This window comes from Jaculus jaculus, chromosome 14, assembly GCF_020740685.1.
Source record: "Jaculus jaculus isolate mJacJac1 chromosome 14, mJacJac1.mat.Y.cur, whole genome shotgun sequence".
NCBI lineage: Eukaryota > Metazoa > Chordata > Mammalia > Rodentia > Dipodidae > Jaculus > Jaculus jaculus.
Window position 1 is genome coordinate 8,207,141 of NC_059115.1, and position 72,089 is coordinate 8,279,229.

Here is a 72,089-nt window from a genome sequence, read left to right on the forward strand (position 1 = left end):
GATTTCTTTCTTAAAATTCATCCCACAAAAGGCCAGAGGCCACTGACTCAGTAGAAGTTCTGTGTGACTGTGAACATCAGGCACCTTAACTCCCAAGTTAACTCTTGAGCCCAGCCAAGAGCCAAGAAGGGGCTCCGTCCCATTCAAATGCACCCCACATTCCTATGATAGCAGACGCAATGTGGTTGCATAAAGGTGACACTGTGGTCCATCTCCGTGTGTGGTAACATAGGTTCCTAGTGACCAGCAAGTTCTTACTCTGTAATGGAAAAGCTGTCATCAGGGACTGATGCAAGTCCTTGCTAGTTTTGAGGCCAAGGTGAGCTAGATAGTGAAACCCTGTCTCAAAGAGGAAAAGTGGGAGTTGCTTTAGCAGCACATCTGCTAAGGTGGAGCGACACAGAGAAGATTAGCGTGGCCCCTGAGCAAGGACGACATGCAATCTCATGAATTGAATTTCGAAGGTAGTTAAGAAGTTAGTTAGTTTTCTGTCATTTGATATTGTATATACGTATGTGCTGGATAATAAAGTAAAAATTTTAAAAAAAGTAAAAGTGCTAACTGATACTGACATTGTGCAACTCAGTGTGAAGAGGTCTGAAACAGCTAAAAATAGATTTAGCATATTACCCAGGTATACCACTCCTTGGCGTACACTCCAAAGACTTTCCACATTGCTACAGAAATACTTGTTCATCGATGTTTTTGTTGCACGATTCACAATGGCTAGGAAATGGAACCTGTACAGATGCCCTTCAGCTGATAAATTGATAATGAAGACGTGTTACATTTACACAATGGAGTTATATTTAGCTGTAAAGGAAATGAAATTATTAAATTGGCAGGGCAATGGATGGGTCTGGAAAAGATCACGCAACGTGAGGTAACTCAGGTCCAGAAAGCCAAATACTGCATGTTCTCTCTCATATGTGGATCCTAGCTTTAAATATGTATATTTGTATGTGGGATGAAGTAAAAGCCAGTAGTAGAGGCCGATAAGCTAGAAGGGGCCAGTGAGTGAAGGAGTAGAGAAGAGGGTTTAAGGGGAGGGTGGTCGTGTAGGTACTAGTGGTAAAATGGCCTAAGTGGGGTCAGAGGAGGGGATGGACGAGAGGAGGGAGTGGGAGACAGCCAATCACAGGTAAAGATGGCATTAATAAGTCCTATGGAAACCCACTACTTTTCTATGTAGTAATACAAATGTCAAAGAAGGGAGCATCTGGGCAGAAGTGCCCTGTAGGGGTGGATACTGCTGTTCTCAGAAGAGGAGAGCTGGGAGACGTTAGAGAGATGGCTCAGTGGTTAAGTGTACTTTCTGCGCAGGAGCGAGGGCCTGAGGGGTCTTGAAAGCACCTGAGTTCAAATCTCCAGAACTCACCTAAGCAGATAAGCAGGACTACGCGCACCTGCAAACCCGGTCCCGTGAAGGGGGACAGAGGCCAGAAGAGACTTAAACTGCCAAGGGGAGCAGAGACTCGACAGTGATCTCCAGTGTAAGACAACTGCAGGGGAGCACACAGGAGCATACACCACGCCAGACATACACACCAGCCAAGAAAAGCTTGAGAGAGAGAGAGAGATAGGGAGAGAGAGGGAGAGAGAGAGGGAGGGGGGAGAGCGGGCGAGAGCGTGCTGAGTGTGGAAGTCAGTGGTAGAGTTTGTGGCCTAGAACCTACCAGTGAGGGCCTGGGGCAAGGCTCCACTTGCCTAGAATGCCTGATTCTCAGGATTTGATCCTCAGCACTACAAAAATATTAAGGATTAAGTAAATAAATTCAGGCTTTCTCACTGTCTATTTTTATTCCACAATTGTACGGGATTCGCTTGCCCTTCTAGATTTGAAGAATATCTTAGAGTTCCATGATGACAGCAAACTTCATGCAAACAACCTCAGACCATACACAATTGAAAAGGATATCCTGGGACTTCCCTGTCACTTCCTCTCTCACCTGTATGTTACTTACAATCCTGTCCACAACAGCAAACATTTTGTCTAAACAAGACTCAGTGCTGGGGCTGGAGAGATGGCTTAGTGGTCAAGGCATTTTCCTGCAAAACCTAAGGACTCACGTTTGACTCTCCAGGTCCTACAGAAGCCAGGTGCACAGAACTGCAAGTGTACCAGGGGGCACGTGCATCTGGACTGTGACTGCGGTGGAGGCCCTGGTGCACCAATTCTCTCTCTCTTGCATGAAAAAGGCAGTCTGCTGGGCTTGCCTAAAAAAAAAAAAAAAAAGCCAAAACTAAAACCAAAAACAAAAACCACCAAAAGCAAACAAAAGAACCTCAAAAAACTGGAAGCTACAGTTTACATAAGCATGGCTGCCAATAAGTTCCCATGTGCCATGTCTTAGAGAGGATTCGAAAGAAGGAAACTACAAGAACAGAGTGAGCCAACAGAGCTTTTACTGGGAGGCTTACCTAAGAGGGCCAGGGATGGCAGTTTGTCCTTCGGAAGGATAGCAAGAGGAAAATGTTTCCTGGGCCATCTGAAGCAATATCAGTTCCCTGAGTCATAGGACAGTGTAGTGAAGTTTATCTCAGAGCATGGGAGGCTTCTTTCTGTGGTCTGAAACATGGAAGGCTTGTATCCATGCCAGGAGCACCCAAGGCCTTGGCTTCGGTTCAAGGTGTAGGAAACCAGCACAAGTGGCAGATCAAACAGCCGTGGCACCGTGCGTGTCTCAGCAACGGGAGTAGCAATGCGAGACGACCATGGAACTTACGGCTGCTATTGCTTTTTTTTTTTTTTTCAAATTTTTATTAACAATTTCCATGATGATAAAAAATACCCCATGGTTATATGCTCCCTCCCCCCACTTCCCCCTATGAAACTCCACTTTCCATCATACCCCCTCCCCATTTCAATCAATCTCTCTTTCATTTTGATGTCATGATCTTCTCCTCCTCTTATGAGGGTCTTGTGTAGGTAGTGTCAGGCACTGTGAGGTCATGGATATCCAGGGCATTTTGTGTCTGTGGGGAGCACGTTGTAAGGAGTCCTACCCTTCCTTTGGCTCTTACATTCTTTCCGCCACCTCTTCTGCAATAGACCCTGGCCTTGGGAGGTGTGATAGAGATATTGCAGTGCTGAGCACTCCTCTGTCACTTCTTTCCACCACCATGATGCCTTCTGGGTGATCACAAGGTCACTGCCATCTGAAAAGAGAAGATTCTCAAGCATACAATAAGCAAAGCCAATAGATTACCCACAGAATGGGAGAAAATATTTGCTAATTACCCAACAGACAGAAGCATAATCTCTAGAATCTGGAATCTACAAAGAACTCAAAAAACTAAACAATAAAAAGTCAAACAACCCACTCACAAAATGGGGCAAAGAGCTGGACAGGCAGTTCACAGAGGCAGAAATACAAATGACAGACACACACACTTAAGGAAATGTTCATCATCCCTAATCATTAGGGAAATGCAAAGATTCCACCTTACCCCAGTAAGGATAGCAAACATCAAAAAATCAAATGAAAATAAATGCTGGCGAGGATGTGGAGAAGCATGAACACTCAACCACTGTTGGTGGGAATGCAGGATGGTACAACCACTTTGGAAAGCAATATGGAGACTCCTGGAAAAGCTGACTATAGTTACCAACAGGCCTAGTTATTCCCTACTGGGCATCTACCCTAAAACCTTTAAGCCACAGTCCAGAGAGATTTGTTTAACCATGTTTATAGTGGCTCAATTTGTAATAGCTAAGAGCTGGAATCAACCCAGATGTCCATCACTAGAAGAATGGATAACTAAGATGTGGTATATCTACACAATGGAATTCTATACAGCAGTAAGAAAAAAATGACACAATGAAATTTGAGGAAAAATGGGTGAACCTGGAACAGATCATTCTCAGTGAACTTACCCAATCACAGAAAGAAAATCACCACATACTCTCACTCATCTATGGCACCTAACCTGAATCTACCCAAGATGCTGACATACCCAGCAAGCATCTCGAGGACTAGACAATAGCGTGGGTGAGGAGGGAGGGGAGGGCAAAGAAGGGGGTGGGAGACAGAAATCTAGACCCAAATGGCAATGGTACCATAAAATTCTACATCCTAAAAGGCAGACCAAATGGCTGCAATATCTCGATCACACCTTTCAAGGCTCAGGGTCCATTGTAGAAGAGTTGGCAGAAAGAATGTAAGAGCCAAGGGAAGGGTAGGACTCCTTACAACGTGCTCCTCCAGACAGGAAATGGCCTAGATATCCATGACCTCACAGTGCCTGACACGACCATCATAATAGGAGGAAAAGATGATGACATCAAAATAAAAGAGACTGATTGAGTGGGGAGGGGATATGATGGAGACTGGAGTTGTGAAGGGAAAGTGTGTGTGTGTGTGTGTGTGTGTGTGTGTGTGTGTGTGTGTGGTGGGGGGAGGGACTTACCATGGTTTATTGTGTATAATGGAATCTGTATTATGGAAGCTGTCAGTAAAAGAAATAAAGTAAAGAAAAAGAAGCCATTTTTCCCTGACGCCCACTGAGAACTTCCCACCTTCTGAATTCTGCCCCTGCCCTTACCCACCTACGAGCTTGTCCTGTAGTCCCTCCCTGTTTCTACTGGCTCCAGGCCTCATTCTAGCTTCCCGGCCTCTGACACCTGCTTGTTCTACAGCCTACAAACAAATCTAATTACCCCAGGTAGGATGCACGTATGGCCGACACTGTGTGGTGTCTGTCTTGTTGAGCCTGAGTTGATCTCCCTTAGTGACTTACTCCCTGAGCTACTGGAATCCTATTCAGAATCCCTCCTTATGTCTGTCCCCACTTTTTCTTTGTTTTAGACCAGCCTTGGCTGGAGTGGAACCATGTCACAAGACCACCACCGTGAAAACCTTCGCACGGGGCCTGGGTGTAGCGCTCACGTATGCAATTCCAGTACTTGGGAGGCTGAAACAGGAGGCTTGCTGTGAGCCGGAGGTCAGCCCGGACTACATAGCAAGGCATCGCTTCAGATGAAAGATCAAAATAAAGTAAGTAAGGGATAAAAGAAGGGAGAAATAAGTGAAGGATGTAGCTCAGTTCGTTCACATGTACAAAGCACTGGTTCATTTCCCAGCGCTGCATGACACAAGTGGTGATGATGCAGTTGGGAGGCAGCAGCAGCAGGCCGATCAGGAGTTCAAGGTCATCCTGCACTACATAGCAAGTTTGAAGGCATCGATCTGAGTGAGACCCTGTCCAAAAAGAAACAAAAAGAAAGAAAGAAAAGAAAACCACATAAGACACCTGAAAATATTTCCATATTTCTGTGCCCTTATACCTGTAAAATTCTGGTTCAGTACAAAGACTTTTGACCCTTAGGCACAGTATCTACTTCTCTTTATCAGCCAGTTAGTTTCACAACCAATGAGGAAATGTTATTGAGTGGGTTGCCCTTATTAGAGCACTAATCTTCCAGCATCTGCCACTGTCTCCTCTGGGTGCTGTTTGCTGGTGCCCTAAGGGCATACAAAAGAGCTCATTATGCCGGGAGATTATCTGTGGTTCGAAGGGATCCCTTTTCCTCCTCGGTTTTATTCATCTGAAGTGTTAAGAAAAGTACGTGATGAGTTTGTAATGAGGGATGAAGATACAATAATAGTGACTTTCCCTAAATCAGGTAAGGGGTTGCTGTGTGTGTGTGTGTGTGTGTGTGTGTGTGTCTGTGTGTGTGTGTGTATGTGTGTGTGTGTGTGTGTGTGTGTGTGGTGTGAAAATGTTCACGTGAGAAGGTGGGCATGCACTTGTGGAGGTCAGAGGACAATCTTAAGTGTTGTTATTTGCCTTACTTCCTTGTTTCTTTCTTTCTTTTTTTATGGTTTTATGAGGTAGGGTCTCACTCTAGCCTGGGCCGATCTGAAATTCACTCTGTAGTCTCAGGGTGGCCTTGAACTCACAGCGATCCTCCTACCTCTGCGTCTCGAGTGCTGGAATTAAAGGCATGCACCACATGACCAGCTTCTCTCTTTATACATACATACATACATACATATATATATATATATTTATATATATATATATACATATATATATATATACATACATACATACATATATATATATATATATATATATTTTTTTTTTTTTTTTTTTTAAGTAGGGTCTCACTATGACCCAGGCTGACCTGGAACTCACTCTGTAGTCCCAAGCTGCCCTTGAACTCACAGCGATCTGCCTAACTCTGCCTCCAGAGTGCTGAGATTAAAGGAATGCACCACCGCACTCATTTTTTTTTATTAACAACATTCATAAATATAAAAAAATCCCATAATCCTAACCCCTATCACCACCTTCCCCTTTGTCGCCTCCTGGCTTCCCTCTTTATTCGTGAGATGTCCCGCCGAGGCTGACCTGTGACCTGCTGTGTCCTGTCTGCCTCCCATCTCTGTGCGCTTGTGCGGAGAAGACGTGCCCGAGCTGTATTTATTCCAGAATTCTGGGGTCCACACACAGGCCAGTAAGCGCACAGAGCAAGCACTTTTCTTGCTGACTCACAGCTCACCCACCTCCCCAGGCCTGTGATTGAAACTAGGCCCTTGTGCTTGCTAAACAAGTGCTCTTCACTGAGCAGAACGTCTGAGCCCCCCAAAGGGTAAGTTATCACGACTGAAAACTGTCCACGGGAAAGCCACGGTGGCATTCCTCGTTCTCTCACAGGCTCACACAGTGCTCTCTATCCATCAGACCGTGCTCCGGATTTGGGGACATGGGACATTGTCTAATATCTGTCAAGAGGAAAAGATCTAGCCTGACAAACTGTGACAGAGAGCGCATATGGATCCCCCCAAAGAATGACAGGATCATAGGAAAGAATCCCAAGGCATGCCCAGGCTGTACGAGCAAATGGGGGACCTTTGAAGATCCTGTGGAAGAAATCACCACTCCACTTAAATGGTGGGAAAGGAGGAATGAGGCATTATTTGGTGACAAGGGTTATTTTCAGGGTTGGGGCTGGAGAATCCTCAGGACAGTGGTCAGGACATGGAACAGAGACTGGAAAGCTCAAGGAACTTTAAGGACATGGGTCCTATATCTATGGAAATGAGACTGGGTACAGGGACATTGCGAAGTTTTCTTTTTTTTAATTTTTAAAAATTTATTTATTTATTATTTTATTTATTTATTTATTTGAGAGTGACAGACACAGAGAGAAGGACAGATAGAGGGAGAGAGAGAGAATGGGCGCGCCAGGGCTTCCAGCCTCTGCAAACGGACTCCAGACGCGTGCGCCCCCTTGTGCATCTGGCTAACGTGGGACCTGGGGAACCGAGCCTCGAACCGCGGTCCTTAGGCTTCACTGGCAAGCGCTTAACTGCTAAGCCACCTCTCCAGCCCCATTGCGAAGCTTTCAAGGGTGGAGGGCATTGACGCGGGGAGTGGAATGGTACTACAAAGAGAACAGCAGCAGGAATATGTTTAAAAGATTGCAGGGTCAGGTAGACGGGTAAATGCCTGTAATTCCAGACTTTGGTAGATCGTAGTAAAGGGAGTAGGAAGTCAAAGTCATCCTCAGTTACGTAACTTTAAAAAGGAAGACAATTACTATCATACTAAAATATGAAAGAATTTTGGGAGTATTGTGCTTCGTGAGTATCACCAAAGGAGAACACTAAATGATCTCCCTTATGTGAAATAACTAGAGCAGTGACAGTCTTTCTTATTTTTATTTTTGTTTCTTTTATTCATTTATTTTTTATTTTGAGGTAGGGTCTCCTTCTGGTCCAGGCTGACCTGGAATTCACTATGTAGTCTCAGTGTGGTCTTGAACTCATGGTGCTCCTCCTCCCTCTGCCTCCCAAGTGCTGGGCTTAAAGGTGTGCACCACCACACCTGGCTAGAACAGTGATATTCAGAAGAACAGAGAGTAAAGTCAGTCGGGGCTGCACATGGCTGGATGGGGAAGTAGGATTGCTGTTCAATGCCTAAAGATGTTCAGCTTTCCCAGCTGAAAATCTTCTGCAGATCGGCCAAGCAACACTGGGAAGGCACTAAACACTATGCATCACAATGGACTCGCCTTTTGCCGCATGTAGATGACTGGCAAGGTCAGCAACTACCTGCATCTTCCCTGTAGCAAATAACTGATTATCAAAGCAGACAGGGGATTTCAAACGTGCCTTCCACAGGCATTCATGCAAAACATAATATTTTTAGGGGCTGAGATATAGCTCACCTGGTAGAGTGCTTGCTCAATATGCAAAAAGGCCTGGGTCGTATCCTTAGTACCAGATAAACAGGGCATGTAACCCTAGCCCCAGAGTCAGTTACATTTGAGTTTGAGGCCAGCCGGGTATACATAAGCTCCTGTCTTCAAAAAAAAGAGAAACTTTTTTGTTTTTCTGGGAAATAGTTACAATGGTAAGGTTTATTACTTTTTAAATAGCATTTACATCCCTCCATCAGTTTTCCACAAATCTGATTGAAACAGTGACCATCACTTTCCCTTCCTTATCCAGGAACACACTGGTTGATTGAGATTCTCTGCTTGATTCAGAACAAGGGAGATCCTACATGGAACCATACTGTGCCCTTCGGCGAGCGATCACCCTGGGTTGAAACCTGCCCAGGGTACTCATTAGTAAACACCATGAAGGACCCACGGCTCTTCACCTCTCACCTCCCCATCCAGCTCTTCCCCAAGTCCTTCTCCAGTACCAAGGCCAAGGTCAGCGTCTCATTTTCCAAATTTGTTGGTTAAGTGCTTTATAAACTCTTAGTGCCTCACTGTCTCCTGGAGATTTTGCTGAAATGTTCCCTCATTCTGCAGATTGGGGGTAGACTTGAGAGTGTCAGGAATAGATTATATTGATGTTGCTATCCTCAGATCACAATAGAGATCAAGTATGTGGACCATTCTAGAGGTTATTGGAGCCATATTTTTATTTATTTATTTAAGAGCAACAAACAGAGAGAGAAAGAGGCAGATAGAGAGAGGGAGAGAGAATGGGCATGCCAGGGCCTCCAGTCACTGCAAACAAACTCCAGATGCATGTGACCCCTTGTGCATCTGGCTAACGTGGGTCCTGGGGAATCGAGCCTCCAATCGGGGTCCTCAGGCTTCGCAGGCCAGCGCTTAACCGTTAAGCCATCTCTCCAGCCCCGTTCTAGCCATATTTAGGTGATATTGTGAATGGATGATAGAACTGTTGAAAATCGCATTTAAAAAATTATTTGTGTGTGTGTGCAGTATCTCTTAACACTACAAATAAATGCCTGTCCAACTTTACATTGGTTGTTGTGGATCTGAACCTGGACCTGTAGGATTTGCAAGCAAGTGTCTTTAATCACAGAGGCGTCTCCTCAGCTCTGACTTTTAGTTTTTGAATCATGGGCTCACCCTAGCCTGTCTGATCTGGAACTCACTGTGTAGCCTAGGGCAGTATCACACTCACAATGATCCTCCAGCCTCAATCTCCTGAATGCTAGAGTTATAGGTGTGAGCCACCATGCCTGAATCAAATTAAAACTCATTTTGGCAAAAATTTTAAAATTTATTTTCAAAATATTTTTATTAGCATATATGTTAATCATATGTAATAATGTTTTTTTTTTTTTTTTTGCTTTTTTGAGGTGGGTCTCACTCTAGCCCAGGCTGACCTGGAACTCATTATGTAGTCTCAGGGTGGCCTTGAACTCATGGCAATCCACCTAACTGTGCCTCCCAAATGCTGGGATTAAAGGTGTGTGCCACCATGCCCGGCTTGATTTTTTTTTTTCTGTGAAAAGATAATTTAATAGTAGTTACATTAAATGGACAAAGAATAAATTCTTGGACTAGGGATAAGAATAGCATGAATAATTAAGACCTTAGAAATTTTCTTCACTGCTTGTTTTACCAAAAAAAAAATTGCTTGAGTAAATTTAAACTCTTCTGCTGCCTTGTCTGGACTTTGTTAATAGAAGTCCAAAGAATTGTGAAAGGATCGTGAAATAAGCAGTAAACACACACACACTGAATAAGCAAGCGGCTGTAATGGTTCATTTTCCCTGCCACACTGACTGGATTGAGAATTCCCATGGAAGGACAGCTCTGCATCTTCTCTGAGGGACTTCCCAGAAAGGTTTTTTTTTTTTTTTTTTAATTTAACTTTATTATTATTAACAACATATTTTGTTTGGATATATCATGTGTCAGTACCCTGTTTTCCCTCATCCCTGTGCCCATCCCACTGGGGACCCGCCTCAGTGACTTTGCAGGTATTCCCCATGGGATTGTGGATTATGCATTGTGGGAGCAGCAGTCAGTTTTTTTTTGGGGGGGGGGCAGTGCCTCTGGGCATGATGTCTCAACCTGTGGCTCTTACCATCTTTCTGCCCCTCTTCTGCAAACTTCGCTGAGCCATGGTGGGTGAATTTTAAGTCTACTTCAAACAAAGATGAGCTCTTAGGAGCCTCTGCTTTTGTAAGTGTTGAATATCCTCAGGGTCTGTCTCCTACACCCTGGCACTGATTATCACGTTCACCATGGAAGAAGCACTCTTGTTCATTTCTCCAATTCATCTATGGTTTTAGCTGTGGCTTGACTGAAGTGTGAGGAGTAACTACCTTGTGAAAAAGAACAGATTTTCCAGTGGAGAGTGAAGTCAGCATAGTTTAATTGGGATAAGCATTATTGATTTTGGAAGAATTTGATGTATGTAACCCCTCTTATCCAAAGACGTGAGAGGTTTTTTTTTTTTTTTTTGCCTTAGGCAGGTAATCAAGTGCTTTGACAGAGACTATCTTGATTATGGGGACCTCATGGGTGTCTGATCAACAGTTCATTGTAGGTAGCAACCAATTTCTGGTACTGAGAGTTACGGGCCAGAGACCAAAAAAAAAAAAAAAAAAATCTGGCTTGATTTTTTAAAAAATATTTTTATTATTTATTTATTTATTTGAGAGCGACAGACAGAGAGAGAAAGAGGCAGATATATAGAGAGAATGGGCACGCCAGGGCCTCCAGCCACTGCAAACAAACTCCAGAGACAGGAGGAGGAGGAGATTGAGGTCATCCTGAGCTACTTGAGACCCAATTTAAAACATAAGATTCATTAATGAAAATAAAAATTCTAAACTATAACTGAACCAAACCAAACCAACAGAAATATGCTTTCCTGGAAGAATTTAGTAGGCTGTGAAATTTTATAATGATTTGTGATTAAGTACACAGAGAAGCTTTGAATAGACTGTTATAACCTCCACCCTGGGAAGTGTCTCAATAGTGCAGCACAAGGATGTCTCAGTATCCACTCAGACAGGAAGGCGTCTTTTGGGGGTTGGCAAATCCTGGGCTGGAGAAATTGATGTCTAGAGAGACATGAAGCCTACAGTAAGATAAAGAGAGATGGTGCCAAATACCGGGTAAAATTCTGATACTTCACTACCAAATGATCTTGCTTAAGTTTGTATGTATCAAATCTGAAATGCTAAGCTAATCAATATGCACATATCTTCATAAAGATCTGTGTGGTCACCTTTCAAGCTGGAATTATGATATTGGCTGTTTGTTTTTGACATGATTTCATTCTGCAACAGCAGCTAGACTTGGACTCAGCAGTTTTCTCAGGCTGGGAGCTGAAAGTAGGAGAGTCACGAGTTCAAGATCAACCTCCACTATATAAGGAGTTTGAGGTTACATGAAACCCCAACACACACACACACACAAATCTTTGATATTTGAAAGGGATTTATAAAGCTTCCTGGTAAAATAAAAGCAAGAAGTTGGAAAATGGCAGTGTGGATTTTTCATTTTCTTGTGTGTTTATTTCAGGTGATTTATGCCATCAGAAACCCTAGAGATGCTCTTGTATCTGGTTATTATTTCTCTTCTAACTCAAATTTCATTAAGAAACCAAAGTCGCTAGAAGAATATTTTGAATGGTTCATCCAAGGAAACGGTGAGTGTGCTGAGAAATGGAGGGTCTGGGGGACGTCAGAGCCTGCTATACTCACCACAGGCCCCTTGTCTCTCTGAACCTCCCACCAACCTGTGGGCACAAAGCGCCGCCCATCACACCAGGTCTCCGTGCCCGCCGGCTCTTCTTTTTAACCACCCGGCATAGAATTGATCCCAGTTTCCACTTGCTTCATGACAAAACATCCGACTTCCTGAATCTAGCTTCCAGTCTGAAGGCACACTCTCGCATGTTTCTCCTCTGCTCTTGTAATGTCTACCTTTCTTTTATAAAAATTGTATTTATTTTTTGTTTTTTCGAGGTAGGGTCTAACTCTAGCCCAGGCTGACCTGGAATTCACTATGTGTCTCAGGATGGCCTCGAACTCACGGCGATCCTCCTACCTCTGCCTCCCAAGTACTGGAATTAAAGGTGTGTGCTACCACACTCAGATTGAAAAACATTTTGTTTATTTATTACAAAGAGAGAGGGGGAGGGGGATAAGAGAGAGAGAAAGAGAGAGAGAGAGAGAGAGCACGTGCTTGTGTGTGTGCACAGCAGAGTCTCACGCCACTACAGACACACTGCAGATGCATGAACCACTTTGTGCATCTGGCTGCACATGGATACTGGGAACAAGAACCGCATCCAGCAGGCTTTGCAAGAAATCCTCTTTAATCTGCTCAGCTATTTCTCCAGCTCCAAGACATAGGCTTTCTGAGTGTTTTTACTACTTCAAACTTTTTTTTTAAATTATTTATTTTTTTGAGAGCGACAGACACAGAGAGAAAGACAGAGGGAGAGAGAGAGAATGGGCGCGCCAGGGCTTCCAGCCTCTGCAAACGAACTCCAGACGCGTGCGCCCCCTTGTGCATCTGGCTAACATGGGACCTGGGGAACAGAGTCTCGAACGGGGGTCCTTAGGCTTCACAGGCAAGCGCTTAACCGCTAACCCATCTCTCCAGACCTACTCTTTCAAACATTTTATTGACAACTTTTATAAGTATAGACAATAAACCATAATTCCCTCCCACTACCCCTATATTCTCCCTCCCAAATCCATCTTTCTTTGAACTATTTCTTTCCAACGTTTCTTTTCTATATTTTTGGTGATTTTTTAAAAAATTGATTTATTTGTTATTAACAACATCCATGATTGTACACAATATCCCGTGGTAATTCCCTCCCTCTCCCTACTTTCCCCCTTTTTAAAAAATATTTTATTTTTATTTATTTATTTGAGAGAGAGAGATACAGAAATAGTCAGGAAGAGAGAGAGAGAGAGAGAGAGGGAGAGAAAGGGAGAAGATGGGTGTACCAGGGCCTCCAGCCACTGCAAATGAACTCCAGACTCACGTGCCCCCTTGTGCATCTGGCTTATTGGGTCCTGGGGAGTTAAACTGGGGTCCTTAGGCTTCTCAGGCAAATGCCTTAACTGCTAAGCCATTTCCCCAGCCTCCGACTTTCCCCTTTTAAACTCCACTCTCCATTATATCCCCCCAATCAAATAGTCTCTCTTTTATTTTGATGTTATGATCTTTTCCTCCTCTTATGATGGTCTTGTGTAGGTAGTGTCAGGCACTGTGAGGTCATGGATATCCAGGCCATTTTGTGTCTGGAGGAGCAGGTTGTAAGGAGTCCTGTCCTTTCTTTGGCTTACATTCTTTCTGCCACCTCTTCTGCAATGGACCCTGAGCCTTGAAAGGTGTGATTCTCTTCTATGTTTTTAAATTTTATTTATTTGGTTGTTCGTTTGTAAGCAGAGAGGGAGAGAGAGGTAGGAGAAAGTGGAAAGAGAGAAAGAGAGAGAGAGAGAGGGAGAGAGAGAGAGAGAGAGGATAGGCATTAGGTATGTCAGAGCCTCTAGCCGCTGCAAACAAACTCCACATGCATGCACCACTTTGTGCATCTGGCTGTGTGTGGGTATGGGGGGGGCATCAGACCGGGATCATTGGGCTTTGCAGATGAACAATCACTGAGCCATCTCTCCATCCCCCTCTCTTCAACTTTGACGTCATCGTTTCCCCTCCTATTGCGCAGGTGTCGTGTAGGCCGTGGCAAGCGCTGTGAGCTCATGAGAACCGAGGCCACCGTGTGTCTGGTAGACAGCACGGGAAGCAGTCCTTCCCTCCTTTGGCTCTTTCTTTCCACCCCTGTTCTGCTTCAGACTATGGACCCTCGGCCTCCTGAGGTCTGTTTGTTGGCATAGCCTTCACATACAACCAAAGAACAGTTGTCTTGCTAATATTCTACCAGTGGGCACATGTGTCTGTCCGTCTGTCTGTCTGTCTGTCTGGCCCAGTGGTGTAGCTTGCAGCATTCGCCGCTGGGTGAGACTGCTCATGACTCCTCCAGCAGCCACATAGCGTCTTCTTGCGCTGTGACACTTAGCCAGCAGGGAGGAAGCTTCCAGATTAATTCCAGCTTTACCCTCTCTGTCCTGCAACTGAAGCATGCGCAGTCTTCAGCAATAGCGTCTTACCATCTGGTTCCGGTGGGGAACCAAGAGAGGTGGCAATCGCCTGTGTTGTTTTGCTGGCTTCAGGGCTTCCCGGACCAGCAACTCCCTGATAGATAACCCAGCCCTAGCATTGTTACTGTGAGATTTTTCTATGGTAACCTATGCATTAGGAGCAGCATTATTCACCTGTACATATGATTTCTGTTCAAACTCGTTTTGAAAAAGTGTAGTTTAGGGCTAGAGAGATGGCTTACAGGTTAAGGTGCTTGCCTGTGATGCCTGAGGACGCAGGTTTGATTCTCCAGGTCCCATGTAAGCCAGATGCACAAGGTGGTACATGCATCAGCAGTTTGTTTGCAGTGGGCTAGAGGCCCTGGCATCCCTGTTCTCTCTATCCCTTCTTTCTCTCTGTCTGTCTCAAATAAAAAAATAAAAAAAAGAAGGGAAAAAATACGGTTTACATTAGCTAAAAAGAAGTAGGTTTCCAGACTGGAGAGATGACTCAGTGGTTATAGGTGCCTGCATGTAAAGCCTCATAGCTTGGGTCCTATTCCCCAGTACCCGTTTACAGCCAGATACACAAAATGGTGCCAGCATCGGGAGACTGTTTGCAGCGGCAGGAGGTCCTGGCACACCCATACACACACACTCTCTCTCTAAGGATTTCTCAATATTTTCAAAGAACTAACTTAATTTTACCGATTCTTTTTTATTTCTGCTTCATTCATTTCGGCCTTCATCTTAGTCTACTGCTTCAGGGTTCGATTTGTTCTTGTTTCTGCCATGTCTCAACATGCATCAGTCTTGAGCTCCCCCTGACTTTTATTTATATCATGGGGGGGGGCATGATGGGCATGCTAGGGCAAACAGGCACCTTTAACAACTGAGCCTTTCTGCAAGACTGCCTTCATTGTATCTCCTGGGTTTGGTTTGTTGTGTTTTCATTTTCATTTGATTCTAGGATTCTTACTTTTATTTCTTCTTGATTTCCTTAGTGGCTTACTCATCATTGAACAGTGTTTAATTTCTGTAAATCTGTATTTAATGTTTTTTTTCTTGTTGATTTTTAGATGTATATGTTGTGGTCTTATAGAATATAAAAAGTTATTTATTTCAGTTTTTCTATATTTGCTTTGATTTGTGCTCTAAAGGTGACCTACTTTAGAGAAAAATCTATAAGCTGCTGAGAGGGATGTGTATTCTGCTGTGTTTGGGTAGATTGTTCTGTAAATATGTTTTAGGCCCTAGCGATCTATGATGCCATTTAACTAAAGTGTTTCTCTGTTAACTTTTTCGTCTAGACGACCTTGCTATTGATTAGAATGGGGTAGTGAACTAATGCTGTATTTCTTTGTTGGGGTTAGTATGTGACTTTACATCAAGTAGCTTATGAAATTGGGTGCACTTATTTTCTGGGCATATATGTTTAGAATTTTAAGGTCCTCTTGATGGACTGTTCCATTAATTAATATGAAGTGGTCTTCTTTAATCCTTTTTAAAAATATTTATTTATATAGTTGAGACAGAAGCGGTTAAGGGAGAAAGAATAGAATAGGTATGCCAGGGCCTCCTATGGCTGCAAACAAATTCCAGATGCACATGTCATTTTTGTGCATCTCATGTGGGTCCTGGAAAATTGAACCTGGGTTGTTAGGCTTTGCAACCAAGTGCCTCTAACCACTGAGCAAACTCTCTGGACCCTTTTTTCTCTTTGCAGTGGTTTTGTTTTGAAGTCTATTTTGTCAGATATTTGAACCTTAATGCTTGCTTGCTTCCTTCTTTTATTTGCTTGACTACCTTTGCCCATACTTTGACCTTAAGGTAGCATCAGTCTTTGATGGTGAGGTGGGTTTTGTGTAAACAGCAAAAAGTGCTGTTTTTTCTTTATTAGTTATGCACATACTCAGTGTGTAAACAGTACATGTTTGTACTTTGTGAGCCTCCTCCCCGTCCTCCCCACTCCAGCTCCAAAGGCACCCTCCTCACTGGGGATTGCGGGTCATGCATTGTGGGGCAGGGAATGCTGTCTTTTGATCCAGTGTTTCATTCTGGGGGTTTTGGTTAGGGAATTGAATTCACGAGTATTCAGAGTTATTGTTGTAAGTTATGTATTAATTTCTGTTATTTTATTTTTTGTAATAATTAATTAGTTAATTAATTAAGAATCAGTGAGAGAAGAAAGGGGGAGGAGAGAGGGAGAGAAATAGTGGGCTTACCAGGTCCTCGAGCCACTCTTTTGGCTTCTAGAGTTTCCACTGAATAATGAGCCATAACTCTTAAGGGCCCGTCTTTATATGACTTGGTTCTTCTCTCTTCCAGTAAGCTTTCTTTGTTTTGTAGACTTACTATTTTGACTATAATATAATATGGGTTCCTTCGAACTCTCATCAGCACTTATAACCCTGCAAGGTGTGTCTATTCCAAATGCTTTCATATTCCTCCTGCAAACCAGTTTCAAAAGGCCAAGATGAGGCTGGAGAGATTGCACCGTGGTCAAGGTGCTGGTCTGCAAAGCCTAACAACCTGAGTTTGCTCCCCCAGTACCCACATAAAGGCAGATGCACAAAATGGTCCACGCACCTGGAGTTTGTTTCCCGCAGCCAGAGTTCCCGGCAATCCCATTACCTCCCCCACTTTCTCTCTTTCTTCTCTTTGTCTCTCTCTGCTTGCAAATAAATCAGTATTGTTTAAAAAAGACCAAAACTGGAGCTGGAGAGATTTCTTAGTGGCTAAGGTGTTTGCCTACAAAGCCTAAATATCCAGGTTCAATTCCTTAACACCTATGTAAATCCAGGTGCACAAAGTGCTGCATGCATCTGGAGTTCATCTGCAGCAGCTAGAAGCCCTGGTGCACCCATATTCTCTCTCTCTCCCTCTCTCTCACCTTCCTTCTAGATAAATAAAGAACAATTCTAAAGGACTAAAATTAACATGTCGTTCATGTTCACTGCAGCAGTGACACCACTTCCCAGTGCCAACTGTAGTTTAGCAGTCACTTTGTCATTGCTGGGACAAAACATCCAACCAAAGTGGCTGGTGGGAGGAAAGAGTTTGTTTTTGTTCAGTCTTTAGAGGAATGTTCACCACTGCAGGACAAGTATAGCAAAGCAAAGTCTAGGTATTACATCTTGCCATAGCAGCTGGTCAGTAGTGGAAAGAGTGAGATGGTTTTGGCAGTGGAGGCTTGTCCTGTGACACCCCAAGTGACACATCCCCTCAGCAAGGCTTCACCTCCCCAAGGGCCACCAGCTGGGGTTGAGTATGTGGCTTAATCACAAACACAGTCAGCTATGGCAGACATTTCAACTACGAAAGCCCCATGACTTTAGGAGCCGTATACCTGCTGCTGAGAGACCCTAGAACGTGACCATTGGGTTTCACATCTAAAAGACTTTACATTGATAGATAGATAGATAGATAGATAGATAGATAGATAGATAGATAGATAGAGGGATAGATGGAGAGAGAGAGAGAATATGAATGAATGGGCATTTCAGGGCCTCATGTAATTGCAAATGAACTGCAGACACATGTGCCAGTTTATACATCTGGCTTTATATGGGTCCTAGGGAAGCAAACCCAAGTTTTCAGGCTTTGTAAGCAAGTGACTTTAACTGCTGAGCCATCTCCCCAGCCCCACAAAGTGTTCTTGTGGTTTCATAGTATCCTTTTTGGGTCATCTCAGTTCCTTCTGAGGAAATAACTTCCTACATCGGGGCCTATCTCTTTTTAAAACTACTGAGTGGAGCCAAAGAGATGGCTTAGTGGTTAAGGTGTTTGCCAGGTGCACAAGGTGACGCATGTGTCTGGAGTTCATTTGCAGTGGCTGAAGGCCCTGGTGGGCCCATTCTCTCTCTCTTTATTTCTTTCCTCATTCTTTCTTCCTTCCTTTCTTTCTCTCTCTATCTCTCTCTGTCTTTCTTTCTTTCTCTGTCTCTCTCTGTCTGTATCTGCCTCTCTGTTTCTCTCAAATAAATAAAGTAAATTAAAGTATTGAAGGCATTTTTTCTTCTTCTTTTTTTATGAGGTAGGGTTTCATCCTAGATCAAGCTGACCTGGAACTGACAGTCATCTTCCTAACTCTTCCTTCCAAGTGTTCGATTAAAGGCATGTGCTACCACAGCACCTGGTTCCATATATTTTAAATATAAATTCTCATGTGTTAGTGGTTTTGCCGCCTTTCATTACGTCACCTCTAGAACAAGGCCTCAAGCACAGAGACCATTGGGAAGCAGTTTAGTGTTCAAGCCCTAGCTTCTTCTGTTTGACTCCAAGGGGTTATCTTCATCATGATGCCAAATACTCCCATCTAATCTGCTATAACCTCAGTGCTTTGAATGCTCTATCATTACTCAAATTTCTACATTCAGGATTTTGACACTTGCTCACTGGTTAAAGGCCCTTGCTTTCAATGTATGTTGGCCAGTGTTCAGTTCCCTAGTACCCATGTAAAGCCAAATGTGCAAAGTGGTGCACGCATCTGGAATTCTCATTCTATCTTTCTCTGCAAATAAATAAATAAATAAATAAATAAATATTTTAAGAATATTTTAAAAATACATCCTGGGGCTGGAGAGATGGCTTAGCAGTTAAGCGCTTGCCTGGGAAGCCTAAGGACCCTCATTCCAGGCCACATTCCCCAGGACCCACGTTAGCCAGATGCACAGGGGGGTGCATGCGTCTGGAGTTCATTTGCAGTGGCTGGAAGCTCTGGCGTGCCCATTCTCTCTCTCTCTTTCATCCCTCTGCCCTGCCTCTTTCTCTCTCTGTCTGTTGCTCTCAAATAAATAAATTAAAATAAACAAAAAATGAAATAAAATAAATCCTGGAGAGATAGTTTAGCCAATAAAGGCGCTTACTTGCAAAGCCACATGGCCTGGAGTTCATTTGCATTGGCAAGAAGCCCTGGTGTTCTCTCTCTCTCCCTCTCTCTCTTTCTCTCTCTCTCTCTCTCCATATAAATAGAAAATATTTAAGAAATATCTCTTTGTATTTTTATATTGAGATGTAATCTCTTCCTCACAAACATTGCTACTGCTGGAAACTTCCAAGGTGCTGCTTTGTTATCTGGTCCAACAAAAGTCTGAAAATATATGTTAGTGAGCTTGAATTTCACTGTACACATTCATACACAAGTATGTACATACTTACACATATGTGTCACAATATCATACTGCCTGCTGTGACAATATGCAGGTTTTGTCAATCAGACCTTAATCTTAGCAAGGGTTAGGAATCATAGTAAGGATTGCAGAATGGACTGCTTTCACGGAGTTTATAATCCTCACTCTCTCTGTTTCCCTCACGAAGTGCCATATGGATCATGGTTTGAGCACATCCGTGGGTGGATGTCCATGAGAGACAAGGACAACTTCCTGATGCTGAGTTATGAAGAGCTGAAGAAGGTACCAGCATCCTTACAGTTGCCCCAAACCTCTCACCACTGTTTGTACTCCCCCTGCCACTCCCTGCCTCAGTGCCTCAGTGTCCCCCTTTCCTCCTCTTGGTCAAAGGTCAGCCTTATGAAAAGCCTCTAAGAGTGAGCTTAGCTCTCCCCATTGCCCCGCTCCCGGTTAACCCTTCCCAAACTGCAGGTGCTCCTCCTCTCCTTTTATATTCCACCTTACAACATCCTAAAGGTCTGTTACGCTCAGTGACACAGAAAACATCAAAGCTTTTGCATCTGTGCTGGTGGCTGCAAAGGTCCTGGGGACAGGACACACGAGAGAAGAGCCTGGACTCGAACTCACAGCAACACTCTTCTCCAGCCTCTCAAGTGCCGACAAAAGCCAACCACTCCTGCATCTGCACTGCTCTGTGTGAGGCTCTCCCTGCACTTCGCCTTGCTAGATCTCTTTTGTTCTCAAATATTTCGTGCAGCTGAGGAGGACCTTGAACTGCTGCTCTTGCCTCCCCCCTCCCACATGCTGCGATTACAGACACGTGCCATCTCTGCTGCTTCCTTGATGAATCTTGACCATTGTTCAGACGAGTTTCTGAAAGTCTCTTTACTAATCCTGGGAACCCAATGCTTCACAATGTCACAAATCCACATAGCGTCTGACACTGTGGATGTCTTTCTGCTCTCTCTCTCTCTCTCTCTTCCTTGCGTGCATTTCAGGCCTTCCTCATGGTGATGCGCTGCTGCTTTCCTCCTCCTCCCCCTCCTGCTCACTTCTCTCTTTCCCCTTTCCTTGTCTCTTTCCTCAATCATTTTCAGAACCTCACTTGCATTTTTCTTCCTTAAGGACTTAAGAGGCACTGTGGAGAAGATCTGTCAGTTCCTGGGGAAGCAATTAGAACCGAAAGAAGTGGATTTAGTCCTCCATAACAGCTCCTTCAATGTTATGAAAGAAAACAAGATGACCAAGATTATTGAAAAACCTAATGGTAATATAAATTTTCCACTAATGAGGAAAGGTAAGATGCATGCTATGGCTTTGAAGTACATCAGAAAACTTGGGGGCTTTCTTGTGCACAATGAAGGATGGTAAAAGTTGAGCTGTGTGTTTATCATCTTTATCATCACCTAATATTGCCTGGAGAGTTACTCATGACATTATATAATATCCATGTAGTAATGTGGCTTCTGACACTTAGGAAAAGTTGTTTCAGCCTGTAAGAGGAGAATGGGGTTGAAGATGATCATGTTCCCACTACCCAATGAATGACTTAGCAAAAAATGCCACCCAGGAAATAAAGCAATAAAAAAACTTACCAAAGTAGAACATGGTGAGATCAAAAGTTTGCTATGAGACATTGTAAGTCACCCTGTGATAAAAGATTTATCATGTATAAGACAAAGATGGTGGATACATGCCTATAATCCCAACACTTGGGAGGTAGAAGCTGGATGATCTTTTACACACACACACAAACACACACACACACAAATACACACACACACACAGAAAGAGAGAGAGAGAGAGCGCGTGAGCGCGCGCGCGCGAGAGAGAGAGAGAGAGAGAGAGAGAGAGAGTAAAAGAATCCCCAAATCATTATTAATCATGTAGACACTCCAGGGCTCAGGTCTAATTCAAACAGCCCTTGAATTTAGTTAAAGAGCCTACTTTGGCCTTGAGATGTATCTCAGTTGACAGAATTTTTGCCTAGCACGCACACAGCCTGAGTTTAATTTCCATCACTGTAGAAACTGGGTGTAGTGGCCTAAGTCTGCAATTTCAGTACCCAAGAGTAGAGGAAGAAAGACCAGAAGTTCAAAGGTATCCTCATCTAGATAGAGAGTTTGAGGCCAGCGTGAGACACATGATTCTTCATGTCAAAAGAAAAGGAAAGAAAAGAAAAGAAAAGCCAGTTGTGGTGGTGCACACCTTTAATCCCAGCACTCGGGAGGCAGAGGTAGGAGGATTGCGAGAGTTCGAGGCCACCCTGAGACTACATGGTGAATTCCAGGTCAGCCTGGGCAAGAGTGAGACCCTGCCTCAAAAAACAGAAACAGGGCTGGAGAGATGGCTTAAGCTGTTAAGCGCTTGCCTGTGAAGCCTAAGGACTCCGGTTCAATGCTCAATTCCCCAGGACCCACGTTAGCCATATGCACAAGGAGGCGCACGCGTCTGGAGTTTGTTTCCAGAGGCTGGAAGCCCTGGCGCGCCCATTTTCTCTCTCTCCCTCTATCTGTCTTTCTCTCTGTGTCTGTCGCTCTCAAATAAATAAATAAAAAATTAAAAAAAAAAAACCCAAAAACAAAGAAAGAAAGAAAAAAACCATTCAAACATAGGTAGAGTGATAAACCATGGCAGGAACACATTCAATGTTTCAGAATGTGTTTAACAGATCAGGAAGGGCACCACACCACAGAGAGGATTCGCAGTCTAACACTAAGTGGATCCTTCCCAGCGGCCAGCTCGCACAGTCCTGGAAAGCGCTCTGCGGGCTGCAGGTGGGGGAAAGTCATCAGCAGTCTTACCCAGAGGCAAATTCTGCGAGCTGTACATCAGGCCAGCAAGACAAAATGAATACTTCCAAATGAATAGTGGCAAGATGGTTATGGAGGTAACCAATAGCTATTTGATTGGATTTGATACCCACTGTAATCCATGCCAAGTAGTGAAAACCTAGTCAAAGGCAGCTTTTCGTGAAGACCAGAGACCTCCTTCCCAGTCAGGGAAGTTACCACTGTTGTTTGGCTAAATGCATATTCTGTGCTCATCAAATTTCTCTCTAAATATTTGTGCTTATTTCCATAGATTAGTGTTACTCTAACATTTCATCTAAGAAGCTTCTTTTTTGTTTATTTTTATTTATTTATTTGAGAGTGACAGACAGAGAGAGAAAGAGGGAGAGAGAGAGAATGGGCACGCCAGGGCTTCCAGCCACTGCAAACGGAACTCCAGATGTGTGCCCCCCCACCCTGAGGTCCTTAGGCTTCATGGGCAAGCACTTAACTGCGAAGCCATCTGAGAAGCTTCTTTTATTTAAAATTTTTTTTCTTTTTATATATTTGTTCATTTTTTTATTATTTATTTATTTGAGAGCGACAGACACAGAGAGAAAGACAGATAGAGGGAGAGAGAGAGAATGGGCGTGCCAGGGCTTCCAGCCTCTGCAAACGAACTCCAGACGCGTGCGCCCCCTTGTGCATCTGGCTAACGTGGGACTGGGGGAACCGAGCCTCGAACCGGAGTCCTTATGCTTCACAGGCAAGCGCTTAACTGCTAAGCCATCTCTCGAGCCCTTTTTATATATTTATGACAAAGAGAGAGGACTGAGAATATGGCATCTTGTCTTTGAAAAAGCACCAGATGCATGTGTCTCTTTGTGCATCTGGCTTTAAGTGGCTACTGGGGAATTGAACCTGGACTGGTAGGCTTTGCAAGCAAGTGCTTTTAACTGTTGATCCATTTATCCATTCTTAAAAACAAAACCTTTAAGCCAGACGTGGTGGCGCACACCTTTAATCCCAGCACTCGGGAGGCAGAGGTAGGAGGATTGCCATGAGTTCAAGGCCACCCTGAGATGACAGTTAATTCCAGGTCAGCCTGGACCAGAGTGAGACCCTACCTTGAAAAACCAAAAAAAAACCAAAAAAACAAAAAAAAAAAACCCCAAAACCTTTTTTCAAAAAATTTTTATTTATTTGAGAGATTCAGACACAGAGAGAAAGACAGATAGAGGGAGAGAGAGAGAATGGGCGCGCCAGGGCTTCCAGCCTCTGCAAATGAACTCCAGACACGTGCGCCCCCTTGTGCATCTGGCTAACGTGGGACCTGGGGAACCGAGCCTCGAACCGGGGTCCTTAGGCTTCACAGGCAAACGCTTAACCGCTAAGCCATCTCTCCAGCCCTGGTTTTAAGATAAGCCTGGTGCATGGTAGATGTGGGAGTCAGCCCTGCGTCCCTGTGACAAAGTGCCAGAGAACAAAAATGTACAGGAGAAAATGTTCATTTTAACTTGGGCAGATGTTCATTTTATTATGGCTTTGAGGCAATTATATACGTATACATATACATATGCATACACACACACACATATATATAATATATATATATGGATTATATATATATATATATATAATATATATATATATATATATATATATATATATATAGAGAGAGAGAGAGAGAGAGAGAGAGAGAGAGAGAGAGAGAGGCCCTTCAAGGACACACTTCTACAGACCTAACTTCTTTCTACTGGGCCCCGTAAACTACTTTCTAATATGCCCAAGGCTGACCATCATGCTTTTAAGACTTAAATAATGGGGACACTTCTTACCTATCCATAATAGATAATACCTAGTCTGTTGTTCCTTGTTCTGGCTGTTCTAGTTACTGGTACACAAGCTTTGAGAAATGACAAAAAAACTAGGGATATGTGGTAGAGACTTGGCTTTGAGATTAAAGGTTCTTATCTGAACACTTGAAGGTCTGGATTTGACTTCCTACTACCCAAGTAAAGCCAGATGCACAAAATGACACATACATCAGTTGTTCTTCCCGTGTGACTAATTCTCTCCCTCTCCCTTCTCACAAATCAATAAATAAAGAAAAAAGAATTATGATATTTTAACAAGTAAGAACAAATATAAGCACTTATGTTTGTAGGATATGTCCCATTTTGATTTACTTGACTTTATAATTTTACACAGCTGCACAGAAATACTGAAACCCATGAAGGATTAGATGGGCTAGGGTCTCAAGACCTATCACTACATTTGCTATAAGCATGTACTTGGTGTTTTCCAGGCATCTGTGGGGAGTGGAAGGATCACTTCACATCAGCCCAAGCTGAAACCTTTGATAAAGTGTTCCAGGAGAAGATGGCAGGCTTTCCTCGAGAGCTGCTCCTGTGGGAATAACATCCACAGACCTTTGGGTCTTATATTGGTAGTGACATGTCACCCTGTCTTTATGCTTGTGTGTGACATTACGTTCATGGAATAAAAGCTAAACGTTCATTTTTATCTAGTTGCTTGTTAAAAACTGCTCAAGTACCTCTGTTCAGTTCATATTATCCCAGCTCTTGAAAATCTTTATTATATTTCAAATGATACAGCAAGTATATGAACATTGTACCTAGTAGTGTCAAAATATTTTAGACAAGAAATAAAATTTAGGGCTGGGCGATGGCTCAGCGGTTAAAGGTACTTTCTTATAACGCCTGACAGCTCTAGTTCAATTACACAGTACCCACAGAAATCCAGATGCACCAGAAAATGGTGTATGTGTCTGGAATTCATTTGCAAGGGCAGGATGACATGGTGTGCCTATGCATTTGCTCTTTCTTTCTCTCTTGCTTCATAAATAAAAATAATAAAATCTAGAACAATTAAGCCTCCTTTTCATTATTTTTATGTGTCACCATGTTCTATTATTATTATTATTATTAAGGTCAGAGGAGTATTCTTCCAATAAGTTTTAATTTCTTATGAGATTAACAGTAAATACTGGTCTAGAAAGTATAAAGACGGGGCTGGAGTTTTGGCTTAGCAGGTGAGGCACTGGCCTGTGAAGCCTTCGGTGAGACTTGGCTCTTGAATAATTATTTTTTTTTTTTGTGGACATACTCAGTGTGTAAACAGCACATGTTGGTCCATCCTTTCCCTCACCCCTGCTGCCTTCCCTCCTCATTGGGGATGCTACTTATCCCCATGGGGATTGTGGGCCATGCACTGTAGGGTAGGTACCAGTTTTGGGGAAGAAGCAATGTCTCCATGCATAATGTCCCAAACAGTGGCTTTAACAATCTTTCCACCCCCTCTTCTGTGAATTTCTCTGAGCCATGTTGGGTTGGTTTTAGATCTTCAGTGATGGGCTCTTAGGAGTCCCTGTGTCTCTGGATCTCTGGTTTGGTAGGTGTTGAGTGTCCTCTGTGTTTATCTTCTTCGCCCTTGTGCGACATCAGTTGCACCAAGAAATCACAACTCTTGCTCAGTTCCTCAATTACTCTATGGTTTCATCTGGGGCCCTGGTGAAGTGTGATGGACTGACTCTCTCCTCAGGTCCTACGTCCATCCGAAAAAGAGAAGCAGATTATTCAATGGAGAGTGAAGCCAGCACAGTTTAATGGGATAACCATTGATAATTTAGAGAGAATTTAATATGTGTAGGCCTGTTTGTAGTCCAAGATTAGTGGGAGCTTGATACTGGAGAATAAACTTTTTATCTGGATATGATTCTAACTTGTTTCCCAGTTCCAGATATGGGTTCCTTTCCACAAAGTGGATCTGTTAGCTAATCCAAGAGCAGTTGGTTACACACCATGGCTCTGTGCCACTAATGCACTTCTGTGAGCATCATGTCAGGTTGTTTGCTTCTGAGTAGCTTAGACCTCAAGTTTCTTGGACAGATGTTGGCCACTTTTCCCCAGTAACTCATGTAGCACCTTCTGGCACTAGATGGACTAACTGTCCGGGGACTGGCTCTCCTCCAGATTCCAGCCAGGTCTCTCCATGTTCCGTTCTGACAGCATATGGTGTCTTTGGAGGTAGGGTCTTACCATTGACCTTTGGTGGGTAATCAAGTACTCTGATAGAAATATGTCTTCTTTTGGGAAATCTTGTGGGTCTCTGTGATCAACAGTTCAGTGTGGGTTGTGATTCCACCTTGGTACTGGGAGTTAAAGGTCAGTGCCAAGGGAAAAGGAAGAAGAAAAAGAAAGAAAATATAAAAGAGAAAGAAAATAGGAGAAAAAGAAGCAGGAGAACATTAAGGTTAGGCTTCATCTCACCCTCTCTAGGGCTCTTTGATGCAGGTGTTTCCTCTAAGGCCCTGATGAGGGTTCAACCTTTTAGTCTATCTTCAGGATACAGGATTTTATGGTGCAAGTTCCATTTGGGTCCAGTTTTGTGTCGCCCCTCCCCCCATCCTTATCCTCCTCTCCAGTCCTACCCCACCTATTGTCTAAGCCCTGGGATGCCTATTAGGTACGTCAGCATCTTGGGCTGGTCCAGGTTAGGAGCCACAGATGAGTGAGGCCATGCAACAATTGTCTTCTGTGATTAGGTGAGTTCACTGAGTATGACCTGTTCCAAATTCCACCATTTTTTTTTTCTTTACAAATTTCATTGTGTCATTTTTTTCTTACTGCTGAGTAGACTTCCATTGTGTAGCTGTAATACATATTGCTTATCCATTCATCCTCTGAGTCAAGTTCAGTTCTTAGATATTATGAATTGAGCAGATATAAACATGGTTGAGCAAGTATCACTGACCTGAGATGTGGAGCTTTTAGGGTAAATGCCCCGTAAGGGAACTACTGGGTCTCTTGGTAACTCTACAGTTTACCTTTTTAAGAGCCTCCATATTACTTTCCATAGTGGTTGTACATCTTACATTCCCACCAACAGTGAATGAGGGTTCCTCTTTCTCCACATTCTTTTTTTTTTAAAATATTTTTTGTTCATTTTTTATTTCTTTATTTGAGAGCGACAGACACAGGGAGAAAGACAGATAGAGGGAGAGAGAGAGAATGGGCGCGCCAGGGCTTCCAGCCTCTGCATACGAACTCCAGACGCGTGCGCCCCCTTGTGCATCTGGCTAACGTGGGACCTGGGGAAGCGAGCCTTGAATGGGGGTCCTTAGGCTTCACAGGCAAGTGCTTAACCGCTAAGCCATCTCTCCAGCCCTTTCTCCACATTCTTGCCAACATTTGTTTTCATTTGATTTTTTAATGTTTACTAACCTTATGGGGGAAAGTTGGAATCTCATACTGAATGGCCCAAGAATTCAGAAGCCCAGAAATACTATCACGCTCCAAAGGGAGCTTAAGCGGGCCCCTGCATACCTCAAACTCCAGGCTTACTCTCTGTTGGAAGCAAGTAAAGAATCCCTCTTCTCATTATATCAGAGCCCGCTCCTAATATAAAACTAGGTAAAAAGGGCATGAGATAGCCCTCAAGGATGGGAAATGAGTAATAAGTGAACCACTTATTTGGTTTCTGTAAATAGCCCGCACCATAAGCCTTAGTAGCCTGCCTCAGACCACCAAGGTCATAGGAGACTGGTACCACACTCTGCTACTCCCACCCAAGGACCTGCGCAAATGCTGACCACCAAGGTCATAGGAGACTGATTGGTCCACGAGGGGTTTGAACAAATTAAACTAATTGGCTTAGAAACTATGGAGTGACACAAACTGACTGGCTCGTACCCCGTGTGCTCCTGATGTTAAAAAAAATGATTGGTCTAATGCACAGGCTTTGTTAGAAACCCTATAAAAACTGTCCCGTTCCTGCATTCGGGGCTCTGCAGTCCTCTACCCCTGTGAGGTGTACGAGTGTGGGCCCCAGCGCGCTTGGAATAAAAATCCTCTTGCTTCTCTGTTAGAAGCAAGTAAAGAATCCCTCTTCTCATTGTATCAGAGCCCACTCCTAATATAAAACTAGGTAAAAAGGGCATGAGATAGCCCTCAGGGATGGGAAATGAGTAATAAAGTAGACCACTTATTTAGTTTCTGTAAATAGCCTGCACCATAAGCCTTAATAGCCCACACTGTAAGCCTTAGTAGCCCACACTGTTAGCCTTAATAGCCCACACTGTTAGCCTTAGTAACTCACACCATAGGCTGTAGCAGCCTGCCTCAGACCACCAAGGTCATAGGAGGCTGATACCATACTCTGTTACCCCCACCTAAGGAATTGCACAAGTGCTGACCTCCAAGGTCACAGGAGACTGTACCATACTCTGCTACTCCCACCCAAGGACCTGCGCAAACGCTGACCACCAAGGTCATAGTCATAAGGGAGTGATTGGTCCATGAGGGGCTTGAGCAAAGTAAACTAATTGGCTTAGAAACTGTGGGGTGGCACAAACTGACTTTGCATCAAGACCGTTTCTTGTGAGTGATTTGGGGTGTTGCCATTTCCGGGCAGAGCGTGGGGTCCTCGTTCTTTTTAAAATTTTTATTTCCCTGATGGTTAGGGATGTTGAACTTTTTCTTAAATGTGTGTATCCCATTTATATTTTTCCCTCTGCGAACTCCCTGTTCAGTTCTCTGTGCCACTTGGTAAGTGGGTTGTTTGATTTTTTTTTTTTTATTGCGTAGGTTTTTAAGTACTTTGTACATTCTAGAAATTAGGCCTCTGTCAGTTGTATTGGCTCTTGAATTCTTGAATGCCTTTGTTCCCTGTTCCTCCTTCAAGTCTATAGGCTACAGATGAGCTGTGAGGTAGTTTTTAGAATGCTAACCTTCTACTTACCTTCATAGATGGCCTGCTCGCTGAACGGAGTGAAATTTAAAAAATCTCTGTTGATTATGCATAGGGTCAGACAGTACAAGGTGGGATATGCTGGTTTCCTATTCTGGTGACCAAGTGATCAGAACAGAAATATTCTGTCCTGGGCTGGAGAGGTGGCTTAGCAGTTAAGGCACTTGTCTGTGAAGCCATAGGATGCAGGTTTGATTCCCTACTACCCATGTGAGCCAGATGCACAATGTGGCAAGTGCACCTTGAGTTTGTTTGCAGTGGCTGGAGGCCCTGGTGTGCCCATTCTCTCTCTCCCTCTTCTCTCTATTTGCCTGAATTTATCCTTCTCAAATAAATCAATAAAATAAATATTAAGAAAAAATATGTTCCCTCCTAAAGGGAGGAAGGAGTCAAGAGATCAATAAGTCTGAGGAAACCAAAACCTAAAAGGTCACAAGGTTATAGGAGCAGTTAACAACAGTTGACAGGCAGACGCTGTCCAGCATTGTTTTGCAGTTCTTTCTGGCTTGAAATATCCCCTCCTGAGGGGAAGAGGGGGTCAAGAAGTCTGAGAGCTAAAACTTAAAAGAGGATCCCTCCCCAAGGTCATAAAAAGGGTAAACAGCTGCTTAGGAAAGACTTCCAGTTGCCTATTCTCAACCCCAGTCAACCCACTGATTTGCTGAAACTGGTTTGGGGGCAATTGTGCTTTGGTCTATTGACTGAGCTTTGCTGGGGGTGAATAGACATATGTTCCTATCTTCCCAGGGAAAACGTTTCCCGTGACAATGACATGCGTGTTTATGAAGGAACACACAAATTCTCTGGTCCCGCTGGCCTCGCTGAGCCCGAGAGCAGGTCCACATCAGTCTGAGCCCCTCGGCCTTACCTTTCCTCCTCCTCTTCCTCTTGCTCCTCCTGACAAATGGAGCTGGTTGCTGTCTCCCTCAGCTCTTCATGGAGGCAGATGCCTCTTATAAAAAGAATCCTACATTGTATCTATAGGTCTAGCATGTAAAGATTATTGGCTCTCTGAATACTTCCTTTTCTTGTTGCCTTTTTTTTTCTCACACAGGGTAGTTCAATGTCCAGGAGGCATTGTCTTACCCAGCTCTTGCTGGAATGTAACATTTTGTAACTCTTTCCTTTTTTTAAGGCGAAGGTTGGGGAGTATAAGAGAACCTTTAAAAACAACTGTGTCCCTCAGGTGAGGCTGGGAGGAAGGCAATGGTACCAACACATGGGGTTCGATACAAAGTTTCTACTTAATTAAAAACAAAAACAAGCCCAGAGTGTTGATGCATGCCTTTAATCACAGCACTCCAGAGCCCAAGATAGGAAGATTTTTGTAAGTTCAAGTTCACCCTGAGACTACATAGTGAATTACAGGTCAGTCTGGGATATAGGGAGACCCTACCTCAAAATCTATATGGAGATTTCTGAAAAGGATGAATATAGAGCAAGCAACAGATCCACTTATTTCCTTACTGGGCATTTGTCCTAAATGCTCCATGCTTCACTAAAGAGATATTTGCTCAACCATGTTTATAGCTGCTCAATTCATAATAGCTAAGAAATGGAATCAACCTAGGTACCCATCACTGGATACATCGATATCAAAGTTTCAGTACATTTACACAATGGAATTCTAATCAGCAGTAAGAAAAAAAAAATGACACAATCAGAATTGTAGAAAAATGGACAGACTTGGAACAGATCATACTTAGCCAACTCACACAATAACAGAAAGAGAAACACTCTCATATAGATTTCCACAGTGACAGTACAAGTTTACATTCCCACCAACAGTGCAGAACGGTTCCTCTTTCCCAACATCCTTGCCAACATTTGCTGTCATTTGAGTTTTTAAAATAATTTCCATCCTTTCTTGAGTAAGTAGAATCTCATGGTTGTTTTAATTCACATTTCCCTAATTGTTAGGGTTGTTGAACATTTTCTTAAGTGTGTATTAGCCTATTGTATTTCTTCCTCTGAGAACTCCACAGTCAGTTCTCTGCCCCATTTTTGGAGTGAGTTGTTTGATGTTTTATTAGATATGGACATATTTAGTATGTAAACAACATGTGTCGGTACCATCCTTTCCCTCCTTCTTGCCCATTTTCTGAAGAGACCTTCCTTGTTGGGGAGGCAGGTCAACCCCATGAGGACTGTGGGTCATGAATTGTGGGGGCAGCAGTCAGTTATGGGGGAGAGGCAATGTCTCTGTGCAAAATGTCCCAACTTGTGGCCCTAACAATCTTTCTTCCCCCTCTTCCAAAAAATTTCCTGAGCCATGTTGGGAGCATTTTAAGTCTACTTCAGTGATGGGCTCTTAGGAGCATCTGGATCTCTGTCTTGGTGGGTGTTGAGTGTCCTCAGGGTCTGTCTCCATCACTCTTGTGCTAATTTCACTTTCACTAATAAAGCAGCCCTCTTGCTCATTTCCCCAATTCCTCTGTGGTTTCAGCTGGGGTCAGGGTGGAGTGCTCTGTGTTGTTTATCTGCTCAGGTCCAGCTCCTGTCTGAAAAGAGAAGCTGATTTTCCAATGGAGACTGACGTCAGCACTGGTTAAATGGGATGACCATTATTAACTTAGAGAGAATTAAAAGGGTGTAGACCCTCTTATAGTCTAAGGTTAGTGGGAGCTTGACAATGGAAAGTGAATCCTTATCTGGATATAATTCTGATTTGTTTCCCAGTTCCAGATATGGTTACCTTTCTACTGAGCGGATCTGTTAGCCATCCCAAGAGCAGATGGTTGCCCAGCACAGCTATGTGCCACTATTGCACTTGTGTGAGCAACAAGTTGGGTTGTTTGTCTCTGAGTCACTTTGACTTTGAGTTGCTTGGACAGATGTTGGCCACTTTTCCCTGGCAGCTCATGTAATGCCTTCCAGCTCTAGATAGGCTAGCTGTCTGGGGACTGGCTCTCTTCCAGATTCCAACCAGGTCTCTTCGTGGTCCATGCTGACAGTGCATGGTGTCTTCAGCAGTAGGGTCTTACCATTAACCTCTGGTGGGTAATTAAGTGCTCTGACAGATGTCTGTCTTGTTTGTTTGGGAGATCTAGTAGGTCTCTCTGATCAACAGCTCATTGTGGATATAAGCCACATCCTGGTACAGAGAATTACAGGCATGTGCCAAGGGAAAACCAAAAAGAAAAAGACAGAGAAGAAAGAGGAACAAGAGAAATTTAAAGTTAGGTTTCATCTCACCCTCTCCAGGGCGCTTCAATTCAGGTACTCCTCCTAAGTTCCTCTTAAGTGTTTTACCTTTTAGTCTAACTACCAGGATACAGGATTCTATGGTACCAGTTCAATTTGGGTTCAGTTTGTGTATCCCCTTCCCCTTTTGCCAAGCCCTACCCTCCCTATTGTCCAAGACTCAAGATGCTATTGAGGTGTTGTTGGGACCCCTCCTCACGGAGGGACTCCAAATCTCGGGAATCGAGCAAAACCCCAAAGACTGACACTGATGCTTCTCGATGCAATGCAGCAAGAGGTGTTTATTGAAGTTCCGGTGCACCGGGGATCCACACAGAGTCCTCACGCAGGAGGGGTGAAGAGCCCCGAATAGCAACTTCACAGGGTTTATAGAGGGAAAAACCACAGATTTAGGGAGGGGGTCTTGCTCAGGGGACTTTCCATATAGAATGGATTCTGATTGGTGGGGTCTATCTGGTGATACTTGGCTAGGCCAGAAGTGACCACAGGCTGGGTGGCTTCCTGGGTTCCAGGAAACTGAGACAGGGTTCGGGAACTAGACAGTTGAGCAAGGTTTAAGAATAGCAACAAGTAGATTAGATTCTCAGGGCAGGGGCTAACCAGAGACTGTCATCTTAAAACGGCTGTTCTTTAGTCAGTTTGTGGCAAGCAGGCAAGCAACGTTACAAAAGCTAAGAAGGCAGGTTAGCATGTCAATGAGGCTTTTAATTCCTTGACTCTACAGTATGTCAGCAACTCGGGCTGATCCAGGTTAGTAATTTCAGACGAGTGAGACCATGTGACAGTTGTCTTTCTGTGATTGTGTGAGTTCACTCAGAATGATCTGTTCCAAGCTCAACCATTTTTCTACAAATTTTGATGTGTCATTTTTTTCTTACTGCTGAGTAGAATCCCACTGTGTAGATATACCACATCTTGGTCATCCATTAATCCAATAATGGGCACCTGGGTTGATTCCAGTTGTTAGCTATTATGAATTGAGCAGCTATAAACATGGTGAGAAAATATCTCTGAACTGAGATGTGGAGCTTTTAGAGTAAATGCACAGTAAGGGAATAACAGGGTCAGTTGGTAACTCCATATTCATCCTTTTCAGGAGTCTCCAAGTTGATTTCAATAGTGGTTGTAACAGCTTACATTCCCACCAACAGTGAATGAGTGTTCCTATTTCTCCACATCCTTGCCAATATTTCTTTTCTTTTGATTTTTTTCATGTTTGGTATCCTTACTGGGGTAAGGTAGAATCAGATAGTTATTTTAATTTGCATTTCCCTAATGGTTAGGGATGTTGAACATATTCTTAAGTGTGTGTTAGCCATTTTTTAAAAAAAGTTTTTTGTTTATTTTTATTTATTTATTTGAGAGTGACAGAAACAGAGAGAAAGAGGTAGAGAGAGAGAGGAGAGTGGGCACGTCAGGGCTTTTAGCCACTGCAAACGAACTCCAGACGTGTGTGCCCCCTTGTGCATCTGGCTAACGTGGGTCCTGGGGAATCAAGCCTTGAACTGGGGTCCTTAGGCTTCATAGGCAAGTGCTTAACTGCTTAGCCATCTCTCCAGCCCATGTTAGCCATTTTTAATTCTTCCTCTGAGAACTCTGTTTAACCTGCTCCACTTTTGGGGTGGGTTATTTGATTTTTTTTATTATTATTATTTGTGGGATTTTTTTCCCCCCATTCTTTGTAGATTCTAGATATTCGGTCTCTGTTAGTGGACTAGGCAGTGCAAATTTTTTCCTATCCTGTGGGTATTCTATTGGCTATGCTTATGGTCTGTTTGTCTGAGCAAAAGCTTTTTAGCCTCATGAAATCCCATTGGTTGGGTGAATGTTTTGTGCAGGAAGTATTTCCCCACTACTATATAGTATGTTATATAGTAGCTCCTCTTATTCTTTTCTTCCAGTATGAGAAGAATTTCAGGGCTTATATTATGGTCTTTATTCCATTTGGACTTGATTTTTGTGGATGGTGAGATGAGTGGGTCTAGTTTCATTTTCTACATGTGGTCATCCAAGTTGCCCAGCCCCATTTGTTGAAGATGCTGTCTTTTCTCCAGTCTATGTTATTAGCACCTTTGTCAAAGAACAAACAGATATAGTTACTTGACCTAAGGTCTGGGTTTTCAACTGTATTCCATTGGTCTATTTTTCTGTTTTTACAGCAGTACCATGTTGTTTTTGTTACTATGGCTTTGTAATATAGCTTTAGATTAGGTATGGTGATACCCCCAGAGTTATTTCTTTTGCTGAAGATATGTTTGGATATCCAAGGCCTGCTGCCATTCCATATGAATCCTGAGATAATTTTTTATATCTCTGTGAAAATGATATGGGATTTTTATTGGTATTCCATTAAATCTGTATATTTCTTTTTGTAGAATTGCCATTTGGCAATATTAATTCTACCTATCCAGGAACATGAGAGGTCTTTCCATCTTCTCCAGTCCTCCTTGATTTCTTTCTTGAGTGTTTTTATGTTTTCATTATATAGGTCTTTCACATCCTTGGTTAGTGTAATTCCAAAGTATCTAATTTTTTTGTTGCTATTAAAAATGGGACAACCTCGCTGATTTATTTCTCTGTATATTTGTCCTTTGCATATAGAAAAGCTACTAATTTTTGTGGGTTGGTTTTGTATCCAGCCACTTTCCTGAAAGAATTAATCACCTTTTGACATTGTGTGATGGAAACTTTCAGGTCTCCATCTCAAAACTCCAGCGTGTGGAATCTTTAGCAATAGGGTCTTACCATCTATTTCTGTTGGGAAATCAAGAGAAATGGCAGTGTAATGTTATGGGGACATGAGGGACCTCCCTGGCTAACAAATCACTGGAAGGTATTCCATCCCTGCTAATGAAAATTTTCTAGTAGCAATCTATGACTTTTGGGTGCACCATTGTCCAACAAAGTAGGTTTCCATATGGCATTTTCATACCCTCTTAAATTTTTGTTAACCCTTCCCCTTCCTTATTCAGTCTCTTCCCCTGACCTCACTTAGGCCATTTGATCCCCAGTAATCTGTTCATCTAGTTACATATATACAACACTATCCCCTTAAGTCCTCCTGTCTCCTCTCTCTCTTATAGCCCCTTTCTAGGTTACTGGCCTATGCTACTGAGTTTTACCCCAATTCAAGTAAAAGTCTAAACATTTGTAGCTAGGATCCACATATGAGAAATATGATGTGATGTTGGGCTTTCTGAGCATGGGTTACCTCATCTAGCATAATCCTTTCCAGATCCATGTTTTCCACTTTTTCTACCTCGATGTTTTCCAAAGTTAACACCAGTCCCCATTCTACTGCTGTCTACTTCTCTCCCATTTCAAAGTAAACAAATTCCAATGTACTCCACAGCTTTTTGGTCATTTACCCACCAACATTGAGCTGAAAGTTACCATTAATGCTTATTTGTCACAATGACACTTGCATAGGAGGAATTCTAAACTCCATTGGAAATTCATGATGTTAGCATTCTATTCTAGGAACAATATAGCAGACACACAAAACTCCTGAGCTCCTAAACTCAGGGCATGGTTTCTGAACTACATCTTTAAAATACAGCTAGCATAACACACAGAAAATTCAAGCAATTAAATAAGCCAGGATGTGAAAATACCAATGCAGCACTATAAGAAACACAAAGAAGCCAGACAACACACACTCCTCAAATAATCATAAATTCCACAGTAATGGCCTCCAGTGACAGTGAGTTACACAAAATGCCAAACAGACATATCAAAAGAATAATTAGAGACTTCTGGCCAAGATGGAGACTGCCTAACTGTGCTGCACATCCCTGGGAAAGAAAGGCAAGGCATTAAGGGTTCACTGGGTCTTTTAGTGGAGAGAAATCTCTAATAGATCACCAGTGGGAGGGCACAGAGGGGAAAAAAAGGGAATTGCTGATTCCCTCGCTCGTGGGTAGCCCACTAGTCCCCCATTCCCTCCAAGCAGCTGCTGCACCCACAGTCCCAGCTTCAGGATACCCTTGCACTTACTGTAGGAAAGGGGACCCAGGCCAACGTAATTCCACTTGCCTCACTGCATAGGGGTGATTGCCCTGCTACCCCCGCCCATGTGTGGCCTTGGGTAGGCTCTGCCTGCTGGCCGGCTAGAGCTCAGGCTCCATCTGTCCATTTGCCTGCCACATGCGTGCTCTGATCCCCACTTGTGCAAGCTTAGCCTGTTCTGCCCATTTGTCCACTCACTGCTCTGGCCAATGCCCACCCACACGAGCTCAGGTTCCCCTGCCTGTCTGCCATGCCAGCCACCTGCCAGTGTCCTGTTGTGTGTGAGCTCAGACTGCTTCTGGGTCCCAGTGTGAGATTCCACCTTACCCCAGTAAGGATAGCAAGCATCAAAAATCAGATGAAAACAAATGATGGCAAGGATGTGGAGAAATAGGAACCCTCATCCAGTGTTGGTAGGAATGTAAGATGTACAACCACTTTGGAAAGCAATACAGAAACTCCTAAAAAAGCTGACTGTAGAGTTACCAACAGACCCAGTTATTCCCTTACTGGGCATCTACCCTAAAACCTCAAAGCCTCAGTCCAGCAAGATTTGCTCAACCATGTTTATAGTGGCTCAATTTGTAATAGCTAAGAGCTGGAATCAACCCAGATGTCCATCACTAGAAGAATGGATAACCAAGATGCAGAATATCTACACAATGGAATTCTACACAGCAGTAAGAAAAAAATGACACAATGAAATTTGAAGAAAAATGGTTGAACCTGGAACAGATCATTCTCAGTGAACTTACCCAATCACAGAAAGAAAATTGCCACATAGTCTCACTCATCTATGGCACCTAACCTGAATCTACCCAAGATGCTGACATACCCAGCAAGCATCTTGTGGACTGGACAATAAGGTTGATGTGGAGGGAGGGAAGGCCAAGGGAGGGGGTGGGAGATATAAATCTAGACCCAAATGGCAATGGTACCATAAAATTCTACATCCTAAATGCAGACCAAATGGCCAAACCTTCACCAGGCCCTTAGAAGGAACACCTGAGCCACAAGGCACTCAAGAGGGTACTATGAAGACTGACCTTAATCTTCCGCAGCTTCTCACTCTCTCTTTCACTCTCTCTTCTCTCTAACTCTTGTGTATTAGTTATCTTTGTCTTCCTTCTCTTAATGGGTACTGACCTGTAACTCCCAGTACCAGCATGGGGCTATCATCCACAATGAGCTTTTGATCAGAGAGACCTACAAGGTTTCCTAAAAGAAAGACAGATTTCTGTCAGAGTACTTGGTGATGCACCAATGGTTAGTGGTAAGACCCTACTGCTCAAGACACCATATGTGGTTGACATGTAACATGGAGTGACATGGCTGGAAGCTGGAAGAGAGTCAGTCCCCAGACAGTCAGTTTGTCTAGTGCCAGAAGGTGCTACATAGGCGACTGGGGGAAAATGACCAATATCTGTCCAAGCAACTCCTGGTCTAACCTACTTAGCAGCAAATAACCTGTTGTGATGCTCACAGAAGTGCAATAGTGTTGCACAGCCATGGTGGGAAACCAACTGCTCTTGATTTGGCTAACTGATCCCCTCAGTGGTACAAGACCCATAGCTGGATCTGGGAAACAAGTCAGGACCATATCCAAACATAAGCCTGCTCTCCATAATCAAGCTACCACCAATCGTGGGCTACAAGAGGGCCTACACCTATTAAATTCTCTATAAAAAATAAGGGTTATCACATTTGTTTGGTGCTAATTTTATTCTCTACTGGAGAATCTGCTTTTCTTTTTCAGATAGACGCAGATCCTAAGGAGAGAACCACTGCATTATACCTCCAAAAGGCCCCAGCTGAAACTAAGGATAATTGGTGAAACAAGCAAGGGTGCTGTTTTCTTGGTGAACCAGGTACCAACACAAGGGTGATGGAGATCAATATAGAGAATAATCAACTCCTACAAAGTCAGATATCCAGAGACCCAGAGGCCCCCAACACCTCATCACTGAAGCAGACCAAAAATGTTCCCAACATGGCTTAGGGAAATTTTGCAGAAGAGTGTACAGAAAGAATGTCAGTCACCCTTTGGGTCATGATATGCAGAGACATTTCTCCTACCCATAACTGTGGGCTAACTCCACAATGCATGACTCATATACCTCAGCATGGAGGGGCCAGGGGTGCCCTGGCCAGTGGGGAGTCAAACAAGGACCCGAGAGGAAATTAACCTGGATGAGAGACAAGAGACACAAAGAAGGAGACCAAGTCTATGTTCTGATCAAGGTCTTCAGATTATATTTTTTACACAATGGTTATATAGGGGAAGAAAGTGTAGAGTTAAGCTGGCTGACGTGATTTAGGGCTGAGGGCTTGTTAGGGAACCTAGAGGAGATGTAACCGGGTGTTTATCTAATCTTAGGGAGCCTAGATGAGATGTAACCGAGTGTTTGTCTAACTTTGCCTCAATGGCTTAACAGCCTGACCTCAACGGCTTAACAGCCTGATTGTAAACTGGCCTTTTGCAAAAGATAAGATTCTGCAAACAGTCTGCTGACCAACATTCCTAACTGCAAGCTGGATGTACCAGCTTTCTAATAAATGAGTCAACTTAAGAACAGGCCCAGGCAAAATGGAGAGGCTTTTGCTCTATGGCTCCCGACACAGGGGAGGGAGTAAGGCATGGATGAGCCTAACAGTGGTGCCAATTTGACTGCATTCACCGAGTACAAAACTAATTAACAAAAGATAAAAAATAAAAACATATGCTCCCAGAGTGGCTTAGGAGATTTTTCAGAAGAGGAGGCAGAAAGAGTGTTAGAGCCACAAGTTGGAACATGTTGCACAGAGACATTGTATCTCTCCCATAACTGACTGCTGCCCCCATAATGTATGACTCACAGTCCTCATTGGGTTGACCTGCATCCCCAACAAGGAAGGCCTCTTCAGAAAAGGGGCAGGGAGGAGGGAAAGGATGGTAACAACACGTGTTGTTTACATACTAACTATGTCCATATTGAATAGAAAATTTTTACTAAAGAAAAGAATGAATTGTAAGGTACATTCTAGGAAATCAAAGGAAAAGGAATTAAAGATGAAAACAAACCCTTAAAGAAATCACAAAGAAACATAGAAAATGTGCCCAATGAAATAAATGGACCAATATAAGATATGAGTGAGGAAATAAAAATACAGAAGAGAAAACAATATTAAATACTGGAAATTAAAAAAAAAAACTAAGTCAAATAAAACCTCTATAAGAGATCTCATCAATAGAATAGATCCAGAAGAGGCCAGAATTTCTCAGCTTGAATACCAACTGGAGGAACTGAAATGTGTCAATAAGTTAAAAAAAAAAATCAATGAGAGACAAGGTACAATCAGGACATTCAGAATATTCTAGGGATTAGGAAGATGTCCAATCACGGAATTCTGTGTATAGAAGGAGAGTTTTGGTGAATACTCACAGTAAATATTTTTAACAAAATCTTACAAAAATTTCCTCAAATTATAGAAAGAGATGCCCATATAGATGCATGATGCAGTTAGAACTCCAAACAGATAGGACCAGAAAAAAAAAAAAAAAAAAAAAACCAACTTGTGATATTATTTTCTTTCTGTTCTTTTTTTTTTTATCTTTTATTTTTCGAGGTAGGGTTTCACTCTAGCCCAGGCTGACCTGGAATTCACTATGGATTCTCAGGGTGGCCTCAAATTCATAGTGACCCTCCTACCTCTGCCTCCCAAATACTGGGATTAAAGGAGTGCGCCACCACGCCAGGCCAATATGCAAATTTTGTAGGAAGACAATTTAGCCTACACATCTTGGTTGATAAAATAGCATCTTTACCAAAGTTATATCAAACACTAGTATTAGCACTAGCTGTGGGTAATCCCCTCTCTGACTTGCATTTACTATAGCCTCTAAATATTGAGGACTTAATATGCAATAGCTATCAAGTTTTGAATAAATTTTCATAGAGCTTATGGTCATATTTACAACCTTTCCTACTTCACTGTAATGGCTTTGGAGATTCACATACTCACTTGCAGAACACTTCAAACTGTTTTAATTGAATGGTTGAAATGTAAACACTAAATGTTATTGTCATTCAAGTTATATTGAGATAATATAGATTTTATTAACCTTTCTGATTGTGAAAAAATATCAGAAAACTCATATTCTTTGCCACCCACTAATGAACCACAATAACCTCAGTTACCTGGAAAAAAATTATTGTTATCTTCAAATCAAACTCATGAACCCATCCTAAGTGGACAACTCTCATAGCAAGACATCGTGTAAGGACATTTTATGAGTGGCTCACCTAGGAAGTGAAAGGCATGTTGCTATGTATAGAAAAATCAGTGACCCCCCCCCCACCAAACATCATTGATATAGGCCTTCTAATTAACTCCTGGCTGAACCAAATCAACCTTTAAAAAACTGAGGCAATAAATTCACCTAGGGTCAGTTTGTACCTTCCCAATCAATAAAAGGGAACAGATGATAACTTTTTTGGAGAGGCAATATTACCCCTTTTCAACTTTGGCAGTTTTCATCCAAATATTCATTCCCAACCTAGCCTATCCTAACATTATGAAAGAATTAGCATGGGGATTGAGGGTTTAGTCTCAAACATCAACGGTCTAGTTTCCAATGGGGCTCATAGCTACAATGTGTTATCATACTATTACGAGAAAACAGTCTAAGATAGAAGTGGTTTGAAAATACAAAAGCTGGGGGCTGGAGAGATGGCTTAGCAGTTAAGGTGCTTGCCTGCAAAGCCAAAGGACGTCGGTTCGATTCTCCAGGACGCACGCAAGCCAGATGCACAAGGTGGCACATGCATCTGGAGTTCGTTTGCAGTGGCTGGAAGCCCTGGGGCAACTATTCTCTCTCTCTCTCTCTCTCTGCCTCTCCATCTCTCAAATAAATAAACAAAATAAAATATTTAAAAATACAAAAACTACATCCCTGATGGGATCATTGTAGTAATTCAATTATGAGTGACTCTTGAAATCGAATCAGAAGTTTGTCTGTGACAATGTGTGCATGTTCCCTGTTAACTGTCATTAGTGTCATTATGTTAACTCCTGCTGACTCTCCATGTTGCGTAACAAATACCAACAGTGTCTGCGGAGACCGAAAACCAAGCAGGTTCTCCATCTGGAAGAAGTAGTCTAGAAAAAAGTAAGAATTGGTAACTGCGTTGGGATATTATGTCCCAAACACTACTATATCTACTTTATTTTGTCTCTGCCAAAAATATGTTGCCATTCCAAGCCTTTTTTCTGTTTTTATCATTTCACACTATCTTTATATAACTGCAATGATTAACCCCACTAAATTCTGACTTCTATCAGGAAATCCAAGACTGGATAATATCTCTTAGTTGCATGTCTTAGTTCTAGAGAAATCTGTCTTCTCACGGTGTGGAGTCTCGTTCTCTCAGGTTGGCAGTCAGTAGCACTGGTCTCTCCTGCAGTCAGCTTCTTTTGGCAAAGTTTCCCTGGTCACGTCTCTGTGAACCAGTCTGTGTCCAAGTCTCTACTGGTCAGGACGCCAGTAATATATTAGGGGAAATCTTCATTAAGCTTGAGTTTCTATGTTTAAGAACCTGATATCACAACATACGTAGGGTCTGTTATCCTTTTATTTTTTCCCTTGAGGGATTGCTGGTTAGGGCTGAAGCATATAAATTGTGGGGGACAACAAGGTGAACCCCAAGCCCACCACTCTCTACCCTTGTCTGCACTCATGTTCTTTTCCCAGGCACCTCACCTCCAGATGTGTAAACACTGACGCCACCCCCTTAGCAACAATGTGCCCCATCCCACCTGATCATTCACACTTTGCAACAGCTGAGATTTCATATGGGATTCATCAGGACATACTCACTCCTCAAGGGCAAAGCTATAAAACCAGACACACCATCTGCTCCCAAGAGGAAGATGGTGGGGCAGATTAGGACAGATATTCCCATGTCAGGAGACACAACTGGGAAAGAATAAGGGGGTCTTGGATCATAAGCAATCAAACTGAAGATCTCTAAGTTCCCCTATGTTTTCTGCACTGAAAATAACTGTGCTAGTATTAATGCTGTGTGTTCCAGACCCACTGAGTGACAGAAGCCCTGGGTTGTTGAAGAGAATTTATAGCACTTGGTGTATTTCCTCAGTCATCATTGCAGACACATCGTTACCTCCATGCATTAGATATTGTCATAGTGTTGAGCCCAAGAGCATAGCAATAATTAATCTTTCACCATAGAAGAATTATTGAGTTCTCTACCTTCTCCCTTTTCAAATTGAGGTTTTTTTTTAAATTTTTTGTTTATTTTTATTTATTTATTTGAGAGTGACAGAGAGAGAAAGAGAGAGGCAAATAGACAGAGAGAGAGAGAGAGAATGGGCGCTCCAGGGCCTCCAGCCACTGCAAACGAACTCCAGACGCGTGCGCCCCCTTGTGCATCTGGCTAACGTGGGTTCTGGGGAATTGAGCCTCGAACCGGGGTCCTTAGGCTTCACAGGCAAGCGCTTAACCGCTAAGCCATCTCTCCAGCCCGAGTTTTTTTTTTTTATGTACTTATTTGTCCAGGGTGTTTCTCCTTGCTAGCTCACCTGTAGGGTAGACCAACATGACCTTCCCCAATGTCATGCTCTGCTCCTAGTGCAAATCAAGTTTATTGAAGTATTTGAAGCCTGCATCTCAGTCAGAGAGAGATACCTTTCCAAGTGAATATGAGAAACAAATTCCTGGCAGATAAACAATTCATCTTGACACATTCAACATGTTAATTCTTATAATCCTGTTAGTACAATACAGGCTTCCATGAGATTGGATACATTTTTTGAGCTAGAGCATTCTTTTTACCTTTTCTCATAAGCAGTACACCATTAGGAAAATAAATTTTAGGCATCCGGGAAAAATTGGACATGTTGTTGTCCTTAATGATCTGGAAAGAGCTATGCTGGGTGACTGAGTCCCGTTCTTCTGGCTGTAATTTCTTTCCTAGGAATTGACAGATCTTCTCTATGGTTCCTCGGGTGTCCTAAGTAAAGAAGGAATGAGAATTAGTGTTGGAGAGGAGGAGATGAGCCCTGAACAGACCTTTGCCCTGAGATAACCTCTGTCCTGAGCAACTTCTGCCCTGAGCAACTTCTGACCTCTCCTCATCCCCCCACCCCGCCATACCTAACTGATTCCATCCCCCCACCCCGCCACACCTAACTAATTAACACCCTGCCTGGCAACTGCAGTACCGTGAATTTTTGGAATAACCGCAAACTGTCCTAGGCCAAAGGCCAAGAAGATTCTGTAACTTTCCACCACCTGCCTCCTCCAGCCCCCGCCTCACCCAAAACCCTAACCCTAACCCTGACCCTTAAAAAGGCCGCTGTGGCTCAATAAAATTGGACTCTTGACAAGTGTACATTTGCTTGAGTCTCTTCCTCTCTCTTGCCCATCTTATTTCAGGTTAGGGTCCTCCTCGCCCCCATGAATAACGAGGTCCCGCGGGACGGGACAAATTAGGTCAGGAAAGAGAAACACAATATGATAGGTGATGAAAAGGAGGAAAATTTGGAAGCAGGAGGAAGAGAGTGGAAAATAAGAGAAGAGGCAGGACATGGTGAAATGAGAAAGGATTTGGGGGGCAGGGATCACATACCCCATGTGAAGTACAATGGGGATTTGATGATGGAGCTTCATAGTCACAAAAATTTTTCCTGGGGTTGTGTTTTATTTTCAGTGTTTAAATTTTTGGAGACAGAGGCTCATGTAACCCATACTGTGTCCAGACTCACAGTAAAGCAAAGGTTTCCTTCCCTTCAAACTCTGATTTCCCTGCCTCTTCCACCCAAAGGCTAGGCTAAATGAATGTCCTACCATAAGTTACTAAATATTAGGGGATTTAAAAAGAGATGTATGGAAATAGTTCTTATCAGTGGTTAAGATGAATCAAGGTAACATGCAGAAAGAACTTGAAAAAGGTTAACATTTACCACTGATAAAACTATATCCTATGGCTTTTGACATGCAGTTTTAGATCTTCTCATATATGACCTACATAATTGTTGCCTGATATATAATTCTTATTGAGTTTATTATATTTTGTGTGGTTTTTGAGACAGTGGTACAGATCGAAATCAAGCTCACAATTCGTCTGCCTCAAGCATCTGAATACTGGTCATAGAGGCATATGCCCACACACTCAGTTAATGCTGGAATGTTATAATAATAAATTAGAGATTTGGAACACAAGAAAGACCTTTCCTTTTTTGTTCTCACAACTTTTTAAAATTCATTTTTATTTATTTATTTGAGAGTGACAGAGAGAGAAACAGGTAGATGGAGAGAGAGAGAGAATGGGCACGCCAGGGCTTCCAGCCACTGCAAACAAACTCGAGATGCGTGCGCCCCCTTTGTGCATCTGGCTAACCTGCGTCCTGGGGAATTGAGCCCCAAGCTGGGGTCCTTAGGCTTCACAGGCAAGCATTTAACCACTAAGCCATCTCTCCAGCCCAGACCTTTCCTTTTTATTGATTTCTGTGGGACCATAATGATTTTATTGCTTTTCTTTCTTACCTAGTATCCTTATTCTAAGAACTCTGGTTACTATCTATTATGCTATAGATAATTATGGCAAAAATGAAAACAGGATCTACTGAATTATTAGAAAGAAGACTTACAGGTGAATGCTCTAAAATGCATCTGTGAAGACTAGGCTATAAGGATTTTGTGAAAACTAGAAGTTTATTGAGAATAACACAAGATAATACAGGAATGGGCAAATGTGTGGGACAGGAAGTTTTATTTCTTATGTGAAGTGTACAATTCTCTGTTTCTTGTAGAGATAAAGGTCTTTTTTTAAAAAAAAATTTTGTTTAATTTTATTTATTTATTTGAGAGCAATAGAGAGAGTGAGAGAAAGAGGCAGATAGAGAGAGAGAGAGAGAGAATGGGCGCGCCAGGGCCTCCAGCCCCTGAAAACGAACTCCAGATGTGTGCGTCCCCTTCTGGCTAATGTGGGTCCTGGGGAATCGAGTCTCGAATCTGGATCCTTAGACTTCACAGGCACACACTTAAGTGCTAAACCATCTCTCCAGCCCTATAAAGGTCTTTTTAAGAGGCACTCAATACCATACATTCTGTACTCTTACATTCTTTAAAATATCTTTCTGGCCTTAATTTTTTATTGTATCATTTGTTTTTGACACAGAGTCTCATGAGGCCCAAATGATACAATGTATGGAAAAAATGAAAAAAAAAGATCTATTGAATGGATTGAAAGTAGATTTACAGGGAAATTTCATAAGATGCATCTAAGAAGACCAGGTTATAAGGATTTTGAGAAAAATGAAGTTTGTTGAGAATAACGCACAAGATTGTACAGCAATGGGCAAAGGTGTGTGACAGGAAGCTTGTTCCTTGTGTGAAGGGTGCTACTTTCTGGTTTTTGTACAGATCAAGGTCCTTTTCGAATGCACTCATCACCATGCATTCTTCTCTTTTACATTCTTTATAATGCCTTTAACTTTTTACTTCCTCCTTTCATTTGTTTTTGACACAGGGTCTCATGAAGCCCAATGTGGCCTCAAACTGACTGCACAGTGGAGGACGACCTTGAACTTCTGATTCTTGTGTCTCCAACTCCTGTGTCCCGGGACTGCAGGCCTGGGTCATGATGCTGAGCTCCAGCACTCCCTTTTAACTGTGGGGCATCTTGTGCTCATGACAGTAGTTGTACATATTCATGAAGCTCACTGCGGAGTTTCTGTCCACATAAAATGTGATCCGATCAGGGTAGTGACCCATGTGCCTAGCCAGACATTTGCCATTACATTGTATTGTGGATGCTTGAAATATTCACTATGAGCTGTTTTGTAATATCAGAATAATTCTTGTCAACAAGCCTCATCCTACAGTGCTACTAAAAAGTGACGGAGAGATGGCTCAGCAATTAATTGTGTTTCCTACTTAAGCCTGCTAAGCCAGTTCAGTTCCTAATACCCACATAAAGCCAGCTGCACAAAGTGTTGTATGGATCTTGAGTTCTTTGCAGTGGCAAGGAGCCCTGATGAACCTATACTTCCTTCCCTTGTCTTCTCCTTTCTCTAAATAAATAAATGGATAAACAAATAAATATACTTAAAACAATGGATGCTTACCTTACAGCCACCTACACCCCAGTCCCCATCTCTCCGGATTGGAGCTTTACCTGTCACTCTAGTACTTGGCACCTCACACAGGTTATTTTAATGACAATGTCCCTCTGCTGCTGGACAAGTGGAAATGCCACACAGTTGGCAAATTTATGTAATCAATCTGCTTTTACTCAGTTCCTTCTTGTTGCTAGGTTATAAGTAACACTACGTGTCTTCTCAATTTAAAATTTTAAAGCCTGTGCTATAAGTATAAGCCATGGTGCATAGCCCCAGGACATAATAAACTGAAACAAATAAGACATAATCTGGGCAAGATGGTACATGGCTAACATTGGAGCACTTGGATGGTGGAGAAAGGAGGATGAGAAGACCATGCCAGACTCATTATGTAGTGAATTTAAAGCCCACCTATGGCAACATGGTTTCCCATAACAAAAAATGTGCTTGAACTCCTGATCATCTGACTTCCACAGCCCAGGTGTGAATGTGAGAGGGCTTGTCTCAGAAGAAGAGGAGAAAGAACAAGTAGGAATAGAAGGAGAGGGTAGAAGAGGAGGGACTTTAAAAAAAGGAGGAAGAGCAGAAGGATGTAGAAGAAAGATAGAGATATCTCAGTCTTTACGAGGCCAAACTTTGACATCAAGGGTGGAATGGAGATATTGGGGAATGTGCAATGTTGAGTGGAGTAAAGATGGTGGTAAGACAGTGTTTGGCAACCATAAGAGTGATGGTTAGGGGACCTGGAAGATGGCTCAATGGGTAGCAAATCATGCTTGATGTGCAAACATGAAGATTAGATCAAACACCAGCACTCACAAAAAAGCCAGGCATGGTCATGGACATCTGTGAACCCAGGGCTGAGGTGACAAGAGAGAGGAGCTTCACTGGAGCTCACTGATAAGCCAGTCTGCCTGAAAGATGGTGTGAAGGAGTGCCAAGTTCAGTGAGAGATTCTGTCTTAAGGAATTCAGGTAGAAGTGTGGGAGAGAGTACACCCCGTGTCCTCCTCTGGTCCACGTGAGCCTACTACATATACTACATGCGCTTGCCAAATAAATAAATAACTTAAAAGAAAGATGGTACCTTTTTCAGCTCTTCATAACTGAGTACCAGGAAGTTGTCCCTCTCTCTCATGGACATCCAGCCTCGGATGTGCTCAAACCATGATCCATACGGCACTGTTTAGGGAGAGGCAGAGGTTGTTGATGACGATCAATGAAAGCAGAGGTCAGTAATCATGTTTCTCTACTGCCAGCTGTAGTCATTTGAATGAATTTCCCCAATAGACTCAAATGTTTTATGAAAGCTTATAACTTGGAGTTCCTGCTGCCTGGCAGGAAGAGGTGTCACTGTGGGTGAGCCCTGGTGATCAGCCAAAGGTGACACTGTGGGTGGGGCTGGGTTCCAGCCTAAGGTGTACAGAGTGATTGAGCTCTGCCTGGACTCCTGTAGTGCGCTTGCTTGTGGTGCTGGTGGTCATTCTCCCCTCTGCGTGGACACGGCCAGCTTCCTCCACCATTGTGGAACGTCCCTGGACACGAAAGACTGAAATAAATGTCATTCCTCACATAAACTGTGTCTGCTTTTGAGGTTTATCCCAGCAGCGTGGAACTGACTGGAAAACGAACAATGTTTAATAAAATGTAGTTGAAAAATTCAACTAATATATATTTGGAGCATTATACCCAATATTTTGAGATACCTATACATAGAAATAACAAAGTGGTACTTATCACCTCATAGACTTACGTTATGGTGGAGCATCCTCATGGGAGATAACAATGGCAGGAGGACGTGTTGGAAGAATCCAGATAGAGCTTTTCTATCTGGCAAGCTCTTCTATCTGGAGAATTTTTTTTATCACAATTCTATGTGGAGAGATACATTAGCCCTATCCCTTAAAGGTACCTCCACATCCTTATATTGACACCCCAAGAACCAAGCCTCCAGCATATAGACACTTGGAGCTATTCAAGGAATATCATGTCTTCCTTTCAAAGACTCATGTCCGTTTCATACTGCACAATGTGTCTCTTTCCATCCTTTTTAGTCTCAGTGGGTCAACTGTCCCAGAATTTGTGTTGCTTACTTACCCCTCATGTCTTGCCTTCCATTACCCACAAGCACCATCGCGTAGTTTCTAAAAATGTAACATGAAGCAAGTGATGAGAGAGGGCTGAAGAGTTCAGCTGGGCATGACCAAGAGGGCAACATGACTTCCTGGAGGTTAAGACTGGACTTGATGTGGGGGGTAAGTGACCCACAAAGACCACTGTGAACAGAATGTGAAGTGTACCATAGGAGACAGATCATTTCCAGGATCTTAGAAAAGCCAAGAAGCAGCATGAAGTTGTGACACACACATGAGACCCCAGCATCAGAAGGTAGAGGCATTAGGAGATCAGGAGCTTAGGGACGTCTTGTGTGGACAGCACATTTAAGGCTATGGTCGTACAGAACAAGTTAACAGACTGTGCACGCCCCCGCTTCTGTGCTTCATGACACACTCACCGTTTCCTTCAATGGACCATTCTAGATACTCCTGCAGGGACTTCGGATGCTTATGAAGCTTTGAGTCTTTCCAGAAAAAGTAACCAGACACAAGGACATCTCTGGGATTTCTGATGAGATAAATCACCTGAGATGGAAAGATAAAGGAACAAGCAATGCAGTCACTCTTCAAATACTTTGACCTGCTTATTCTTTATAGGGTTTTTATGTGTGTGCTTTGATATGTGTTGGTGAACATAGGTGCTCATGTCTGAGTGAAGCAGCAGTGCAGGCCAGGTGACTGCTCTGGGCTGTTCTCCTTGGTCCACCTTGGTGGAGGCAGGGATTCTCTCAGTCTCGCTGTACTGTTGTTGTGTCGTCTGCCCTTGCTGAGACCTGAGAAACCCTCCTGTGCCTGTAGCTCCCGTGTAACCTGCCATGGCTTCTGGCTTTCGTGTGCAGCAGGAGGATGGGACTAGGGTAGCCAGCGTTGAGCAATGAGTGCTTTATCCACCGAGCCACTGTCCCATCCTTCCTGCCTCAGAGTCCTTAACTGATCCTTAATCAATATATGTAAATGTCAATTAAATATCAATGAATTTAATGCTTTCATTATAGCATGCATTAAGAAAACTTACCTAATAGTCTCTGGAGATTAGTCTCTGAGATAAGAACATAACTGGGGAGGGCCTACACCTATTAAATTCTCTATGAAAAAGTTAAGGGTTATCTCATTTGTCGGGTGCTAAGTTTACTCTCCGTTGGAAAAGCTGCTTCTCTTTTTCAGATAGACGCAGATACTGAGAGAGCCACCCCATCATACCTCAAAAGGGCTCAGGCTGAAACTAAGAACAATTGGCGAAACAAGCAAGGCTGCTGTTTTCTTTGTGAACCGGGTACCAGCACAAAGGTGAAGGAGATCAACACAGAGAAAAATCAACTCCTACCAAATCAGATATCCAGAGACCCAGAGGACCCCTACACCTCAACACTGAAGCAGACCAAAAATGCACCCAATATGGCTCAGGGAAATTTTGCAGAAGAGGGGGCGGAAAGAATGTCAGAGCCACACATTAGGTCATGATATGCAGAGACATTTCCTCCTACCCATAACTGTGGGCTACCTCCACAACGCACGACCCATACACCTCCACAAGGAGGGGCCAGGGGGAGGGGACAGGACATGGATGAGCCTAACAATGGCACCAACTTGACTGTATGCGCTGAGTACAAAACTAATTAATAAAAATATCTAAAATCTTAACTAAAAAAAGAACATAACTGCTGAACAGAAATCCTGTGTTGTTTTTTTTCTTTCTTGTATACTAGACTTTCAATGTGCAAATCTTCTAGAAGCTTTTAGAAAAATGAGTTGTAGGGCACATGTTTACACCCAGGCTAGTGAAGGCCAGAGGGCACATGTACCGCACACTCTGTCTCCACCACACTCCCCACTGCAGGCTCAGAGAGGCATCATGCCACATGCTTTGGCTCTGGCTGAAAGATTGCTTGCGTACAGGAATTTTGAACTAGTTTAGTGCGCTGTGCCAACAAGGGCAGCCACACTAATTTTGGCATTAATGTGTTGACGTGCAGGAAGGAGGCGCCTAAGGAGGGGTGATGCTGTTCAGGTTGGAAAATAATTGGCCCAAACTCCATGCAGATGAGAAATGTAGACTTGCTTCAATATAAATAAATGAAGAAATGCAATACATCATATAAATGGAGTCAATGACAGAATCACATGAACCTCTCAATAGCTGAAAAAATTGCATTTGACAAAAAACCTACAACTTTTATAATAAAAGACTTGAAGAGTAAGAATAGTGGAGAATTACTTCAATATAGTAAACATTACACGTGACAGATCTATGGCTAACATTATCCTAAATGGAGAAAATTTCAAAACATTCCAACTGAAATTATGGACAAGACAGGAGTTTCACTTTCACCACTCCAATTTATACAGTATGAAGACTTAGGCACACTAATAATACAAGAGCACAGAAAAAGGAAAAAAATATGAATGGAAGAAATAAAACTATCATTGTTTGTACATGATACAATTAATAAATTAGAGATTCTAGAGTCATAATCAAAATTGTAAATTTGTTCAGCATCTTTTCTTGTAACCTCATCAGGGTGATAGGCCTATAGATTTCTTTTCTTGTTGTATCACTGTCTGATTTTGGTATTATGCTGATGCTAGCTTCATAAAGGGATTTGGGGAGGATTACCTCTACTCCAATTATGTGAAACACTTTGATTAATATTGGTTTCAGTTCTTCAATGAGAGGTTGATGGATATCAGTTGAGAAGGCATCCAGTCCTGGACTTTTCTTTTGGGGCAGGTTTTTGATTACATTTTCAATATCTAGCTATATATATATAAAGCAACTGTAGCCAAATAATACCTAATGGGGAAAGACTGGAGGAGCTCTCATTGGCCTTGGCAATAGGACGGGGTTCCCACTCTCACCACTTCTCTCCAACACAGTCCTAGAAGTCCTACCCCAAGAAATAAGACAGGAGAAAGAAATCAAAGGGATAAAAATTGGAAAAAAGAAGACAAATTAGCCATATTTTCAGATGTCAAGATCCTCTACATAACTGACCTACAAACTATAGACATTGACAAGGACTTTCTGAATTAGACTTCAGTAACACAAGAAATAAGGCCAACAATCAGCAAACTGAATATCATGAAGTTAAATTTCTGCTCACCAAGGAAATTGGTAGCCAAATAAAGACACATCTTTCAAAGTGTAAGAAAGTCTTTGTCATATATGCATGTGACAGAGGATTCATATCAAGATTGTAGAAGGAGGTGAAAAAAAAAATGAACATCAAGAAAACAACACAAAATAGGGGCTAACTGAAAAGAGAGTTTCTCAAACTAAGAAATACAAATTCCCAATAAATATTTCAAAACTATTCAACTTCCATAGCCAACAAGGAAAAGAAAATTAAAACTTTATTGAGGAGTCTGCAGTTATTGCATAGTGGTTAAGGCATTTGCCTGCAAAGCCTAAGGATGCAGGTGTGGCTCCCCAGATCCAAAGTAAACCAGACACACCAAGTGAAGTCTATGCAAGGTCACTCACGTACACAAGTTGGCACATGTATCTGGAGTTCAACTGCAGTGGCTAGAGATTTATTACATAATATCATATTCATAGATACATAGGAATATACAATACAAATATATGGCAAAAAATGTTATTCAGCCAAAGAACTCACCTGCCTAAGTTTAAATTTCATGTGCTTATTTATGTAAAATGAAAAAGCAAGCAAAAGTAGTTATACTTATAAATAAGATGAATGTGTATTTGGCAGCTGGCATGGTTAGGAAAGAACATAGAGGAACTTTCTGGGTAGTAGATGTGTTCTAAATCCTGTCTGGATAATAGTGATCTAGTTGTGCATGTGTGTACACAGCCATCAAACTATAGTTCACTGAGGCAAGGCCACATAGCTTACAAACATGAGAATTTATATTTTGTACCAAGTTCACATTATTCTAGTCTCAGTCAGGAGACTCCAATTCCCCTGTCAAGAATTTACCTACCTCAAGAAGACACATTGAGATAACTACGCTTTGGTGAACAGTGGGGCATTTCCAAGAGTGATTCTTCTAAGTGTGTCTTTGTGGTTATTTTGTGTGTGTGTGGTGTGTGTAGTGTGTGTGTGTGTGTGTGATGTGCTATGTAACAGAGGTGTGATATGTGCTGTGTTTGCACATGTACATACCTATGCGGTGTCCCATGGACAAGCCTACAGTAGGGCACTCACACAGTGACTGAAGAAGAAAGTCACATGACTATTGAAAAAAACTGGGTAACTGTTTTGTTAATAACAAGTATGGATGATCTAGTACATGATATATAGTGTATGGAATGCTAGTTCAGCTTCAAATGTGGCCTCTGGAATCTCATTATGATATCATAGTTTCATTTAAATCTGGCTTGGATGATCTGAGGGGTGGTCTGAGGAAGGCCCCATTAACATCATCTAGTTCCTGATCAGCTCAGGCCCCACCCAGACCTACAGATGAAGAGCACTGAGAGAGAAAGAGAGAGAGAGAGAGAGAGAGAGAGAGAGAGAGAGAGAGAGAGAAAGAGAGAGAGAGAGAGAGGGAGAGAGAGAGAGGGCACAGTTCAGCAAAGTTTTCAGGATATAGATAGGAACACTGAGTTTTCAAGTAGCAGTTATGAAATATTGCCTGACTACTAGGCACTGACCTTGGCCTTGGAATTAAAAAGAGACTTGGGGAAGAGATGGAAGGGTAGATGGGAGCTCATGAGATGTGGACCCTCTGTGTTTTTTAGTAAGGTGCTCTCTAGCCAGGGTGAGCAGTTCCAGCTGAACACAGATTGGATCCACTGGGATCCCCTTTGGTGTGTATCAAACAGACAATTTCAACCAACCAGTTAGTTCCTGGAAAGAAGAAACAGTGGTCACTCATTTCACCATGGTTTTTATGGTAAACTATATATGCAGTGAGGTTCATGATTGTTACTGTGTTCAGGCACTCTTTTGCAGTTCAAGTATACTCTGATGATGACACAATATGCAGATGTTCAACCTTTCTGGAAACATGAATATTTGTAATTATGAAATAACACATTTTTACTCACTTGCATCCTAGTCCTGGGCCACAGTGATTATACATTCTATTTCTATGAAATTAACTATGTAAAATATTTCATAAGTCAGGAATAATATATGTTGTAGTATGTGACATAGTATGATTTCTTTTAAGATAAATATATTCTTTAAGGTACATTTACCAGGTTTGGTGTAGATGCATTATCTATGCCTACTTCTGACATTCTCATATTACCACTGACCTTGACATTTAATCACTTTCTGTATCATTGATTTTAAAACCTGCCCACTTACCAGTGCTTCCACCTCCCTACTCTATACTCAAAGCCACACTAGTGCCTAGAGAGACGGCTTACCAGCTAAAGCACCTGCCATAAGTGAAGACTAAGGACCCCAGTTCAGTTCTCCAGTATCCATGTAAGCCAGATACACAGGAGGAGCATCTATCTTGAGTTTGTTTACAATGGTTGGAGGCCCTGTCATGCACATTCTGTCTAACTGCTTCTCTCTTTAAATAAATAAATAAAAACTGAAAAGAACCCTATATTGTATTTCTGGTTATTTTCTTTCCTTCCTTCCTTCCTTCCTTCCTTCCTTCCTTCCTTCCTTCCTTCCTTCCTTCCTTCCTTCCTTCTTTCTTTCTTTTTTTGAGGTAGGGTCTTGCTATAACCCAGGCTGACCTGGATTTCACTATGTAGTCTTAGGGTGGCCTCAAACTCTTGGCTATCCTCCTACTTCTGCCTCCCCAGTGTTGGGATTAAAGGCGTGTGCCACCAGTTATGGCTTCTGGTCATTTTTTTGAATATTCCAGGCTTTTTCCTACTTCTATCTATAACCATTCCTCTGCATGGAAATATCCACCTCCAAGTGTTCTAACAGTCTTTCCTGTCATTTCATTTTTGATGTTATTTCTTCTATTATATTCCCACCTGTCACCCCCTAACTTCCCTCCTCCCGTTGAAACATGTCAATGCCTGAATCTGCCTTGGTGTTCACTGATTTTGAGTTCCCTATTTCCTTTCTTTCTTCTCTCTTTGGAGCACACGTCAGGACACAGTCTTTTATGAGGCACTGCTCTCTCCCCAAAGCGTTGGGCACTGTCAGGTATAGAGATCATTCTGTCCATCTGAACAGTGAGTGAAGACAAAGGTCATGGCATTTCTCATAGAAGACTGAGGATCTGGACTCCTTACCTGATTTAAGGTAAGTCAGTATGACTGTGTCTTCATCTTTTATCACAAACTTTTCAAGACATTCTCTGAGGGTTTCAGTTTGGAAAATCATAGCAGGAAATGGTGTCCCTTCAAACCACAGGTAGTCTGTCATGGCAAAGATCTCACTGTGTGGTGTTAGAGTTCTCACGGTAGCCACCAGTGGAGGGTGTACTAAATACTGGGAGCTAACAGTTAAAGACCAAATAATCATTAACCTGCTGTTGTTACTGATGAAGTTAAGACTGTTAATGAGAAATAGATACTGGAACTTGCATTCAAAGCTTTTATTTATTTATTTGAGCAAGAGAAACAGGCAGAGAGAAAGAGAGAGAATGAGAGAGAGAGAGAGAGCGAGAGCGAGCGAGCATCAGAGCTTTATTCACTGCAAACGACCTCCAGATGCATGCACCTCCTTGGGTATCTGGCTTACATGGGTACTGAGGAATCAAACCGTTGCAACAGGCTTCGCAGGCAAGTGCTTTAACTACTAAGTCACCTTTTCAGCTCAAGAATTTATTTACTTTTTTGTTTTCAAATATTTTATTTCTTTATTTATTCATTTGCAAGGAGGGGGGGAGGTAATGCGCGTGCCAGGGTGCCTACCCCTGTAAACAAACTCCATATGCATGTTACACTTTGTGCATTTGGCTTTATGTGGGTACTTGGGTAAAAAATTTGGTCATTCAGATTTGTAGACAAGTGCTTTAGCCACTGAGCAATCTCTCTAGCCCATTTTATTAAAGTATTTTATTTGTTTATTTATCATTTGCAAGCAGTGAAACAGACAGGAGAGAGGCAGAGAGAGAATGGTTCAAATCTTTTTATATTGAGCAATTGTGAACAAATTCAGAGACCATATGGAGCGAGGGGTATAAACTGAGTTCATGGGAAGGAGCAAGAAAGTCATGGATAATAACATGGAATGTACAATAATTTTCAACATTTCAATGGATGTTGACTTTCAGAATGGTTTTAAATGTATAGAAAAGTTTCAAAGAATTAAAATAGGGTTCAAAATAATATTTAGGTATAATAAATAATAAGATATTATTTATTAAAAATTATTTCCCTTTTCTGTGATGTCTTTTTTCCTCTAGGCTATCACATAGATTCATAAAGTAGTCTTAGACTTCTGAGCCTATTATAGTTTCACTGTTATCCTTTTTTATAACCTTTACACTCTGAGGATACCAAGATCTCTTTATTTTTAATTTTCATTAATAAGAAACTTTGTTATTGTACATGCATATGTTGGTCCCATCCCTGCCCTCATCAACCGACTTCACTGAGAGTCCTTCTCAGTGTGGTTATTGATTTTTACCAAGGGGCTATGGGTTAATGAGTTTTGAGAGTAGCAGTCAGTCAGTCATTGTATGGAGAGGGTAATGCCTCTGGATACTGTTTCCCCACACTGTGGCCCTTATTCTTTCTTCCACCTCTTATGCAAAGTTTCCTGAGCCTTGGAAGGTGTTTGTAAGCCTACTTGAGTGTTACACTCTTCTCAGCAACTTCTTGATTTCTGCTTTGATAAGTGTTGAATATCTTCATTGTCTTTTGGCAACTCCCTGCCACAGGTTATTAGGCTCGCTGCGAGAGCAGCACACTTGCTTAACCCATCAATTCCTCTGTGGTTTCACCTGGACCCTGGATAATGTGTCAGAGGGGGCTCATTTCATGGAAGGGAGTCAGCTGTCTTTTCTTGTTATGTTGATGGATTTTTGGTTCTTCATGGTTTTTAGTGCCTTCTAAAAAGGGCAAAAGAGATTCTCCAAGAGAGAGTGAGGACATCATGACTTAAATGGGATAAGTGCAGTTTATGAAGAGAGATTTTGATGGGTGTAGCTGCTCTTTTATTAAAGGAGTAGAAGGAGGTCCTAAATGGAGTCCATGACCATCATTTCCATAGAATTCTGACTTGGTTCCAAGTTCCAGCTCTGAGTTCCTTCCCATTGAGCAGGTCTCTTATCTGATCAGAGAGCCACTGGTTACCTGCCAACGCTGAGTACCTGTATTGCACAGGTGTGCACATCTTGTCTGGCTGCCTGGTTTCATATCTAGCAGGATTCCATGCTTGTGCATGATATTGTTGGCCATTTTCTCCCAGCAGCTCATGTAGCACTTTCAGCACTGTGAGGGCTAACCACCTGGGGGCTAGCTTTTTTCCAAATGACAGCATGATCTCTTCAGGCACTGTGTTAGCAGGAAAGACTTTGTAGGGTTTCCCTGTATTGTGATTTATGAGTTTTTTTTCCCTCAATTATACTGACTTTCTAAACAAAAATTAATTTAAATATAAAAGACTTCAGTGTAACTAAGTCCTGAAAGTTTAAAACAGCTTGAGAACACCCTAGGAAAGACTTGTCAAGACATAGGCACAAGCAAGAAATTTCTGAAAAGTGTATTTGAGTAGCTACCACTATAACATGGAAAGGATTGTGGGGCAGAGAATGAATTCACAACTCAGATCGTGAAACAAAAAAGGAAAGCTTATTCTATATAATAACGATGTCAGCAAGCTGGACAGTAATGACAGAGCAGCTTGCGGCATAAAGTGACATTGTGTAGAAGTCTCCATTTTGGAAATGTATGTATTCACTTAGGCTGAGGTAATTTGTGTGCAATTTAGGGGCAATTAATTCCTACCCCTTCAACAGAGGCAGTCCAGATTGGCCACTCTACATTCTGCAGAGATTAACATGAACCTCTAAGCAAGGTTTCCAGTTATGCAGTCCCCTCCATGCTACCAGGGACAGTCCTAGCGGGTCAGGGCTGTGTGACGCGCGTGGGCAGCAGGGGCAGCTCTGTAGCTCTGTGGGGTTGGGATCCAGCACTGACCAGCTCTTACTTTGGACAGAGGAAATGTCCCCCTATTTGGGATTTTTAGGCCTTTTTTTTTATTTTTTATTTTTTTTTAATTATTTATTTATTTATTTGAGAGCGACAGACACAGAGAGAAAGACAGAGAGAGAGAGAGAGAGAGAATGGGTGTGCCAGGGCTTCCAGCCTCTGCAAACGAACTCCAGACGCGTGCGCCCCCTTGTGCATCTGGCTAACGTGGGACCTGGGGAACCGAGCCTCGAACCGGGGTCCTTAGGCTTAACAGGCAAGTGCTTAACCGCTAAGCCATCTCTCCAGCCCTAAGCCTTTTTTTCCAAAATTCTCTGATACAAATTCTACAAATTCTCTCTGGACTTTTTTCTTTCCATGGCAACAACAACAACAAAAAAATGGTTATAACAACAAAACAAATAATCTGAAATGACAAATAGGACTACATTAAACTTAGGCCAATAAGCATAACTTAGGAAATAGTGTTCACAATGAGAAGACAGCCTACTGGACAAGGAAAAATATCCCTGTGAACTAGGTATCAAATGTTAAATATCCAGAATCTGTAAAGAACTTTCCAAGTTAAACACAAAACCAAGAACATAAAGCACCCAATCCATTTAATGGGCAAATGAATATGTCCACCTCAAAAGAAGAAATTCACATGAAAAATAAATGTTTCACAAAGTATTCAACATCCTTAGATGTTGAGAAACACAAATGAAACCTGCTTTAGATTTCTTCTCATTTGAATAAGAGGAGCTGTCATAAGGCAAACAAATGAAAATAAAAGTTAGCAAGAAATTCTGGAAAGAGTAAACCTAATTCACTATAGGTGGGAATATAAATGGTGCAGCTGTTATGGAAATCAATATTCCATGTCTCCAATGTTCCCAAGAAAATGTCCATATAGTCCAGCTCTACCCCTCCCATGTATCTAACAAAGAACTCTTAAGTTGACATGTCACAGAGATGTTTGCGTTTTCCTGCATATGTTATCACTAGTCACAATGTGGAGGAAACTTTAGATATAAATCTGTTACACCTGAATGTATTCATATAAACGCTTTCTATAAACGCTTTTCAGGGGACATTTCACAACATAATTGGCACATGTAGCTTAAATTGTTATAAAAGAAAAAAGGAACACTGACTGCACATGATTCCTGATGCCTTGCAGCCCTTTGTGCCACATTGCTCAGACTGCATACATGAACATGGACATACATGTGACCAGCGCCTACCATCATGCCTACTGCACTAAGACTCTCAACTTGAGACCAGATCAACACAATACCCACCCCTCAAACTCATGAGTTTAGATTATCCATAACCTCCTACTCCTAGAAAACCTTCAGTGGTGCATTCACCCTGACCTGTGAGGACAGTGGCCTCATACACACATGATTAAATTCAAAAAAAAAAAGAAACCTGGGCTGGAGAGATGGCTTAGCGGTTAAGCGCTCGCCTGTGAAGCCTAAGGACCCCGGTTCGAGGCTCGGTTCCCCAGGTCCCACGTTAGCCAGATGCACAAGGGGGCGCACGCGTCTGGAGTTCGTTTGCAGAGGCTGGAAGCCCTGGCGCGCCCATTCTCTCTCTCTCTCTATCTGTCTTTCTCTCTGTGTCTGTCACTCTCAAATTAAAAAAAAAAAAAAAAAGAAACCTTTAAAAGTCACAAAGTTTTCAGTGTAACTACTACACTTTAGCACTCCTTAAGGCAAGCAGGAAGGTAATTCCCATAATCCCCCTTACCTGAATGCGACCTGATGCCACACTCAGAGTCCACAAGAGGAACAGGCGCTGCGCTCTCAACACAGCAAGAGGACAAACTAGAGAGGGAAACCCCAAAGCCAAACGGACAATGCAAGACATCAAGACAAGAGATCCCCACCAAGAATGCCTAGCCTCATAAAGGAAGCCTCCAGTGAGAGCACAAAGGATACTCAGCTATGCAATCTCAAAATGAAGGCATGCACAGCATAATAAAGAATTAATGGAACATAAATAAATGGTTGGCAGAATGGAAAGAAAATCATCAAAGAATGAACAATCACATAAATGAAAACTGAGCCATCAACAATTCCATAGTATGCTCATTTGTCATCTCAACATAATAGAAAAAAAATCAGAGATAGTAATAGACATATAAACAATTTAATGGGGAATAAGTGTATGATATAAACAAATATTGGATTAATCTTATGGAGAAAATTATCTAATGAAGGTGTGGATTCCAAGAAACAACAAAATGAGTCAACCCAGGACCTGAAAACAGAACTCAATAAATGGGTGGAAATGATACAAGAAAATACAACAGAGAACAAAAATCAAATAGTCCTCTTAAAAGCCTGCCAAGCAGTGTGTATCATGTTGAGGACAGAATTTCAGGACTTATGCAGAGTTTAAAATATTGTGCAAAAAAAATTAGCAGTTGAGGTACTTGCCTACAAAACTTAAGGAACAAGGTTTGAGTCCCAAGAATACATCTAAGCCAGATGCACAAGGTGGTCCATGCTTCTGCAGTTTGTTTACAGTGGCTGTAGGGCATGGCAAGCCCATTCTGTCTCTGTCTCTCTCAAATAAAGAAAAACCATAAAAAAGGGTGGGGGCAAGCCGTATTGGTTAGCGGTTAAAGCATTTGCCTGTTAAGCCTAAGGACCCCGGTTGGATTCCCCAGGACCCACCTAAACCAGATGCACAAGGGAACACGTGCATCTGGAATACATTTGCAGTGTCTAGAGGACCAGGAATGCCCACTATCACTTTCTCTCTATCTGCCTCTTCCTCTTTCTCAAATAAATAAATAAATAAAATATACAAAAAACTGTGAAAAAACAAACAAAAAACGAACGTGAGGGATTTCTGGGTAGACTATAAAGACGAAGTATCTGGACCATCTGCATACAAGAAGAGGAAAAATTCAGGCCAAAGTCATGACCTTGGCCTTGGAACAGAAGGAAGACTTGGAGAAGAAATGGATGGGGAGTTGAGAGGTGATGAGGAATGGGCCCTGCATATTGTACACCAATGTATCCAGAGTGTGTGATCCCAGTTGCACAATAATTGGACCCACCTGGAATTTTCCTTGGTCTGCTGAATCAAGCAGAGAATCTCATTCAACTTATGTGTTACTGGATAAAGTAGAAACAATGATATTCCCTTATTCCAACCAGACTTGTGAATATTGCTTCTTACAAAGTGGCTGTGGACTCCATTTATCACCTAAGGATTGCAGACTTGCAAGAACACATCCTGTTTATATGTGGATAGTGATGAAACCAGAGCTAAGGCAAGCACTCTGTCAATGGAGATGCATCCTAGCAATGTAGGAATGCCCTGGTTTAATAAATGGTGTGGTAGATTAGATCCTGGATAGTGCTTGTCCCTTTTGATGATCATATATCAGCCACAGGGGAGATTCAAGTACCTGCTGATATCAATAGTCAGTTACATAGAGCAGACACAAATTCATTGTGCTTAGCATTTCTGCTCAGTAAATCTATACAAAATTTTCAGCTGGAAAAGTTTAATACCTCATTAAACAATATCTTCTTACTTCCCCTCAATTCAGCCCAGGGCAGCCACCATTCTACTCTGATCCTTTAAATTTTTCTACAGTAATCTTTTCACATGAGATAGAATATATGGTATTCCTTTTTTAGTGAGTGGATTATTTCAGTTAGGAAAATTCTCACAAAAGTTGCTTATGTGGCTGGATAAATGGCTCAGCATAAATGGCTCAGCAGTCAAGAGACTTGCCTGTGAAGCCTAAGGACTCATATTCAACTCTATAGGTCCCACAGAAGCCGGACCACAGTGACACAAGACCAAAATATTGTACATGCACTCAAGTGGGGACACATGTCTGTAGCTTGATTGTAGTGGCTGGAGGCCCTGACATGAATACAGTGAATATGTTCCCAGACAATATCATGTGAGGAGCTCTATGAGGGATGTGCACTTAACAGTCATAAAACAGAGACATCTGAACCTTTAATATTTTACTTGCTATGCACAAGAAAGCACCAGAGTCATGATGTACTTTTACCTCCCTCCCCACCCAGCCCATTGTTTAGTCCATGAGATGCTTGCTGGGATGTCAGCATCTTGGGTAGATTCAGGTTAGGTGCTGTAGATGAGTGAGACTATGTGGCGATTTTGTTTCTGTGATTGGGTAAGTTCACTGAGAATGATCTGTTCCAGATTCAACCATTTTTCCTCAAATTTCATTGTGTCAATTTTTCTTACTGCTGTATAGAATTCCATTGTGTAGATATACCACATCTTAGTTATCCATTCTTCTTGTGACGGACATCTGGGTTGATTCCAGCTCTTAGCTATTACAAATTGAGCCACTACAAACATAGTTGGGCAAATCTCTCTGACCTGTGGTTTAAAGGTTTTTGGGTAGATGCCCAGTAAGGGAATAACTGGGTCTGTTGGTATCTCTATAGTCAGCTTTTCCAGGAATCTCCACATTGATTTCCAAAGTGGTTGTACGATCTTACATTCCCATCAACAGTGGATGAGTGTTCCTACTTCTCCACATCCTCGCCAGCATTTATTTTCATTTGATTTTTTGATGTTTGCTATCCTTACTGTGGTAAGGTGGAATCTCATAGTTGTTTTAATTTGCATTTCTCTGATGATTAGGGATGATGAACATTTTCTTAAGTGTGTGTTTGTCATTTGTATTTCTTCCTCTGTGAACTGCCTGACCAGCTCTTTGTCCTATTTTGTGAGTGGCATGTTTGACTTTTTACTGCTTAGGTTTTTGAGTTCTTTGTAGATTCTAGAGATTAGGCCCCTGTCAGTTGGATAACCAGCAAATATTTTCTCCCATTCTGTGGGTAATCTATTGGCTTTGCTTATTGTATGCTTGTTTGTAAAGAACCTCTTCAGCTTCATGTGATCCCATTGGTTGAGTAACTGTTTAAGATCGTGAGCTACTGGGGTTTTGTTCAGGAAGTCTTTTTCCATTCCTATGTCATGGAAAGTACTTCCTATATTTTCTTCCAGTAGTAGTCGAGTTTCTGGTCTTATATTGAGGTCTTTGATCCATTTGGGCTTGAGTATAGTACATGGCTAAATGTGTGGATCAAGTTTCAGTTTCCTACATGTGATTATCCAGTTTGTCCAGCACCATTTGTTGAAGAGGCTGTCTTTTTTTCCAGCCTATATTGTTAGAGCCTTTGTCAAATATCAAGTAGCTATAGTTGCCTGACCCAAAGTCAGGGTCCTCAATACTATTCCATTGGTCTATACTTCTGTTTTTATGCCAGTATCATACTGCTTTTATTACTATGGCTTTGTAATATAGCTTTAGATTAGGTCTGGTGATGCTTCCAGAGGTATTTCTTTTGCTGAGGGTATTTTTGGATATGCAGGGCCTTCTGCCTTTCCACATGAAATTTGAGAACATTTTTTTCTATCTCTGTGAAGAACAATGTTGGGATTTTAGTTGGAATTGCATTAAATCTGTATATTGCCTTTGGTAGGATTGTCATCTTCACAATGTTAATTCTGCCTATCCAGGAGCATGGGAAGTCTTTTCATTTTCTCAAGTCCTCTTCAATTTCTTTTTTGAGCGTTTTTATGTTTTCGTTGTATAGATCTTTCACTTCCTTGGTTAACGTTATTCCAAGGTATTTTATTTTATTTCTTTTTAAAATATTTTTATTTATTTGCAAGCAGAGAGAAATAAAGAGAAGAGGGACAGCCTGAGAGAATATGAGCTCCAGAGACCCAGCTGCAGCAAATAACTCCAGATACATGGTTCACTTTATACATCAAGCTTTACATGGGAACTGGGGAATCTAAATCAGCTTTGCAGGCAAGTGCCTTAACCAGTACACAATTTCTCCAGCCATAAAATCTGCTAATTACATAAAAATCAAGTACATATTAACATAACTTTTCAGAAAGTAAATTTTTCTTTTTAATTTTAATTTTGACACTTTCAAACATGTATGTAATGTATTTTGATCTTAGTGCCCCCAATTATATTCTTAACCCTCAGCTCCTCCATTTCAAAGCCTTCTTCCCAATAAAAATAATTCAGTATGGACTCTCAGGCTGGCTTCCAACTCAGAAGCAATCCTTCTACCTCTGCCTCCCCAGTGCTGGGATTAAAGACATGCACCATAAATGCCCAGAAGTGACTTTTTCTACAACAAAGAAATCACTGGTGAAATACCACTGTTTTATACTTTTGCAAATCTCTTTAATGTCTGACAACAGAAAAAGTTAAATTCTCACATTTGCCTTTTATTTAGTCTGTTATAACAACACACACACTGCGTGTCAAACCTAACATATATGAGGCTCTTGGTTTGGTTCAAACCCCAGTACCACAAAAAACAAACATCAGACGGCTTTCCAGAAAACTGCTCTGTATACTCAGAAAAGAATTAAGATTGAAAAAGTGAAATGGGTGTTGCCGCGCTCACACCTGAGCGCACACGCAGGCGTCACGCAGGGACTCAGACTCTTAGCTCTTGCGCCTCAGGAGCCCACTGTCCCTTCTGCTTCCAAAGCACTGCCCGCTGAGCAGTGACACTGGCCCTGTCCTCTGTCATCACCTTGCCTGCCGCCCGCAAGGCCACCACTGGGGTTATTTTCCTTTGGGGATCCGGAGATAGTGAGCGTGGACGGGCAAATGAGTTTGTAGGTATCAGAAGTTCACATATCAAATATATCTGCCTGCACATGGCAATTATGCCTTTAACCAATGTATTTTATTTTGTTTTTTGTTGCTATTGAAAATGGGACCATGTCCCTTATTTCTTTCTCTGTATCTTTGTCATTTGCATACAGAAAGGCTACTGGTTTTTCTGCATTGATTTTGTATCCTGCTACTTTGCTATAGGAGTTAATCATCTTCAGGAGTTTTGGGTTGGGATTTCTCAGGTCTCCTACATATACAATCATGTCATCAGTGAATAGAGCTAACTTAACTTCTTCCTTTCCAAATTGTATCCCTTTTTCTTCTTTCTCCTGTTTTATTGCTTGAGCTAGGACTTCCAGTACTATATTGAAAAGCAGAGGTGACAGTGGACAACCCTGTCTTGTTCCTGATCTCAATGGGAATTCCTCCAGTCTATCTCCATTAAGTATTATTTGGGCCTTCGGAGCTTTGTATATTGCCTTTATTATGTTAAGATATGTACCAACTGTGCCAATTCTCTCCAATGTTTTGATCATGAAGTGATGTTGTAGCTTGTCAAAGGCCTGCTCTGCATCTATCAAAATGACCATGTGGCTTTTGAGTTTAACCTTGGTTATGTGGTGTATTGCATTGACAGATTTCCGTACGTTGAACCACCCCTGCATTCCTGGGATGAATCTCACTAGGTCAAGGTGGATAATGCTTTTGATGTGTTGTTGGATTCAGATTGCAAGGATTTTGTTCAGAATGTTTGCATATAACTTTATCAGGAAAGTAGGCCAGTAGTTTTCTTTTCTTGTGGCCTCTCTGCCTGTTTTGGAATTAGGGTGATACTAGATTCATAAAAGGAGTTGGGTAGCTCTCCCTGCTCTCCAGTTGTGTGGCACAGTTTGAGGAAGATTGCTTTGTGTTCTTCCATGAAGGTTTGCTAGAATTCAGCGGAGAAGCCATCTGGTACTGGACTCTTCTTTTTGGGAAGTTTTTTTTTTTTTTTTTTTTTTTAGTGTTTCAATCTCAATGAGTGTGATAGGATTGTTTAGGAGATTAATATGCTCTGAGTTTAGCTTTGATAGATAATATGCATCCAGGAATTTATCCATCTCCTCCACATTGTCCAGTTTTGTAGAGTAGAGGTTTTTGAAATAAGTCCTGATGATTCTCCCAATTTCATTTATGTCTGTTGTGATCTCTCCTTTTTCATTTTGAATTTTGTTAGTTTGAAGCATATCTTTTTTTTTTTTTTTTTTGCCTGACCAAATTGGACATGGGTTTGTCAATCTTGTTTATTTTTTTCAAAGAACCAGCTCTTTGTTTTGTCAATTTTAATTGTTTTCTTAGTTTCCAAGTCATTAATTTCTGCTCTGATCTTAATTATTTATTTCCTTCTGGAGCGTCTTCAGTTGAATTTTTCTTGCTTTTCCATTGCCTTTAGGTGGATGGTTAGCTTATTGATTCCGGATCTCTCTGTCTTTGTTATGAAGGCATTTAGTGCTATGAATTTCCTCTGAGGACCACGTGCATTGTGTCCCATAAGTTTTGGTACAATGCGTTCTCATCATCATTCATTTCTAGAAATTTTGGGATTTCATTTTTTATTTCATCTACTATCCATTTATTGTTTAAAAGTATGCTGTTCAGTTTCCAGGTACCATTGGGATTCTTGGTGGGTCTTTTGTTGTTAATTTCTAGCAATGTAGCATTGTGGTCTGATATCATGCAGGGAATTATGTCAATCTTCCTAAATCTGTGGAGGCAGGCTTTGTGATCTGGTATATGATCTATTTTAGAGACTGTTCCATGGGTTGCTGAGATGTGGATGTGGGCTGGAAAGTTCTGTAGATGTCCCTTATGTCTGTGATCTATGGTTTTGTTGAGCTCTCTTACCTCCCTGTTGAGTTTCTGTTTGGATGATTTGTCTGAGCTCTCACTTGGTAATGTGCCAAAGCTGCCTGCACTCATGCTAGGAGGGACACTGAGGCACCAAGCATGGAAGCAGCCCAGACTCTGGCGTGGGGGAACACTGGGATCCAGAAGCAGTCTGAGGTCACCAGCAACAGGACAATGGTGGTCGGCTGCTGTGGCAGACAGGGAGGGGCTGGCACCCGAGTTTCCGCAAGCAACAGACAGAGCCAGCCTGGGCTCCCGTGGGCAGTTGCAATGGGCCTGAGCTCCAATGTGCGGTGGCCAGAGCAGTAAGTGAGCAAATGGGCGGAGCAGGCTAAGCCTGCACAAGCAGGGATTGGCGCAGTGGTACATGTTTGGTGGGCAAATTGATCAAAGGAGACTGAGCTCAGATGGGCCAGCGGGCGTAGCCTGGCCAAGGTCACTCGTGGGCAGGGGTAGCAGGGCGATCGCCCCTGTGCAGTAAGGCAAGTGGAACTATGTTGGCCTGGGACTCTTTTCCTGCAGTAAGTGTGGGAGTTTCGTGAAGCCGGGACTGTGGGTAGGGCAGCTGCTTTGTGGGAGGAGTGGGCTACCTGCACTTTAGGGAATCAGTGATTCCCTGCTTTTTCCCCTCTGTGCTCTCCCACTGGCAATCTATTGGAGATTGCTCTCCCCTAAAAGACCCAGTGAATCCTTAATGTCTTGCCTTTCTTTCCCGGGGATGTGCACAGCGCAGTTAGGCGGTAGCCATCTTGGCCAGAGAGTTCAAGAAATATTTCAACCAGCACCTTTGACTCATGTAGGTAATCTCAATACAGGGGAGTTGAGGCAGGACGGTTGCCATGAATTGAAGTCCGAGCAGCTTCTCACTAGATTTTGGTTATTATTCTGTGTCCTGCTCACAGAAACTTTTACAGATACCAATGCAAGTTTAGGCCATTACTGATTGCCAGAGTGCTTCTTAAAGTCGTACAGCATGTTGTAAAATGAGATAAAATAAGGATAGGAGGAGACTGGGACTTGGAGGGTCAGCCAGAAGCAGAGCAACGAAGGGAGCTCAGCTCACGCTTGCAGACCATTTATGTGTCTACACTTCATGAAGTGGGAATAAAGAGGAATGGGGGTGTTAGAGGGAGAGAAATAGGAGTGAGAGTGTGTGGCACCTTTGTCATCTCTTCACAAATTAATACCAGAGTTTGTTCCTCTCGCACATGTACATGTGGCCACAGGTGTGCACAAGCCAAGACCCGAGTGGCACTGTGTGGAAGAGAAGAGACATAAACATGTGTAGATTATAGAATGGATGCCTGATTTCAGCTTGCAAAGTCTCCTTTATAATGAAGTTATAGTCTTTCAGATTAGAACCTGATTTGTCATCTCTTGGGGCATCTCAGCATCACACAGACAAGAAAAGTTGTAGAGCATTCATAGGAGAACCACCTGTGGCCTGTCTCAGCAGTGTAGTTTTACTAGAAAGGGAGAATCTCAAGGGTAATGAAGTGTCTTCTCTCCCAGTGGAAAGTACACCATCATCTCCTGTTTCCCCCAGAAGTAGGACTCTGGCATACATACCTTCAAAAATATTGGTTAGAGCCAGGCGTGGTGGTGCATGCCTTTCATCCCAGTACTTGAGAGGCAAAGGAATGAGGATTGCTGTGAGTTCAAGGCCATCGTGAGTCCACATAGTGAATTCCAGGTCAGCCTGGGCAAGAGTGAAACCCTACCTCAAAAAAAGGAAAATATTGTTAGAATAAACAATAATTGTGTTGTATTTGAGTACAATTTATAATATATTACAATACTACACTAAACAAGGACTCGCTAACCTAAACATGCACAGCAAGTTTGGACTGCTCCCATTGTTATCAATAAAACACTATTGGAACACCATCATGCTCATTTGCACGCCTATTGTCTATATAACATTTCATAGTCATAGACTTCAGTATTTTCAGTAGAAGCTATATGGTCTCTAACACAAAATATAATATTTGGTCATTATGGGCAATTTCTAGTGTCAGAGGTAGCAAGAGCTAAAATGAGGAATCATGTAGAATTAAAATGCCTTAGAAATTACAGTCATAAAAGAATGCTTCATTCTAAAAGCACAGAAACTATTTTCGATGAACTCATAGCAGAAAAAAATTTCCTAAATCAGGGTTAGAGATGTCAGTCTAGATAGGGGAGTAATTTAGGACCCAGATTGTACAATATCCGAAAAGCACCTCACTTTATCCTAATCAATATTAAACCAATAAATATACAGAACAAACAAAGTAAACTGTTGCCACCAAGAGAGAAAAACTAAGTCACTTATAATGGCAGATTAGTTAGAATTAATGGAAAAATTTTTAGTAGAAATGATAAAAGCTGGAAACGCTTGAATAATATATCTCAACTTGTAAAAGATAAATGCCAACCCTGACTCTATAGCTAAGAAAAAAAATGTCCAGAATACTTGATGAAGAAAGGAAAAAATTTTGTGATAAAAAGAGGCTGAAAGAATATATTACCACTGTGTCAGATCTTCAAAAAGTACTTGAAGGAACCCTTTGGATTGACAAGAAAGAACAGAACATGCACAAGGCCACAGGAATGAATTCATCATGCTTGGATAATAGTTAAGCAAAACTGGAATAGGAAAACTCCAAGCAGCACAAAATCAACATGTGGTCAACAAATAATACTTGTCATTCAGTAATGACTATGGAAAGTTAATGGTTTCAATTCACCACTGAAAAGACACGGATGAAGTAATTGTAAGAATCTAACAACAACTGAAAAGCTAACCAGCATACCCATAAACTAGTGGCTTTTGTTTTGACTAAGTGCTTGCACAGAAAGAGGGGGCCCAGATATGCCAACGGCAGGCCCTGACATCCCCCAGATCCTACATTTTCAAGCACACGCACACTTCCTCAGATGAAATTTTCAAAACAAACCCTTTCACTCACATTGGTTTCTTAATAGAATTTGTTCTGCACCAGAAATGACAACCAGATTACAAGAGCAGCTCTAGAGCGTATGATGAAACAAATCACCATGAATTAAAATATTCGAATATTAATAATATGCAAAGCCTTAGCCTCTCATGTACCCTAACCTCTAGAAGAGGAGTTCACGTTTTCAGAGGCACACGAGGAACAGAATAGTTCAGAGAACATTCATCACACGGCTCTGTACAGATAGACACTGACCTTGGCCTTGGTTCTGAAGAAGGATTTGGAAAGAGATGTAACAGGAGGGGAGAGGTGATGGTGTCCAGATCCTGCAAATTGCCTAACAATGTATAATCATTGGATGGGTCCTCCCCAGGGTACACAGTGACAGACGCTAACTCATTTCTCTTCATTAAAGCACACTTGGTGCCCCTCCATGCAGCCCAGTGCAGTCATCTTTCTCTTCTCTTTTACTCCGAGTTTCACGGATATACTTACTCCATGTAGGGAGATCGTTTAGCATCTTTCTTTTTGAATGGCTTATTTCGCCTAACATAACGGCCTCTAAGTTCTGCCCCATGAAGTTACATCGGAATTGTCTCCAGTCACAGTGAGAACACTCAAGAGGAGAGTTTGCTGAGGCCCAGTGCCCATCCACTGCCCAGCGCCCCACCCTGCAGCCCTCAGTCTGCACTTGCCAGAAGAGAAATGAGTTAGCGTCTGTCACTGTGTACCCTGGGGAGGACCCATCCAATGCATATACATTGTTAGGCAATTTGCAGGATCTGGACACCATCACCTCTCCCCTCCTGTTACATCTCTTTCCAAATCCTTCTTCAGAACCAAGGCCAAGGTCAGTGTCTATCTGTATAGAGCTGTGGGCACTCAGCATTGGTGAGATTGGAAGCCACCCCAAAAGGTAATGAGGCCGAGTGACAAAAAATAAAATAAAGTAAAATAAAATACAATAAAATAAACAGATACCTAGGCCTGTAGTGGAAGAGCTAATCTCTTCTTTTCTTGTCAGGGCAGTTTATGGGTTATAAACTCTTGGTTGGCCTTGCCATTTTCAAATAACCTATATTTGTGGGTTAAATATTGTTGCCTTTGATACTTTCATATTTACAGGGCCTCTGTCTTTTGCTTCTCTCATTATTGGGGACAGGGTCTGATCCAGATCCAGGTTTACCTGGATCCCAATTCAGAATAGAAATCTCTACCTCCCATCCTACAAGACTAAGGGTGTAAACAACACACACCCTTAGGGATTTTGGCTTTAAAAGACTATCTGTTTATTTATTTGTTTGATTAATTTGAGAGACAGAAAGGTGGAGGGGGTGAGGAATGAGTGTGGCAGGGCCTCTAACCACAGCAAACAAACTCCAGATGCACGCGCCCCCTTGTGCATCCGGTTTAAGTGGGTACTGGGGAATTGAATTGGCATCCTTTGGCTTTGCAGGCAAGTCCCTTAAAGCCATCTCTCCAGCCCCTACCTGTTGTTTTAATCACCACAATTGTATACTTTGTGCTGGTTTTTATTGATTGTGCATATTGCTAGATTGAAGTTTAGAATTTGCCAGTAAATTCTTCCACCCAGTCCACTAGAATACTTGCTTAGCAAGCAAACTCAACACCTAGGATTACTTCTGTGGCTTGATTAGGGGACAAGAGCTACACCTGGTACGTTGAACAAAATGGTAAATCATCTTTCTGTCCACTGAGGCAAATAAGATGGTTAAGGTTACTTTTGCAAAGCCAGTCATGTGCCAGGCTTGACTGCCAATGCCTGTGATCCTAGCATTCTCTACCCCTTTCTCCAACTCATGGGGGTCGCAGATTCTCAGTGATCCAAGGGGGAGAACAAAACAGAACAAAACAAAACAGAGGGCTGGAGAGATGGCTTAGCGGTTAAGCGCTTGCCTGTGAAGCCTAAGGACCCCAGTTCGAGGCTCGGTTTCCCCAGGTCCCACGTTAGCCAGATGCACAAGGGGGCGCACGAGTCTGGAGTTCATTTGCAGAGGCTGGAAGCCCTGGCGCGCCCATTCTCTCTCTCTCCCTCTGTCTTTCTCTCTGTGTCTGTAGCTCTCAAATAAATAAATAATTAAAAAAAACAAAAAAAAACAAAACAGAAATGACTCAGCATGTGAGGGAGAAAGAAAGAAAAGCCTGCAGTGTCTGCATTAATACTCAAGGAGAGATTCATAAAACAGACACAAGTAAACAATTTAATGCTTCACCTTAAGACCTTGGAAAAAGAAGATCAAGGCAAAGCAAAAACCATACATGAGAAGAAATAATAAAGATTAGGGCATGAATTAATGGACTAGAAACAAAAACAAACATACAAATAAAAATCCAAAGAATCAATGAAACAAAGAGTTGGTTCATTTTTTTTTCTTTTCAACTTTTTTTATTAACAACTTTCATGATTGTAAACAATATCCCATGGTAATGCCCTTCCTACCCAAACTTTCCTCTTTGAAACTCTATTCTCTATCATATCCCCTCTCCCTCTCAATCAAAGAGTTGATTCTTTGACAGGATAAACAAGATTGATAAACCCTTAGCAAATCTGACCAGAAGAAAGAGAGAAGAGACAAAATTAATAAAAATTAGAGATGAAAAAGGCACCACTACAATAGATACCAAAGAAGTTCAGACAATTATAAGGACATAACCTTAAGAATATATATGCCCCTAAATTTGAAAATCTGAAAGAAATGGATAATATCCTTGATTCATATGACCTACCAAAATTAAATCAAGATGAAATAAACCATTTAAATAGACCTATAACAAGTACAGAGATCCAAACAGTTATAAAAAGTCTCTCAACTTAAAAAGCCCAGGCCCAGATAGATTCTCTGGTGAATTTTGCCAGATCTTCATGGAAGAACTAACACCAATGCTCCTCAAACTTTTCCATAAAATAGAAAAGGAAGGAATTCTACCCAACTCCTTCTATGAAGCCAGCATCACCCTCATACTGAAACCAGGCAAAGGCAGAACAAAAAAAGAACATTACAGATCAATCTCCCCCCTGAACATAGATGCAAATTCTGAACAAAATATTGACAAACAGAATACAAGAATAGTGTTGTGTGGAAGGAGAG

At 42.2% G+C, this 72,089-nt stretch overlaps 1 protein-coding gene, 1 non-coding gene and 2 pseudogenes across 3 annotated transcripts; 3 read left to right on the forward strand and 1 right to left on the reverse strand.

Annotated features, from left to right (window-relative positions):
- Positions 1 to 364: 364 nt before the first annotated feature.
- LOC123454924 lies at positions 365 to 466 on the forward strand. The gene has a single exon (XR_006633573.1). It is a non-coding gene; the product is annotated as a U6 spliceosomal RNA (small nuclear RNA).
- A 5,024-nt stretch (positions 467 to 5,490) lies between these two features.
- Positions 5,491 to 24,689, forward strand: LOC123454762 (sulfotransferase 2A1-like). 2 transcript variants are annotated; one of them, XM_045134086.1, is made up of 6 exons: positions 5,491 to 5,626; positions 8,463 to 8,671; positions 11,759 to 11,885; positions 19,654 to 19,748; positions 20,592 to 20,763; positions 24,546 to 24,689. In XM_045134086.1, exons 1-6 carry the CDS (start codon positions 5,491 to 5,493, stop codon positions 24,656 to 24,658), a joined length of 852 nt encoding a protein of 283 aa, XP_044990021.1. In that variant the 3' UTR covers positions 24,659 to 24,689. The 2 variants fall into 2 exon arrangements, with proteins under 2 accessions (XP_044990021.1, XP_044990022.1); XM_045134087.1 differs by lacking the exons at positions 19,654 to 19,748; positions 20,592 to 20,763.
- A 16,473-nt stretch (positions 24,690 to 41,162) lies between these two features.
- LOC123454806 lies at positions 41,163 to 54,769 on the reverse strand (annotated as a pseudogene).
- Positions 54,770 to 72,070: 17,301 nt separating this feature from the next.
- Positions 72,071 to 72,089, forward strand: part of LOC123454975 — a 96-nt pseudogene continuing 77 nt past the window's right edge.

Coding starts and splice junctions, on each gene's coding strand:
- LOC123454762 (XM_045134086.1), top strand. CDS start 5,491: ATGCCGGGAGATTATCTGTGGTTCGAAGGGATCCCTTTTCCTCCTCGG. Junction 5,627..8,462: donor AGTGACTTTCCCTAAATCAG/GTAAGGGGTTGC, acceptor TTCCTTATCCAG/GAACACACTGGTTGATTGAG. Junction 8,672..11,758: donor TCTCCAGTACCAAGGCCAAG/GTCAGCGTCTCA, acceptor TGTTTATTTCAG/GTGATTTATGCCATCAGAAA.